Source organism: Berghia stephanieae, chromosome 6 (assembly GCF_034508935.2).
Source record: "Berghia stephanieae isolate SIO BIC M18660-M18661 chromosome 6, UCSD_Bste_1.3, whole genome shotgun sequence".
Classification (NCBI taxonomy): Eukaryota; Metazoa; Mollusca; class Gastropoda; order Nudibranchia; family Aeolidiidae; genus Berghia; species Berghia stephanieae.
The window spans coordinates 33,146,165-33,218,253 of record NC_088365.1 but is presented as its reverse complement, the minus strand read 5'-3'; the positions used below and the strand labels follow the sequence as shown (position 1 = coordinate 33,218,253).

Sequence of the window (72,089 nt, the reverse complement as noted above, 5' to 3'; positions counted from 1 at the left end):
GTTGTTGTTTCTAAATGTATTTGATATTTTTTGAGATCTTGCTTCAATGTTGCAGGAAGTGAAGTTGGTATACGCCCCAAGTATTTGGCTCCTTGTTTGAAGTAATCATCCATTGAGGTTTGTGCTGGAATATTTTCATCTCGCCGGAGCACGTGTCCGAACAGTTTCCATCTTTGTTTCTTTATACACGTACTGACTGATGATATTCAAAGCAATGTGTATTGCTGTGTATCCCTGTATTATGCTTATCTATGGCAAGTATTTTTTATTACATCCATGAAACTGTTAACCTATTTTAGTTATAAAAATTTGTACTATTTATAACTGAACTGCAACCTTTCATACAATTATTAATTGTAACCACTTACGGTGATCATGAGAAAAAACATAGAAGCCTTTCTCTGTCAACAGCTCTGCCAGTTCTGTGTAAGATAAACAATGTTCACATACTCCATGGGCGATGAAGAGTAAAGCTCTGAGGAGATAAAAGGCACATCACAAATTATTAGAGATTAAGAAATACAGGCGTAATTTAAACACAAACCAATTTCTAAGTAAAATACCATTTAATTTTAAAATTGAACATGACCTGGAAATTGAAAGGCTTCAAAAAATTCAGAAAAATGCAGCCAGATTGGTTCTTCTTTTAAAAAAAAAAAAAATTTTGATCAGTGTTTAGATCATTATATTGCCACCCTGTTTGAGCTAGAATAGACTACAAAATTGCCCTCTTAAATTACAATGCACTGAATTCACGATCCCCAGCCTATATTCAAGACACAATCACCCCATATAACCCAACTCAGTCGTTTAGATCCTTAGAGAACCAACATTTACAGGTTCTTAGTAACTACCGTCCCGTCTCAAATCTGCCATTTCTTTCTAAAATCCTTGAAAAAGTTGTACTCAGACGTCTTTCACAACATCTCCATGAAAACAATCTATGGGAAAAATTTCAGTCAGCTTATCGTTCTTAACACAGCACAGAAACTGCTCTGTGCTGTGTTGCGAGTGATTTGCTTGATGTTTTAGATAAAGGTTCTGTTTCTCTTCTGACATTGTTAGACCTTTCGGCGGCGTTTGATACTATTGATTACGGTATTCTCATTAAACGACTTAATATAACTTTTGGCTTGTCTGGGACTGTCTTACAGTGGTTTGAATCTTATTTAGATGGCAGAAAGCAACAGGTTATGATTTTAGATAAACTTTCTCGTCAACATACATTGTCTTTTGGTGTTCCTCAAGGCTCTGTTTTGGGTCCAATTCTTTTTGTTTTGTATACTTCTCCATTATCTAATGTCATCACTGGTCATGGGCTGCGCTATCATCTCTATGCAGATGATACGCAACTTTATGCTACTGATAAAACTAAAAATCTCGAAAATATTGTGAAACGTGTTGAAGAATGTGTGACGGATGTGAAAGAGTGGATGGATGCAAACAAGTTGAAAATGAATGAGTCAAAAACAGAAGTGATGATTGTGGGAAATAGAGGGCAGTTGAAGGTGAATGATGGTCTTGAGGTGTTGATTGGGGGTGAAAAGATCAAAGTTTCACAGACTGTGAAAAATTTGGGTGTCTATTTTGATTCAGAAATGAGAATGTCAGCTCACATTTCTGCTCTCTGTAAATCTTTATACTTTCAATTGAAGAAAATCAGTTCGATCCGTCAGTATATTGCAATTGGAACATGTAAAACAGTTGTTTCCCTCATTTTTTCGAAACTAGATTATTGTAACTCGCTGCTTGTCAACTTGCCTCAGGCTTCTATTAAACAATTACAACGACTGCAAAACAGTGCAGCAAGATTAGTTTTTGGCAAAAAAAAATTTGATCATGCAACCCTTTTGTTGGCCTCTCTCCACTGGTTGCCCATTGAAAAGCGCACATATTACAAAGCAGCGTGTCTTGTTTATAAGTGTTTGGCTGGTATAGTACCGGCATATCTCACAGATCACGTGGTCATGTGTAAATTTGAAAATTACACTCTAAGATCATGTAATGACCAAACGAAAATTTCGGAAAAAAGATCAAGAACAAAATTTGGTGATAGATCGTTTGCTTGTTTCGGCCCCAAGATTTGGAATGGACTACCACGTGGTCTGAGGGAGTGCAAGTCTTTACCTACTTTTAAAAAGAATCTCAAGACACATTTTAACTGTATTTGTTTTTCTTGACTCTATATGAATCCTTCATTTGGCTATGAATTATTATTGTTGTTATTTTTTTTTTTTTTTCACTTAAAATTGATATTTATATTGTAAAGTGCCCAGAGCTTGTGTTTTACACGAGAATGAGCGCTATATAAATGTGTATTATTATTATTATTATTCTAAGAAAAAAAAATGAAACATGTCAGCGATACTATTTTCCCAAACCTGGACCAGAATTCTCTCCCCCTGCCAGTCAAACAAGGAGGAGCATCAAGACTTAAAACTGTGGTCCTCAAACTAGGATTTTCTACCGCCCCTTGTTTTGTTTGTTTTTAAGGTTTTACGGCACATTTAGATCATATCACCGCCAGTAAAAAGAAAGAAAATGGAATAAGCAAAAAGATTCTAGAATTAAATCAATTAGAGAACCCAAGAAAAAGTATGACAAAAGGGAATTGGTTCAAATAGGGAACAGTTGTAGATTCCAAGAGCATACCAACAATGTACTTGAGATTACCTAAAAGTCTCATCCAGACCCCATCAAAGAATCCCAATTATAAGAATACACGTTTACAAGATACAAAACAAAATATATAATTATCAGTAAATAACAGGGATGATTTACAAGGAAAAAAATATCATTACCTAAAACTAACCCAATACATTTGACCGTTTTCCTCCAGCTAAGGACTCTGGTAAGGGCCAGAACAAAACCAAGTAATCCCATTTCAAGACAAAGGCAGAAAGCAGCCAAGAAAAACAGATATAGCAGGATAAAGAATCCACCATGTGACCTCCTGACTGTGATGCTACTGTCCGGGCTGCAGGAGAAAATAAAACCAAAACAGATCCACTTTGACAATGATTACAAATTTTATATTTTTAAAAAACACATTCATACTTTGGTTTGTGGCCAGAGCCTGGGTTGAACTTATGCTTGCTCCAATATTTACAGAAAATCTTGTATCCTCTGTCGTTTGTAAAAGATCCTTCAGATATCTCTTGTTCTTGTACTGAACCCATTCTTGTGTCCTGAAATTTATTTTCAAATCAATTAAATTTAGTAGTAGTCAGCATATGTACAATTTTATATCAGCCAATGTACACTGATTTACACATCTGATAAACCCAAATGTCACCAACTACCTGAAATCAGCATTACATCCGGTTGAACAAGATGATGGAAATTGAATCTAAAACCCAAACTATAACATTTGAGTTAAATTCTACACAGTTTTACTGATGAGATGAAGTGGGTTATTTGCATTTCAAAAACCTAAAATTTCATCATTGATCATTTCAAATTCAAATTCTGAAAATAATCCCATATGCATCTGACACTTTCAATACTAATAAATGTAGCTGATCACCTGGAATTAAGTTTTATTTATCCAAAGAAAGAAAGAAATTAAATAAAATTTAATTAAATCAATAAAATTCCCTTTATTCACTCCATAGGGGAAATTTGTCTCTAGGGTCTATTCCAAGGGGAGACTGGAATAACCCAGGCATCAGCCGCAGTGTAGCACCGCAAATTGAGCTAGGGCGAGGTGACTTGCTTAAGACCACACAGCGCAGCAGCGGGTGATCGAACTTGGTACCTTTCGGGTACGAAGCAAAGACAGTACCACAGAGCCATGCTGCCCCTTAAATGATCTCTATCGAGCCACTAAAACAATGGGTTTTAATTATTTTCATGGTTTTATATTTCCAATCAAGCAAAAGTTATGTGGCCGTTTTGGTTAGCTACCAGTTGTGCCCGAGAGTCCCAAATAAACTAAAGACCCAAATTGTGGACACAAAATTTATCTGATTATAATATTAATTGTACCTGTCCACTTTCTGTCCTTTTGATAAATAAAATTTTATTTTTTGTGAGCATCTGCATATATTTACTAACTGTTCATATGTGTTCCATATGTATACTCTAAACTGAAATTATACTTACTATAAAACTATGGCAAATTATAGATAGACCATAAAGCAATGTTAAATCAGGAAGATATTCCAAATGCTTCCGCCACTCAAGCGTTTCAACCCTGTAGGCTGTAGGGATCTCTAGTCGTGATCCTAGCAATGATGTCCATTCCTCCTTCCACTCTCCCTCAACCTGGACTATATAAAGCCTGTTGTTTCATATTCAACTTTACACCTTGACTAAAAGTAAGTTATAAAATTAAAGCCAGAACTACCGGGCTCTGGCAGCATCTAGAGATTACTACAACCTCAAAGACCCTCAGTTGATGCAAATAAAGGGAAAAAGTTAAAAGCACACTCCAGTCTCAGAGTATTACAATGCTGACAAATTATAGACCCTATTTGAATTTGTAGACAAAATTCATTTTCTTCACTTTACCAATAGGCTGGTCAAGAAAAGAATATGGTTGGAGATTAACAACAAAAAAAAGTAGGGTCACTTATCAAGACAAAGAAGCTGTTGAAAAGAAGAAAAATACTCTCAACAGACGCCCTCAACAACACTAGATATTAAAGCGCTACCTAACGCAACACTAGTTATCGCTCTGATTGAGCAACTTCTGCTGTAACACTAGATATTGCTCCAGCATTTTCTTAAGTGCTATTAAAACTATAAAACCATAAAAAGGAAAACATCTGTATGCCTTCTTTTTTTTTTCTGTTAATGAGCAATTTACATTTTAAAAATAACAAAACAGAAGTGGCATAATTCATATTTTCAAAAATTCGTTCTGAATGGACATGATCAAAATTTCCACAAATTGGGTGGATCTGTAGCATAATAATTGTTTGACTCTTGATAGGAAGTCCTAGTCGATGTGTACATATAATATGCAAATGTAAGTCTGACATCCAAACATAAGTATGGGCCTTGTTTAACATTGTTGTATTGTAATGGACAATATTTTACGTCATTATTTGAGATTCCCATTACAACAATGAGACCATAAAAATTGGGTTATCAGGACTGCAAATATGTGCACGTCATCCTGAGTTCAAATCCCAACGGGGTTAACTTTCAATATTTTAATTTTTTTTTTTTTGAAAACTTTTATTAATTGTTTTCTTACTATTAAAAAAAAATCCTTTATATTTTTTAAAGCTTATTTATTTATTTGTTTATTTACCACAGTTCTTCTTCTTACTATTTTTCTTTCATTAATTTGTCATTATCCAGTATCATGTTTTATCATTCGAGGTGGCAGTATCCAGGCCCAGGCATTGTTTGTGACGACCAAACTTATATAAAAGTCAAAGCAATCAGTGCGAATTTTCTGAGCAATTGCTAGCACAGATAACACTAGATATCGGTCTAACAGAGCAGCACCTAACGCCCCCCAATCTTTTACATTCGTTCAAAGTTATTGACAGACATGTCTGGCAATAACGACAGCCTTCCAGCCTTCATTGATACTAGACACTTCACTTGACAGATTCTGATTCAGATACGATATTCTCTGTACTAATCTGTCAACTGAAATGCGCAAGCACACGCACTCACCGTTTTTTTTTTCTCTCTCCAAGCCTCAAGTCTGCACGAAGTTTGTTTAGAAAATTAAATTTAATTGGTTCGCCATGCATATAATCCTTGAAGTTCAGTTCGACATATCAGTAATACTCTCGTCTCGCCGCTATCACGACGGACTGATCACTGAACTGTTGACTGTTGTTGACTGTAAGGAGAGACTCGGAGCTGCCAGATAGCCAGAGTTCCTTGTGGCCAGGGTTGCCAGTTTGGCATTTTAAATGCCAGATTAAAAAAATCTGGCATTTTTGAAAACCGTTTGGCATTAGAAAAATCATTTGGCATTTGGCATTTTCATTTGGCATTTTCTTTTCTTGTATATTATACTTCAAATGACACCTTTTCTTAATTAAGTTTCATAAGAAACACGAAACAGTAAGTTTTCTTAATTGTCAATAATTATTTAACTGTTTACGTATTTACCTTTCATGATAATGTATTTCTTTTTCACTCTTAAAATCCAACCGTGGTGTAGTGGTTTAGCACTCCACTTAGTAGTCAGTAGGTAAAAAATTACCCCAACAGGAAATTTAGTATAATTCAAAAAAAAAAAAAAAAAAAAAGAAAAGAAAACACGCAAGCCACCAGGATATGATAGTAAATTGTCTATCAAAAGTGAGTAGTTTTCTTAGTGGGGGTGAGAGTCAACAGACTTTGGCATTTTTTTTGAGTGTTTTGGCATTTTTTGAGTCTTCCCCTGGCATTTTGTTGAAAAATAATCTGGCAACCCTGCTTGTGGCCTGAGAGGTTTCGACTTCGAAAGTGACTTTGACCCTTGAAAAATCCGTCGGTTTTCGTCGACGTGCACTTATTTGCGGGTCTGATTACCCAATTCCTTTATGGGCTCATTATTGTAATGGAAATCTTTAAAAAATGACGCAAAATAATGCTCATTACAACAATGTTAAAATAGGCCCATAAGTGTCAGACCCGCATAGATATATATACACGTCGAGTTAGTAATCAAAAAATCGTCTAAACTGGACAAAACATTTTCATCATAAATAGTAATTTAAACCTTATATTTTATTTTAGAATTTTAAATAATAATAATAATAAATAATAATAATAATAATAATAATAATAATAATAATAATAATAATAATAATAATAATAATAATAATAATAATAATAATAATAATAATAATAATAATAATAAAGATTAATGGCAGAAGCGTGTAGCCAATTCTGGTCAACTTGGTCACGCCAATCTGACAGCCGAGGCGAAACTCTAACTTGGCAGGGTTGCCAGATTAATTTTTGTCGTGGAGAATAAATGCTAAATGGAGTGGGGGAAAAAATGCCAGACTTTCATAGCATCACTTTCTCTGTTTAAAATGGAAATTATTCTTAATTTTCTAATACCAACCACTGCCATGAGTAATGTCTTGATTCTTTTTTTTTTTTCGATCACATCGTCTTAGCAGTTTAGAGGTCAGAATTTGTAATTTTATTATGTTTTTATTTTGTTTTAAGGGTTTTACGCGTTTGCACCACATAAGGTCATATCAGCGCCAGTAAAAAGGAAGAAAATGGGAGAATAAAAAGTTCTAGAATTGCAATTAAAGCACCCAAGAAAAGGTAAGAAAAAGGGTAATTGCTTCGAATAGGAAACAGATGTAGATTCCTCGAGCACACTATCAAAGTCCATTCCAAGTACCGTGCTCACGGAATATCGCAAATTCCTCCAAAATTACGAAATGTGATGCCGTGATTTTTTGCATGAAGGCTTTTAAAGTGGCCAGATTCCATGTAAAGTTTGTACAGTATAACCCTCTCCTTACCAACTGCAGCAAAATCGTCACATTTGTTACGACCCAATATACATTTTTCTTATTCAGATTTATTTTGTACATCACAAATTTTGAAGAATGATCATTGTTTAATTAATAAGGACATAAGGTTGTTTTCTAGAGAACTTGTTTGAGTTTTAAAAAATCAATTTTTCTGATGAATAAGCCTGCCATTTTGGGAAAATACTGAAAATTATTAGTAAGGAGATAGATAACCTTTCAAAGGAGCCGCAGTTTTCAAGAGGTGCATAATTGATGTGACATATTGTTAATAAACTGGTCCTCTCCACTCTCAGTTCATGGTTGTGGGCAATGTATTGTTATTCGCTTCTTGCTATGAAAAAGAATTCCGCGCGTCGCCTCACCGGAGAAGTATCTAAACATTTTCCTCAATGTGACAAAGTTGCATGTTTAATCAGTTATCAGTTTTTATGAATGTATAAATCTAAAGAGGCAGCTACGCCTATGGCTTTCAACTATTGAAATTTAATAATTGTTTATGGCAAGTGTGAACAAAGTGTGCAAGTTGCTGTGCCATTATTCTTAGTGAGTAGTGCACATGAATCTCGTGAAAAGTAAACTCCTGGTCAAGCCGGTGGGGAGGGCAGTGATCGTAATCACAACATCATTCACTGTATATAATACTATTATTATAAATCATCCATTTATTCACTCACTCAGACCCTTCGTTTTTTATATACCGTGAAGAAGAAAAATCCCAAAGTATGATACTGTAACCAATGGGGAAAAAATTGGCTTAATGTCACTAAAATTCTAGTGTTCGAGCCAATTTTCAATAAAATCTAGCAGAAGGTTGTGAAGATATCAACGTAATGCGGGCGCACGGGTTGTGGAAAGAGACAGAAAGCATGTTGGAAAACAGAATCGGGGGAAAGAAGACAAGTGCCTCCCTGCCCACTGTGGGAGATCAGGAACCCCACCCAGAATTCTGTAATATTAAAATTAATGTTAATTGGTCCATAATATCGGTTAAATCCGAAAATAATAATAAATGCCAAAGTGTCATAATGTTTTTATATCTTTCTATTTAAAAAAGGGCAAGTTTTTGGAAATAAAAACGCCAAATTGGCAATCTTGCTCACTGGATAAGGGCGTTTTTAATTTTTAAAAAACAAAACAAAAACATACCCCAATTCCAAAATGTTCAGTTTTTAATAAGGCGTGTGGCATATAAAACTGGATGGAGCATCTTATGTTTATACATGTACAAAAATAACAACAACTTTCAAGGCTACGGAGGACGAGGAAGTGTTGGTGGTGGCGGACAAAGAGGAGAACGGAGAACTACTCGGATAACGCCATCTAAAATTTATTTCATCAAAAGAAAAATAAAAGAAAAATAAAAGAAAAAAAAGAAAGGAAAAAGCAAGAAAATGCAGTTTCCACTCAAATCAGACTAGAGATTTGATTGAAAAGCTATAGGAAGATGCGCAACGAGCGTCTTTTTGCGTGCAAAATTGAAGATCATAAATTTCTCTCCATGTCAGGATGGTTTTGGTGTAAAGTCTATAACAATGAATTATGTGTAACTTTGCTGATTTTCTTTCTTATAATTATAATGACCGCGCTCATAAATGCATGATAAATTATAAGTACATAGGTACACCAAAAGGTAGCGTTTAACAAAGAAATAAATAGTCAATGACCATCTTATACTTATATTTTATTTCATTTTTAAAAAATCAGAGATAACACGTTTGACGACAATGGTGCTAGTTCTCAGAATGAGAGCATTAATTTGTCTTCCAATATTAGATTAATCAACTGTCGACCGGGATAAATAAACAATTAATAATAATAATTTATCTTTTGTCTATTATTTTACTTCGGAGTCTGAAAAAGAACATATATTTAAGAGAATGTGACATATATTTGATTATTGATGTTATTTCCCCATAAGATAGAATGTGATTGTATGGTATGTGTACGTGTATTGTCTAGGTTTTCAGAATGTAATTCCTGTTATTTTTACTTGCTCAGACACTGGTTACACATGTTTCTCACATAATCCAGACACACACACACACACACACATATGCACACTTAACACATTAACACTATATAAGGTTACATAGAGAGCGATGGCATATTTTGTTTCCATTCAATACAAACAGAAGGAAAACGAATTTTATCAACAAAGGCGAGAGTTAAAGTCCATTTTGCTCGAGATGTCCATGTTAGCCATCAATCGTGTTCGAGATTTTCGTGTTGCCCGCACAATGAAAATAGGATTAAAACGTGCTGCCCTGTCTTTTGATATAAGTTAAAAGTCCCATCCACAAGCTATGACGGATACATTTAAATGTGTACTATACAGTAAATTCAAAATTGTTCTTATTTGTTTTGAAGGGTTTCACTGCGCTTGCAACACATTTAGGACGAACATGGGATAGTCAAAAGTTTTTGAATTATAATTTAAGCACCCAAGAAAAATTAAGTCCAAGGGGAACTGGTTCAAATAGGAAGCAAATGTAGAGTCCAAGAGCAACCACCAGTGTACTTAGTTTGAGGTCACCTAAATGTCTCATCCTGACTCAAGCACAGGTCCCAACAGAGGTTTTTTGTTTTGTTTTTAAAGGTTTTACGGCACTTGCAACACATTAAGGTCATTTCAGCGCCAGAAAAAAGGAAGAAAATGGAATAGTCAAAAGTTTTAGAATTGCGATTAGATCACCCAAGAAAAGGTACGACAAAGGGGAATTGGTTCAAATAGGAAACAGATGTAGATTCCAAGAACACACTATCAAAGTACTTAGTTTGAGATCACCTAAAAGTCTTATCCAGACACAAGCACAGGTCCCCACTTAGAGGGATACACTCAAATGTTTTACAAATCATATATAATATAAAGAAGACATAATACAGTGCATAACAGAGATGATTTACAAGGAAAAAAATATCACCTCCCAAAACTAACTATACATTTGACTGTTTCCCTCTCACCAAGGGTTTCCGGTCAGGGCCAGGACAAAACCAAGTAATCTCATTCCAAGACAAAGACAGAAAGCATGTTGGAAAACAGATATAAGGAGATAGAAGACACAGTATGTACCTCCCTGCCCGCTATGGGAGGTCAGGATCCCCACCCAGTCAACTCAGAGGAACACACTCAAATGTTTACAAACCATAATCAGATATGTGTAAAAATAAAAATAAAACAGTGCATAACAGAGAGATGATTTACACGACAAAAAAATATCATCTCCCAAAACTAACTATACATTTGACTGTTTCCCTCCCAGCTAGGGTATCCGGCCAGGGCCAGGACAAAACCTATTAATCTCATCCCAAGACAAATAAAGAAAGCATGTTGGAAAACATATAAAGGATGATAGAAGACACAGAAAGTGCCTCCCTGCCCATTACGGGAGGTCGGGAACCCCACCCAGAAATTAAAAATTAAAAACTATAATATTTTTTTATGTTTTGTGTTTAAGGGTTTTGGGGCGCTTGCAACACATTAAGGTCATATCAGCGCCACTAAAAAGGAAGAAAATGGGATAGTAAAAAGTTCTAGAATTACAATTAAAGCACCCAAGAAAAGGTAAGACAAAGGGGAATTGGTTCATAGGAAACAGATGTAGAATCCAAGAGAACACTATCAAAGTACTTAGTTTGAGATCACCTAAAAGTCTCATCCAGACACAAGCACATGTCCCCACTAAGAGTAAGAGGAATACACTCAAAAGTTTAAAATCATATATAATATGTAAACAAAACATAATACATCACATAGCAGAGAGATGATTTACAAGGAAAAAAATATCATCGCCCAAAACTAAATAAACATTTGACTGTTTCCCTCTCAGTCTCAGCCAGGGCCAGGACAAAACCAAGTTATCTCATTCCAAGCCAAAGACAGAAAGCAAGTTAAAAAACAGATATAGGGGGATAGAAGACACTATAAGAACCTCCCTTCCCACTATGGGAGGTCAGGAACCCCACCCAGAAAAACTATAATAGTAATACCACATAAGGGAAAAAATATCTAAAAAATAGGAATTATACATTTGACTGCTTCCCTCTCAGCTTAAGATCTCTGCCAGGACAAAACAAAGACAGAAACCAACATGGACAAGAAAAACAAATATAGGGGGATAGAAGACACAGCAGACATGCCAAATTGAAAACTTCAAGTTTAATATTTTTATGTCAATTTTTAGTATGTAATTTGACAAGGAAATTCGTAATTTCTGAAATTGTGTACGAACAACCACAATATTATTATTATTATTATTATTATTATTATTATTATTATTATTATTATAATTATTATTATTATTATTATTATTTAATATTATTATTATTATTATTATTATAATTATAATTATAATTATAATTATAATTATAATTATAATTATAATTATTATTATTATTATTATTATTATTATTATTATTATTATGTAGTAGTAGTAGTAGTAGTAGTAGTAGTAGTAGTAGTAGTAGTTGTAGTAGTAGACTAGTAGTAGTAGTAGTAGTAGTAGTAGTAGTAGTAGTAGTAGTAGTAGTAGTAGTAGTAGTAGTAGTAGTAGTAGTAGTAGTAGTTCTTCTTCTTCTTCTTCTTCTTCTTATTATTATTATTATTATTATTATTATTATTATTATTATTATTATTATTATTATTATTATTATTATTATTATTATTATTATTATTAAGTATTACTAAGAATTAAAAATTCGTAATTTTCCATAAAATTTAGTATTTGGCCATGAAATTTGTCTAAAATTCGTAAATTTACGAAAAATTCGTAAGATTCGGCATGTATGACACAGCATAAGTGACCTCTCCACCCACCATGCTAAGTCAGGAGGGAGACCCAACCCAAAGAAAGCATGAAAAGGAGAAAACAATGTAGGGATGAAAGTAAACAAAACAACAGTGACCTGCCCATCTTGCGGTTAAGGAAAAGAAATATAAAAGAAAATCATTTTTTGGAATGAAAATATAATCTGTATTATGCAATATACAAATGTTAGATAGCACATTATAAATTTTAAAATGTACAAATATATAATTGAAAATTATAGTGGCAAGACATGTATTTGCGCTCATACACTCACATACATGCACAAAACAGGCAAGCACACATATACAATAAATACTGGAATAAAAGGAGATTCTTGAAATAATCACATGACAATCAACACAGTAACAGCGATAAATCTGTGTATCCTTTAATAATCAGGCAATATTAATTTGGTCCTAAACAATAAAAATTAAAGTCTGAAAAGAAAATTACTTAATCTTATGCAAGGTGATTCTGGGTTAAAATTTTAAAAACCTTATAGAACATAAAAATAAAAAATGATCTTTCTAATATTCATATTGCATTGGTTTTTCTCTGACTTTCTAAAACCTCAATGGATCAAATATATTATGAGGTAGAAGGTAAAAACATCATTTTTATACATCTAGATGCTTTTTCCAAACAAAAATAACAATAACAATTATGTCAGGAAAAAATAGTATTTTCGCCTAACATGCGTCATGTCTCGTTCTGTATGTTGCGTGTTGCTGTTGGTCGAGAACCCTTTGTAAAGCGCTTTGAGCATATTCAGTGGATATTGCACTATTAAAAAGCTCAATTTTAAATACATTTTTTAGGTCATTTCAGCGCCAACAAAAAGTAAGATGATGAGGGAAAGGTTTTATGTTTGTTTTGTTTATAAGGGTTTTACAGCGCTTGCAACACATTTAGGTCATATCAGCGCAAGTAAAAAGGAAGAAATTTGTATAGTGAAAACATTCTAGATGTACAATTAAAAGGACTTGAAGAAAAAGTAAGACAAACTGGAATGGTACAAATAGAGAACAGATGTAGATTCTAAGAGTATACACACTATCAGGGTACATAGTTTGATGTTTCTGTTTTTAAGTGTTTTAGGGCGCTTGCAACACATTAAGGTCATATCAGCGCCAGTAAAAAGGAAGGATAGTAAAAAGTTCTATAATTACAATCAAAGCACACAAGAACAGGTAAGGTAAGACAAGGGGGAATATGTTCAAATAGGAAACAGATGTAGATTCCAAGAGCACACTATCAAAGTACTTAGTTTGAGATCACCTAAAAGTCTCATCCAGACACAAGCCTAGGTCCCAACTAAGAGGGATACACTCAAATGTTTACAAATCATATATAATATGTAAACAAGCCAATACAGTGTATAACAGAGAGAATTTTAACATGACAAAAAATATCATCTCCCAAAACTCTAACTATACATTTGACTGTTTCCCTCCCAGCTAGGATATCCGGTCAGGGCCTGGACAAAACCAAGTAATCTCATTCAAGACAAAGACAGAAAGCATGTTGGAAAACAGATATAGGTGGATAAAAGACACAGTAAGTGCCTCCCGGCCCACAATGGGAGGTAAGGAACCCCACCCGGATTCATGGTTTGAGATCATCTATAAGTCTCATCCAGACACCAGCACAAGATCCCACTAAGACTAAGAGGAATACACTCAAATGTTTACAAATCATATGTCCAGAGAGATGATTTATAAGGAAAAAAACATCTTCCAAAACGCTATCCATTTGACTGTTTCCCTCCCAGCCAGGGTATCCGGCTAGGGCCAGGACAAAACCAAGTAATCTTATTCAAAGACAAAGACAGAGAGCATGTTGGAAATCAGGTCTAGGGGGATAGAAGACACGGTAAGTGCCTCCTTGCCCACTATGGGAGGTCAGGAACCCAACCCAGGGAAATGATTTAGATTTGAAGTTAAAGCACTAAGAAAAGTAAGACAAAGGGGACTGGTTCAAATAGGGAACAGAAGATTCCATGACAAATCAATGTGCCTATTTTGACATTACCTAAAAGTAAAAGGACCATCCAGGCACAAGCAAAGGTTCCCACTGTGAGGGATATGCTCAAATGCTTGCAAAGTACATCCAAAACTATAATAGAACCTAACAGAGATATCGATTAGATCAATGACACCCCGATGATAGTTTTATAATACTGTTTCTTTGCATAATATATGGGATAAAGAAAATGTAAATTGTGAGCAATATTTGTTAATTAGTATAATTGCTAACTTGGCATATTACATCAATAAAATATAAAGACAATATTAAACTTTATAAAAAAGAGGAAAATACAAGTATATATTATCAAACGTGATCTTTACAGAGTTTTGTAAATCTAAAACTTACAGACTCACAAATTAAAATGCAACTCAAGTAAAAAAAAATATTTTAAAAATACTCTACATATTAGCCATAAAATATTTTTCCAATTTCAAAACTCTAATATCCCTGGGTTAAAAATATTTCTCATTGTGCACAGTATTACCTTAGACATAATAACCATCTCAAATTGTGGAACTCTGCCTTGATATAACACAATAAAAACAAAGGAATGATAGTGATCCTAGTCAGTAGATGAAAATCACAATTGAATAAAGATATTCATCCTATAGCAGTCAAACCTTTCCCGAGTAAAATCAATAGAGAAATACCAATTTTTGATATTTAACTTTCGGACAAAAAATTGCGTATCACTAAATCGAAAACTATCAAAAGTTTTTTAAAATCATTCATACAATTTCCAACTCTTCAGAGATGCAAATCTCAAATAGCCCCAAACAAAAAATAAAAATATCGTGTAGGCATCTTTTTGAAATATATAAAATTCTGTACAAAGAATATCTGCTGATAGTTAAATTAATCAGAGGAATGGTAAAAATCAATTAAAAATTTACAACTAGTCCACTCCGGATAATCGCAACACCTTGGGATCAGCGGAAATGTTGTGATTAACTGAATTTACAATTAACCAAAGTTGAGTTTCATGTCCACTATTGCAACATTTTACACAACTATGGTAACTCTAACCAGTTGTTGGAAACATTGTTCTTAGTCCACCAGACACTGAGCAATATGTTTGAAATAAAAACCTTTTGGCAGCCCTGTATAAATTTTGGCAAGCAAAAGCAGCTTTGATGCAACTTGTCATCTTATTCAGATTGGATGAACTTTCACTCTTTTGTTCTCAACATTTGTAAAAGTCAAAGAGATTTGCCGTGATGAGAGACAGTAAGCTCTCATCAAACTCGTTGGTCACAATGCAGAGTTGTCAATCCTAAAACAAAGGATATCACTCAGTCCCTCTTTACAACTGTCATTGTCTACCTGTTGTCAAGACTATGCCCAGCCCCCTCGCCTCCTATTTAATGGCCATAGATGACATCACAAACCCATACTGAAAACTCTCGCATTCATATGTCTCTAACAGAGTGGTGACACACAACTGTAGCATTAAATCCTGTTCACTCTCGATTCTTTAACCTGTCACAAGAAAATCCATGGTGAAATTTAATCATATTTTGTTTGATTGATTTCTTGAATTTGCCACTTTTTGAGGGCGAAAATTTTTGCAATTAACTGAAGTTTGTTGCAATTAACAAGTGACTTTTATATAGAATTAATTCAATTTCTTGGGAAATGTTGCAATTAACCAAGTTGCGATTATCCGGAGTGGACTGTATTTGGATTTAATAGTGTGTCACAATAGAATAACACCTTCTGTTTTCAGAGCAAGAGCAATGGCGATTTTGCACTAAAGCATTGCATAAAATTAAGGATCCTATTATTTTCATATGTAAATGGCAGTTAACAGTGTGGAGAAATAAAAAACTGTCTTTGCAATCTTATTTAAAAATTGCAATCTTATTTAAAAGTCTGTTAATCTAGGGCTTGGTTCAGGACTTCTTTGTTATATTGTAATTGAATAATCAAACCTCTTTTTAAAAAATAATTTGGACACGATTGTCCATACAATAAAAAATAAAAAAGCCCACAATTTTCCAGTTATTTGTGAGAATTGTTGGAAGATAGCATTGCCTATTTTGCATGTTTGTCAAACCAATCTACGATTGTGTCAAGTGTTTTTGACTTCACAGGCTCCAGCTCTTTATGTGGCTGATGAAAGCAGTCATCCATCTCCTGTTCAATTTAGAATAATAGCAATAATGTTAATATTAAAAACAAACCAACAACAACAACAATAGTAATAATAATAATAATAATAATAATAATAATAATAATAACAATAATAAATAATAATAATAATAATAATAATAATAATAATAATAATAATAATAATAATAATAAATAATAATAATAATAATAAACATTTTAAAAATTGAGTTTTTATATAGAGCAATATCCACTAAATGTGCGCAAAGCACTTTACAAGGGGTCCCTGGCCAACAGCAACACTTAACAGGATGGGACATGACGCCTGTTAGGTGATATTACAATGATAAAAAAAAATTTTTCGGATATAGTACGGTGAGAGAATGTGAATAAAGAGCCTTTTTTAAGGACTTAACTGTGCATCTTGCGAGGCTCGAATACAGGATCTTCCGATCAGAAATCGAGTGTCATATCACAAGGCCACATAGCCGCACTAATAATAAAAATAATAATAATAATAATAATAAATCAATAGTCATTATCTTTAAAAATATTATTGTAGTATAAGTAGTCCTTCAGAGACATAGAGCCAATTTTCATTGCAAATATTTCGGCATTCAAACAAATGTTGAATACTTCATCCTTATCTTATTATTCAGTTACACTTTGTCAGCTTATGTTGATATACATCTGCATTGCTGACATAAGGTCTTTTAAAAAATTATATTTCTCTTTGTCTCATTAAGTGGTAAAGGATAAATGGGTTTTTACATCAACAAAGAAAATCCATAATAGCTCTAAACTTACTACCAAAGTTTTGTCCTGACTGGAGGCCTTTTCATACAAATTTTTGGAGCCTCTCGGTGTGACCACTTTGTCCTGTTTACCATGAATGACAAGAAATGGCCACTTTATACTTTCCAGTTTAGATTCAATTTCATTCGCAGCATTCAAAATGCTTAGACCAGTTCTGTTCACAAAAGGAGATATAAGAAGAAAAGATATTAGTCTTCTTTGGAGGTTTCTTCATCATAACATCATCAAAAAAAAAATCAATTTAAATTGAGATTTTCCATGGCACATTATCCAGAATCATATTAACATCACAGGCAGAGCTATCAAACATCATAGAAAAGACACAAGACAAATTAGAGAATCTTCACTGCAAGAATAAGAGGAATGGTGGTAGAAGCTGCAAAGTTGGATGACATCAAACGCGGGAGGTTTTACTTGTCTAGTCAATTTCTACTCGATGTGATCAAAGCGCTTTAGAAATATCAAGCCAATAGTAACATTTGTAATGTAAGACGAAACAAAGCATTTGTGAGGGCCCTATTATAATTTATTTTGGACAGCGACAACACTGTTACATGAGGTGCACATTTTATAAGGCTCCTCCTAATAAGCTTTGATAGAGAAATGCAACAGTCTTCTGAAGAACTTGGTATGGTCTACTTAAGGAGCAGATCAAGCACTCCTTAGGACATCTGCCATGATACTATCATTCTGCAGCAGAGCACTGCACCCCTATTTGGGGTAGAAGCAGGTAAGAAGGTTGACCTCAAACTCCGCAAATAAGTACATAGAGTCAAGCATGCTATCAACACCCCCCCCCCCCCCCAACAAAAGATAGAAGGAATACTGTATAAGAGACAATAAACGAAGTTGTACAAGTTGCACTTAACTACTCTGGCTATATAGAAAAGGAATGCAATTAAGAGATGACAATAGACTTGGAATGACAAGCTTCCTTGGGGCGGTCACATCTTTTCCTGAACTGAGAGAGGCTTCCAAGATTCTGTACTAATAAGAGGAAACATTGGATGGCAGCTAACAATCCAGGACCTGTTTAACAGCAGCAACTCTGTGAAGAAGGATCTGGTGCCTTCACCTACTTACACTCATTGTTGGTGCCGCAGCTGAAGGTTTTGCGATGAAAAAGAATTTATGAATTGGGTAGTGTGATTTAGTGAAACTATTGGAAACTGCTATTGCCCTAGTTAAACCAACATCATCAAATAGACTATAATTAGGAAAAAAGATAAAGCAATTTTTAAAAAAGTTTTAAAAAAATTTAAAAAATAAAACCACTCACTTGGCTTTAAGACCTCCATGATAATTAAGAGGGTCGTCTTCAAGTTTTTGGCACTGAAAGTAATCGAAAAGAGAGTTTTATTTAAAAGCAACAAAAAATGAAACAAAAACAGAGGAATATACAGAAATATTTAATTCAATCAAAAGTTGGCTTATTGTCACTCCTGTTCTTTTACGCCATTTACAATAAATAACCAATAAATAAAACAGATAAAAGGCGACACTTAAATTTACAAATAAAGTTTTCTTTGTTATTTTCCCAGTATAGAAAAACATTCAATGTAAAATCTTACGCCCAAAAATTAATTATAAAACAACTAACATCAAGGCGTCATCTATCATCAACATACCATTTCTTTATCATGACTCATGTCGGACATCTTCATCCACATCACTGGCATACTGGGAAACAAGCGAGCAAACATTTTCCCAATGAAAATCTAAGTGAGGAAATGGAAAAAAGACATTCTCAATCAAGAGCTAGAATAGGCAAGTTGATGGTGTAGTGATAAGCAGAGTTGTTTTTTACTTCCCCCAGCTTTTGATATGCTTTTATTTTATCTATTAATTTCCTTACCATTAATGTGAGTCAACCATAGCAAAAAATCATTATTTGTCAAAATATATAGGAATGATGTGTCGAAGCCATTGGATGTATTTATATTTTCATGTGCCCCTTATCACAATTTTATACCGTTTATGTTGTCTTTGTATATAAAGTATTTCTGAATTAAAAATTAATCTAGTATTTTCACTAACCACTGCCTAATTGAGAGATTTCAATAAATATTCTGTTGCTCAAAAAATACAGGCTGTATTGCCGAAAGATAACAAAAATCATGACTTTAAAATAAGTTGAAAAATGTTGAAAAAAGCAGTAAACTACAAAATATGAGCTTCTGATTAATTGGACTAACAAAAGCTTCAATTTTATTTTATTTCTACTTTTAACTTTAGAATTATTGCCTTTCTATGGGTGTTTAACACCAACTATTGTCAACATATACTCTTAATTGTGTAAGTGCCATAATGAAAGCAAAAATGGTTTTGGAGGTCCTGATACCTCAGACAGTTGGGGCACTTGCTTCACTCTTCAAAAGAGCCGATCTCGATTCCTGATGCAATCGAGATTTTAACTGACCCTGTTATAAATATGGGAAACTCAGTGCACTCAAAATGCTTGAATTAAAATGGTATTTAATGAGCAAAGCATCGTTATTAAACAATAAATCCATTTTGCAAGTGAATATCTCATGCTGAAAATGGAAATTAAGGGTAAGAAGAGACTAAATGCATGGCCTCAAAAGGGCAACATACTAGTAACGTTTACATCTTAAAATTGAAGAGTTGAAACTCTTCACCATATATTTGTAAAATGTTGCAATCATGGACAGGAAACTCAATTTTGGTTAATCGCAACATTTTTGCTGATCCCAAGGTGTTGCGATTATCCGAAGTGGACTGAACATAGTTTTAAAAAGTATTAATTCAGTGCCATAAGGCCCATGGAGCCAGAGTTTATCCTGGTTTCTATAGTGTGAAATGGACAATAGCAATTACTTGCTTTGCTTTGGATAGGATGCTAGTCTATCGCAAAGTACTTTCTGCAGATCTAATAGACCTAGATACCTCTTTACTGCTGGGTGAACTGAGGGGTTGGAAAAAAAAATCTCGACTGCACTCGGGATCAATCTTAGTCCCTTTGCATGTGAAGTGAGTGCTCTACCAATGGAACTATCAAGATCCCCGCTTACAATAATATAAATAATAATATAAATAGTAATAATAATAATATAATAATAATAATAATAATAATAATAATAATAATAATAATAATAATAATAATAATAATAATATTTCAATAACGCCTTTCATAAAAACCTCAAAGAGCTTTTTTATCGAATCATGTGATAGTGTGGATGAGCTGAATGACTGTGTGAGTGAGTATTTAAAATTCTGTGAACAGCTAGTGTGTTGTAAAAAAGAAATAAAATATTATCCTAACAACAAGCCTTGGATAACAAAAGATCTAAAACTTTTATTGAACCAAAAGAAAACTCTCTTTACTTGTGGAAACAAAAAAGATCTGAAAACAAAACAAAAAGAGATAAAGAGAGAGAGTAATATCTAGTTGTAGATACAAGTACAAAAATAAAATTGAAAAATGCTTTTCTGCTGGGGATATACGGGACACGTGGTGGGGGCTTAAAACTGCTGTTAATTATAATCCAAAGCCCACGATTATATCAGAAGATATCGAAATTGAAACTCTAAATAAATTTTATTCATGTTTCGACACAGCAAACAAATTTGATATTGAAAATGAAAAACATAAATTAGACAGGGCTCTGGAAGATGAAATGACTATTGAGGTCAGTGAAGAAGAAATGAAATTCGTATTTTCGAAACTAAACGAGAGGAAGGCTGCTGGGCCGGATGGATTGAAAGGAAAATTATTAAAAGGATGTGCCCATCAGCTTTTCCCCATTTATACACATATTTTTAACTGGTCCCTCCAATGCGTTTCGATCCCTGAAATTTGAAAAACTTCAAAAATTATTCCTGTTCCAAAAAAAGAAAAACTTGAATCTATGAACGATCTCAGACCTGTTGCACTGACTTCAATAGTCATGAAATCTTTAGAAAAACTTGTTCTTGTTAAAATTAGGAACCAGTTTATGCCATTGAGTGATAGTCATCAATTTGCTTACAAATCAGGACGTGGCGTAGAGGATGCCATTCTGCTGTTTACAAACAACATCTACAGGTATCTAGATCACGCTAAGAGCTATTGCAGATTTTTCTTCAGCATTCAATACAATGCAACCTCAGTTGGTTGTTCAAAAATTGACTAGTCTGAATTTAAACAAGTATATAATTGCTTGGGTGCTCGAATTTCTTACGGAGAGAGCACAATATGTTCAATTAGGACAAAACATATCTTCCTGTATAACTACAAATACTGGTGCTCCTCAAGGTTGTGTATTGTCCCCTGTATTATTCACAATATACACGAATGACTGTAGAAGTCAAAACCTGAGTGTACCTTTAATAAAGTTTGCAGATGACACCGCTCTTCAAGGCCTCATAACAAATGGCAACAAAGTGGCTTATAGGCAAGAAATTGATAGATTTGTGTCTTGGTGTGATGCCCACCACCTAGAGCTTAACATATGCAAGACAAAGGAGCTAGTGATTGACTTTAGGAGAGTGAAGGAATCGATAGAACCGTTAAAATTAAAGGACCAATTCGTCCAGCGAGTTCCTCACTACAAATACCTTGGTGTAACGATTGATGACAGGCTCAAGTGGGATGAACACTTGAAAATAATTAGGCATAAGATGTGCAGACAACTATACTGAAAGGACAATCATATGGAATCTTCAGGCAACGCTAGTGGGGGCCAACAAAAAATAGAGAAAATTTACATCAAAATAACAGCAGGGGCATTATTATATGGCAAGATCTACCTTTTTAGAGAGTGATTGTGAATTCTGGGTCCAAAAAAATATTTAATGATTGTTATTATCAGCAGTGAATAAGAGTAGCCAAGAAACGGAAAGGATGAGTAGTTAGATATTCTAAAAACTGACCTTATAGTGATTGATTCAGGATGATTTCTTTAGAAGCTTGATTAATGAATGTACATGTAAAATGATGATGAAGATGAAGGTGAACAATTAGATGAAGGGGAAAGGAGATGTAAAATATCAACAAAGGGAGGTAATCTGCGGAGGATGATCCCAAGAAAAAGATGAATACCAAAATATCTACTAAGGGATACAATAGTCGGATTTTTAATAAGGGGCGCACCTTTGTCTTCTTTTTCTCAGCTGTTCACAATGTACAGCTGCAAAAATTTGTATGAACCTCTGGATCATTTTGTCCTAGTAAAATATATTTTTTCACGAATTTTAAAACAATAGGAAAGAATTTCACTTATTATAGCTATATTAAAATCGATAACTAGTAAGTATTGGAATCTAAATATGATTATAGTGTCAAAAATATGATTTTCCGCTTATCCATTTTGAAAGAATTTGTTAAAATGGAATGTTCGGTTAATTGAAACTTATATGATGTTCGTACAGAATCCGATTATGAAGGAACGACAGACATGTTTACATTTTATAATAATCAATATACGTTATTGATGAATACAAATGAAAGTGAACATTATGCGCTTCCAACATTATTTTGAGTTCAAATTTTTGAGAAATAGCTTGTTCTTTATGCCAAAGAGGATTACATAAATTTAATGTAGACCAGTCAAAAGTAGAAATTCATCAATTTATGATACAATGTTTCCACAAATATGTGATTGTGTTCAACAACAATAACATGCAAAACTGAGGGTTGATTGTGAAATTCCAATTCCATAGCTGTCCTCTTTAATTAATGACTTATCGATAGATAAAGAGGACTTCTTTTCGCAGCCTTACGAGAGAGGAACCGATAGAGATTCCGTATCATATTGTATTGTTTAAGAGCTTATAGGTTTAAAAGAAAACTTAAAATGCTGTGTGAAACGTTCATGCATAGATACAATTTTTCAAAGTTAAATATAAACGTTCATTGTTAATTTGACAATTTTGAGTATTTAATCACTAGTTCAAATGAGTTAAAGCTAGAGATTCATATCAGTCTTCGGTAATTGTGACGTGATGTAAATAAAAAGCAATAAATTACAAAGTCAAAATGGGATGCAAACTACATTAGTTGTTACTTTATAACAGTTAATGTGTGTTGCTTTTATTCGGAAAATAGTATGATATGAACTCATAACCACTAGCCAGAACTACCGTGTCACAAGATTATTTTGAAAAACGATGAATTCATCTTACTTTGTGGTGCGAAAATGTTTACATTTTTAGCAGAGTAAAATCTCTAATTTTATGACAGGGGTTTTAAAGTAGATTTTTATAGGTCGTGAAGAAGAAATCTTTTTTGTGATATGGCATCACAATACGGGCCAAAATGTTTATTCAGTTAATAGAAATTGATTCGGAGGTTGACACAAAGTTTTACAACTTTTGATAGAAGGACATCTGAGAAAAACTAGAAAAACATGCGCCATTCATTAAAAATCTGACTACTATACTATAGTTCATTCCTTACAGTCAATGAGTAGCATCAGAATCAGATCCATAGTTCCCTTCCATGTAGTCAAGAGTAAATTAATAGAGTTACTTCTCAGATCATTGAGACAAAACTATATATTCAGACTACTAGTACAATCCTTTCAGTCAATGGATCCATAATTCCCTCCCATAGTCACAGAGATAATTAGAGTGATTGAGTTGGGTGAGTGTAACTGTTGTAACAGTAAATCTCAGACTCAGATCATTTTGATCAATGAGGCAAAACTATATATTCAGAGTACTAGTCCCATACGATTGACAGTCATATCAGCAACACCAGATCCATGTAATGGGCATAACTATATATTCAGAGTCCAAGTTCCATCATATATGGTAATATCAGACCCACTAACTATTCTAGTCTAGCTATCTAGCAATAGCAATGATGACTATCTACTATCTATCTAGCAACTGTTCAAGTTCAAGTTGTGAAGTTGACGTGACGAGCAAAGGGCCCTCTAGACATACACTAGACTAATACAATAAAGTCAATATTTATCAGTTAACCATATAGAAAAAAAAAGATATAAATATAAAGCCACAAGCCATAATAAAATAAGAAACAAATCCGAATCAGGATGTCAGTCTGATCACCATATCTGAATCTGTGCGACTCGACAGAGCAAGCACGACAACGGGTCTATCTATCGTCTGCAGGAACTACAGCCAGATGCTAATTCTAAACATTTCTTAAATAATAATTATTACGCAATTATTATTGGTACTTACCACTTTTCAAAGATTCTGGTTCGATAAATTAGCCATAGATCTATCTATCTAGTTATTAAAAGCAATTGAAAGCAGATTCGTACTTTCGATTTTAAAAAATGAAAACAAACCCAATCACTCAATTTGTAAGAGGGCGTCATAAAAAATAGTTCATACTTTCCAGTAAAATTGTTGAAAGTTCACTACATTTTATATATTTTCATATCATTCAAGACATAAGAAATATTATTTAAAACTTATGGTCGCCAATTAACCAATTTCTTATAAAGTACCGAAATTATAAGAACAGAATCAATTATTGTGCATTCTAGGAAATTGTACCAAGGCAGAAAAGTAGTAGTTTTGCTTGAAATCGTTACCCAACCAATGGCCCCCACTAGCGGGGGCTGAAGATTGAACATGTCAATCCTTTCCAGTATAGTAATCCTTGGCAGACGTACATATTTTTTATCAAAACTCTCTCAGTTTAGAATAGATAAAACCCTCTGCACATTATTTTATAGACCAGTAATCGAAAGTGTTTTGTCATTTTGTATAACAGCTTGGGGAGGCAATTGCTTAGCAGGAAAGATAAGAATGAATACCTGGCAAGTTGTGGAAAAATACCTGGTAAACGCGCCCGGGGGAGACAAAGAAAAACACTCATAGACCAACTGAAGGGCTTCACCAACCTAACAATCCAAGAGCTGTTTGAAAAAGCAAGAGACAGGGAGGAATGGAGAGAGATAATTCATGCAGTATCCGAAGCCTGGACCAGGCATGGAACCTAGAAGAAGATATATATATATATATATATATATATATATATATATATATATATATATATATATATAATATATATACATATATATATATATATATTGCTTTTAGGTTAGAATATAGATTTGCTCAAGAGTAAATAGAACCGTTTTATATGATATGAATCAAGTAGCTAGCAGTTGAAGTTCAAACCCTTTTTGTGTGTTCAACGTCATAAATGATAATTTAAATCAATAAATACCAACCCTGATGGGTCCAGCAGAATCTGGATCAGGTGTGACCACAGGGTCAATCAGTCCAACACCTTTGAAATAATCAGGTTTGTCCAAGGCCGACAGAACTGTGATTGCACCACCCTATGGAAACAGAAGAAATAAAAGGCGTAAATATTATAAACAATTTATTCTCATCACCATTAGCTTAAAAAAAAAAGACCTTTAATCAAAGAAAAGTTCTTAAAGTTTCTTCCACCCTATAACCAACCAAACCAATGTCATAGAAAGTTTATTCAGACAATCTGCGTTACTCAATTGTTTTAAAATGTAAAGAATTCAAAATTGTAAGCATTTTGAGAAATCTGTATCATGCAAAAAAAAATAATTAATGATTAAGCTTTTAAAACAAGACCCGAGTAAATTAACATGGCGAAAATATGAGGCTTTACATATTTGCTATAGCTCAATTCCTAATTTGAGCTAGTTCTGTAAAACATTTTAATGAATAAATATTGAACAGTGTGTGACATGCTGTGAAAGCAAATATTTAAACATCTTTAAGAGCACATGAAACTCGAGCTCATCCCTGTTTCTGTCCTTTAACTAACAGAAACAATTGCTTGTAACCTATAGGTGGAGTGCTGGTCAATTTGTCATATCCATCAAATACCAAATTACTGCTGGCTAGACAGACACGTACAGTAGGAAATACCTCACCTCTACCCTAGATCAGAACTAATTCCTTTATTTGAGACTCAAATTGTCTAGTAAATGAGTTTTCAGGACACCCCCCCCCCCCCCCAAAACCAAACGAAACCATTTATAAACTTTCAATTAGCAATCTAAAGATATGCACTCCACTTTCATCATTTTGAACTCATTATTAAATTACTTTTAAACTGTAAGAACAATAAACAAACATACACACCATGGAATGGCCAAGAACAAACACAGGTAGATCAGGGTATTCCTTCTTTACTGAGTCAATGTGTTTGAAGATATCAGCAGTGTAATGTCGTAAATCTGCAATGTAAATGCGGTCCCCTTCACTCTGTCCATGACCCTCTGAAAGAAAAAAATTTGATGATTAAAGTTATATAAACAGGATTGGGGTAACGGCAGGTTATCCAATGCTACTTGATTAAAGAGTAGATGTTTTTCCAATGAACTGTGTCAAATGGTTTTGTTTCAGAGAAACAATATGAAACAAAAAAAAAGGAGGGAAAATCTTCTCCACAATGTTCAAGGCATATCACCCAAAGGTCACACATTATGCAAAAGATGCCATTTTCATGTACGAGGGTTGATCAAATATGAATTGACCTAACCATGCAGGAATAGTTTGGTTCGCACGACATTTTCAGGAAAGGGTTATCAATTTCTCATAATTAAAATTGGAAACTTTTGATGCTCACATTTTATGTTACTGCACACCAAAGCACACAAGAAACAAAAAATGCAAAATTGTCAAAAGGATTAAAATGAAAGAGGGAATAAATCACTGTTGCAAATTCTCCTAGCATTTGTGAAAAAAAAAACGTTTTTGATAGATAGGTGAAAGTGGATGAAACATGGCTTTATCTATATAATCCAGAGATGAAATGCCACTTAAAGCAATGGAAAATCTGTGAAGGCAAAGATGAGCCGGTCAGTGGTAAAGGTAATACTCATTATTCCGTTTTTGTTTTATTTTTGGCACATGGAAATCTTCATTTAATTTTGTCTGAATATAAAAAAATAAAATAATAATAAAATATTGAACATGTATAGCACAATATCCACTAAACGTCCTCAAAGCACTTTACAAAGGGTCCCTGACCAACTGCAACACATAACGTGTAGAATGAGACATGATGCCTGTTAGGCAATTTTTCTTTTTCTCCGACAGAGACAATGCTGTTAATGGCAAGGTACTCATTTTACACCTGATTACATTGAGAGAATGAGAGTAAAGAGCATTTCCAAAGACTCAACTATGCGCCGAGTGAGGCTCAAACCCAGGACCTTCTGATCTGGAAGCAGTGTTATTTAACACATGACCATACAGCCGCACAATATCTTCAAAAGAATAAAGTAATGACTGGGAAATATGACTCACAAAAAAAACATCTCCTGAATTGAAGCACGAGTCCGCTACAAAGAATCCAGGGGCGCTTCTAAATGCAGTTATGATTTTGCAGGACAATGCACTGACTCATCGTGCCAGTGTCAATAGTTGCCTACCTAATCCATCAGATTTCATGTTCCTTACATAAAGGAAAAACCTCAAAGAAAAGCATTTGGACAATGAAGTTTTAAGACCTTCAGGCTAAACACAACATCTAATTTGAAGGACTTAAGGTCAAGGAGAGATTGGAGAAGTGTACCACTTCAGCTGGTGACCATCTTGAAAATTAAAAGTGCAAAATTTATGAGAATCGGATCTTTCCTAAATATATATTTCCCTCGCATTTGGTGATAATTGGAGCCATTTCTTGTTGTATTCCTGTTTCAGACCTTTAGCAAGTTTTTTAAACATCAAAACACACTCAACGTTAAGACGCCATTGTAACAGTGGTTACAAAAGTGAAAAAGGAGGAAAATTTTGAACGATTGCCTTTAAGCCCCATTTTTACTACACTAACCCTCACTTAAGGTCATGGATTGCTTGAAATATTATAGTTAAGAGAATTTGTCTTATTGATAATTGCATTGTAACTGGTATTAGTGATCTAAAGAGAAATAAACTTACGGTGATCATGAGAAAAAACATAAAAGCCTTTTTCTGTCAACAGCTCTGCCAGTTCTGTATAAGGTAAACAATGTTCTGATAATCCATGGGTGACAAACAGTAAAGCTCTGAGGAGATAAAAGGCACATCACAAACATCTAGAGATATACCAATTTCTGAGTAAAGAACAAATTAAACTTTAAAAATCAAAATCTGGAGAAAAAAAAATCCGAATTTGGCCAATTTTGACCACTTCACACCCCAATAAAAAAAAAATAATTTAAATTTTCTTTTAAATCTGTGTATACTGATGCAATCTGTATTTGACAGGTCTGAATGAAGCAAGGCCTAAAAAGACTTTTTAAATATTTTGGTATAAAAAGAAATCTTGTTAGAACACCATGTTTGGGATCCTCCCCACTTTGTCAAGGAATGTTATCTTATGCCATAGGGAGCTACAAAATAGCCTTCTGAATAAAATCTGCTTGAAGTAAGTAGGACAACATTGAAAAAAAATCATTGAAAAATTAAAGCTTACCCATCAAATTCTAAATTGGATTTCCCAACTATGTTTTTAATAGCTTAAGAATTATTTGCTTTTGTTTTGTTTTCTTTATTGGTATTATAAATGTTTTTCCTCGATTGTAAGGTAAACCCCAAGCCCCACCAAAAAAGTGACAACACTTTCCCTTCCTGACCACTTCATAGCATATTAAGTGTAACAGAGTCAATATCAAATACATTTGTTGGGGTATCAATGATTTTTTGTGTAATACACTGAAATCATGAGATAAGGTGCATTCATAATCAGAGTCGCTGAATAACAGTTATCTGATAGATGCTATACACTAGCTCGAGGGGATAAAATTGTTGAAGGGTATTGTGCAATGCAGTCTGGATGAACTTGTTTACATTTGTAAGATATGTGATTTCATTCTAAACATTCTTTTGCGTGCCCCCATGAACCAAATTTTGATTCAAATGGTCTGAATTTTCAAGAAAAACTGTGTATAAAACAGTGCTAGACAAAGCAAGAAAGAAAAATACATGTTCATTGTTTGGGTCCTGTGATGTAAGCGAAGTTTCACACTGTAAAATGCATACCCATGTGAAGAAAATTGGCATTAAAATCGTCCTAACTATTGTATAACCTCTGTGGTGTAATGGCAGCATGTTAAACCAGTATTCACAAGGTCTGAAATTCAATCCACAGTCACGGAAGACTGACTTTTTGGGATTTTTTTTTTTCTTGTACTTTTTTCTTGCTTCGTCTGGCATTGTTTCATGCACACTTTTTCAGATCTATATCTCATAGCAGTGCCCGCTCCCTAATTTCTCAATTTGAATTTTCAAGAGGACTCAATAAAAGACATGATACTCTATCTGTTCAGTGGAAAAATAGTGCGATTAGAAGGAGAGGCTGGATAATACTACAGGGGTGTTTTTACTAGAAATAAAAATTCGTTGCATGAGAGTAACAGTTTATTATGCTGGCTTGTAATTGTCAATATACTCTTTTTTTAAGACAAACAAATAGATCTAGGTAGCACTGCTTCATGATTGAAGAAATATATTGATTTCAACCAAACTACAGACAGGATTGATTGTAATAATGGTTTAAGTCATATAGAAAACAATCTGTTTTTATTGACGGCAAGTAATCTATTGTTATGCCATTGAATTTTGGTGTCCCCCAAGTTATGACTCTTGGTCCAGTGCTCTATATTTTGTACCGATTGCTTATTCGATGTGCCATCAAGTCCCATAGAGTGAAATATCACATGCTGAAGAGATACATCTGTAGACCTCTGATATCCTGACCAGCATTTATTTGATCTCACATGATATTGAATGCTGCTGCGCCTGAGTCATAGATTGATATAACAATGATAAAAACAAAATTGCCATTTCAGGAACATTATCTAAAATCAATAATGTATTGTACCATACTTATTGGGGGAAAGCCATTAACCCATCTCAAAATTTTTTAAAGAATCTCTGAGTTGTGCTGTTCGAGTATGAGTATCAATATCAAATTAGCCACATCGTTTGAGCTAGAATAGAAAACAAAATTGCCTTCTTAAGTAGTGCCGCGCTGAGGACCGGTCCCACGGTTCATTAGCTGGGACCGGAGTACTGGTCCCAAGCTGAAAAACCGCTGGCGGTTCACTTCTGATCTTTCTATTTGAACGGTCCCAGCTATTTTGCCTAGGTCGTTCGCCTAACCACCCATCCCACTTAATCGCACCAACCCTCTCTTGCACATACGCCCTCTTGTGTGTGTGCTGGGGTAAGAGGGGCAGCGGGACGCCTTGGACGAATCCATTACTCGGGGTAAATTTCCTAATTTACTACACACAAATGATCGCAATGACAATGATCTATTTTGACGACATCACCCCTCTTCTCTAATGGGTTATTCTTTGAAATGAATGTGACTACTATAAGATGTGTGTTTGTGTGTATGTTTGTGTTTGTGTGTGTTTCGAACCTAGCTGGTCCGATTTTTTTCTTTTGGCTATCTGTTGTCACCACTCCTTTCTATCGCATTGTTGTCATTTGATGATACAATAATATTTTTATTTCGTTTGGTGTTTTAACTAATCAAATGATACAAGTTTCACATACTATAGATTTCTTCAAAAATAACAATTATAATGTCTGTATTTTTAAAAACCACCATTAGATTATTTGGGGGGCCCGATAGCTCAGTTGATAGAGCACTCTCTTTACACGCAAGGGGCCAGAGATTGATCCCGGGTGCAGTCGAGCTTTTTTTTCTTCTGATCTCTGTCTATTCAGCAGTGAATGGGTAAATGGGTTTGTTAGATCTGGCGAAAAGTACTTTGGGATAGACAGCGTCCTACCTAAAGATAGAATTATTTTTTTATTAAAAAAGAAACAAAAAACGTGAGCTTTTATATAGCACAATATCCACTAAATGTGCTCAAAGCGCTTTACAACGGGTCCCTGACTAATAGCAACACGTAACATGTAGAACGAGACATGACGCCTGTTAGGCGATGTTACAATTTTTTCAGACAGAGAAAACAATGTTGACGACCAGGTACTCATTTTACACCTGAGTACGGTGATAGGATGTGAGTAAAGAGTCTTTCAAGGACTAAACTAGGCGCCGAGCGAGGCTCGAACCCAGGACCTTCCGATCCGAAAGCGAGTGTCATACCACAAGACCGCATAGCCGCACGAAAAGAGAAAAAAGGAATGGCGACAACCCCCCCCCCCCCCCAAAATAATTTGAAAAATCAAAACAAACTCTTCCCACTTCCCATACTTTTGGTCCAGCATGTCACAGACACAAAATATTAACAATCCCTTTTCCTTTCACTCCCTAACATTGACCAGACCCGCTCCATCAATCTTCGCAGACACACACACACACGCACACACAAACACATGCTTAATGGATAGTGTTATAGCACTATTTTCATGTTTTGAGGCAACACGCCTTCTCCGCTCTCACTTACACTTAGCGGTTCGACAGCCATCTACTGCAGGACCGGTTCCTATCGTATGATGGTCCCAAGGACGCCTTGTGATTGGCCAATGTCGAAAACGAACCGGTTCGAACCGGTCCTTGCGGTTCACATTTCCCAGGGACCGTAGAACTGGCGGTCCTAAACATGCTTGGGACCGCTCCGCACTATTCTTAAGTTACAATGCTCTATATTCACAACAACCTGATTACATTCAAGATTAAATCACACCTTATACCCCAACTCGGGAGAGTTAGAGAGACAACAATTACAGGTTCCAAAAACAACAAAAAACTTGGCAATATGATCTTTCACAAAGCTGGACCATTAGTTTGGAATTCTCATTAAGTGAGAGCATCAAGACTTTTAAGCAGTGGCTATACTCTAATGACATGCTGTGGTCCCCAACCCATGGTTTTCTACCGCCTTTTGTTTATAAAGTAACCAGTCCATCTAGATAGCAAGCAACCCCACTAGTTTTGTTCATCAATGCACTACATGCGAGATGGTCATTGTCATCTTGTTTCGCTTCTGGCACAGAAGAAACAAAAGATATAATCAAACAAAAATCAAATCCAGACAAAACTATTTTATATCAGAACATTCAGTTACAGTGTGTATAATGTTGCCTCCGTGAATAAATCTGAAGTTATATGGAACAGCAAAGTTTGAGTTATTTCGAAAGAGGCATTCCCCATCGGCAGCAGCTTCTAATGGTGTCACACTACTATGTTATGATGATCTATCCCGGCTGCAAACTCATCGCCGCACTCGTGTGCCATCGCGAACCCACCTGGAAGCTTCATCACAAAGCAATGCTCAACTAGATGGTCTGTGGTTTCGGGCTCTGACCACAACGGTTACATGTTGGACAGGTGGCAAGTCCCCACTGATGAAGAGATGATGCCAATAGGCAGGTTCTCGACCGAAGTCGATTCATTGCCACCCAGTGTCTCCTCTTGCAGGTAAAGGAGCCTGGCAACTTCTCTCCTTTTCAAGGAGCCTATGTCGCCTACCCCTAGAGCGATTGAATTCATCAAAACCAACTTCTATCTCGTATGCGCAGCCTGTCCGAAGTCAGGGAAGCTAAGTACAAGGGTTGCCAGGACTTAATTTGACTCAAAACAGGGACACCGTCCATTATGCGCTTGAGAGATGTATCGCCATTCCCTCTCTCACTTTGTGAAGCCCTTTGATGGAAAATGCTATTATTGAGATGAGAATTTCAACTCAAAACATTGCAGCTGTGACTGTGATGCTACTGTCCGGGCCACAACAGATCCTGACAATGCTCATATTTTTAAATTTTTAAAAAATAATACATCCTTACCTTGGTTTCTGTCCAGAGTCTGGGTTGAACTTATGCTTGCTCCAATATTTACAGAATATTTTATGTCCTCTGTCGTTTGTAAAAGAACCTTCAGATTGCTCTTGTTCTTGTACTGAACCCATTCTGGTGTTCTGAAATTAGTTTTCAATTCAATTTAATAGTTGTCACCATATACGACAGTTGTAACTGGCTAGGACACGATCTCCGCTTGAGAGAAGACCATTTCCCTAAAAAAGCATTTGAATGGAAAAAGGATAACAACAGACGAAAACAAGGACGACCAAAGACAACATGGAAAATGACTGTTGACCTTAAAACTGCATAGCTGACATGGGATGAGGCACACATGACAGCACAGGATAGGGAAGAATGGCGAATCTGAATGGCCCAATGTGTCAAAGACACGGGAGGAACTAAGGTCTAAGGTAAGGTCAGCATATATGTATAATTTTATATCAGCCACTGTACACTGATTTACAAATCTGATAAACCCAAATGTCACCAACTAGCTGAAATCAGCATTACGTCTGGTTCAGCAAGATGATGGAAATTTAATTTATTTTTTTTAATCCCCTCTTTAGGTGTGCTATGAAACTGATGGGAAACATTGGACAAAAGATTCAGCAAATTGTTTTTGAAATTAGAAAAATCACACCACTTATAATAAGGAAATTTATCTTAAATAGTAATATATGTATGGGACATTGCAACTAATTGAAAGTCCATAATGGCTAAAAGATTAAGTAAGATAATAAAGTGCTGTAAAACTACGGAAGTCCTCCCCTCTATATCTTACCTTGAAAAAAGGTAAGTTATATTATTTAAGCCAGAACTATCGAGCTCTGGCAGTATCCAGAAATTACTAAGACTAAGACCCTCATTATTGAAGTAGAAGCAAATAAATGGCAAAAGTTAAAATCGCACTTTCGTTCTAAGGGCATTATAACAAAACCTCACAAAATAAAGACCTTATTTAATTTGAATTTGTAGACAAAATTCATGTTGTTCACTTTACCAGTAGGCGGGCTAGTAGTGGAAGCATTCATTTGGAATTTCTCCTGCCATATACGACATGAGAGAAGACCATTTCCGTATAATAAAAAAAAAGCATTTGAATCAATTTAGCATGGCGTATTAAAATCACCTCCATTCCTACAGTATCTCGAAAATTGTATTTTAAAAAAGATAAAATATTCGAAATGTGCCTAGCCTTAGAGATGTCTGTGATTCAGTGTAAATGAGGAAATAGAAACCGAAGCCGAAATGAGATATAAATGCAGGTCTACTTTTGGACAATGCCTTGGGCTTGGGTTTGGGCCTCTATTCTAATTTTACAGACATAATAGTTCAGCTTAGGCGCATTTGCAAAAATATTTTTTTTTATCCTGAGGTAGGATAGATAAAAGCCTCCATAATTTAAAATAATATTTAAAATTGTCATCGACTCGATTCAATGAATGACTGAAATGTTGCTGATTTCTCACCTTTTTTGGCCTTTTGGTGGACTTTTTTTTATTCTATTTTTTTTTCTTCCTCCAAACCCTAAGTGTGCATGCACTGTCAGTTTATAAAGAAAATTAAATTTGATCTGAATTTAATTGGTTCGCCTTGTATATAATCCTTGAAGTGAAAATACTTTGCAAGGAGTAATGAATGAGTTCAGTTCAACGACATTAATTTGTCACTGTCACTGTCACTAACACTAACAACTGAAGGGGCCGCAGCTGTGGGTGACACTCCCGGCTGCCAGATAGCCAAAGTTCTCACAACCAATTTCGACTTCAAAAGAGACCAAATATGCAACCTGGCGTGACCAAACCAGAGTCTACTATGATGTCCTAGGACCAAACAATACAAACACTTTGATCCCCTTGAAAAGCCAATCAGTTTTAGCGAACAAAAATATTCTAGACTAGGTAAAACATTACTGTCATAAAGAATAATTTAAGCTTAATATTTAAAAAAAAAAAGAAGAAGAAGACAGAAAGATTAATGGTAGAAACATGATTCTCCTTCCAAATGGCCAATCTGGCATCCAAAGTGACACTGTCAGCAGCACAGACCATAGATAACACAGGACTAGATATGACAACAGGTAAGAAAACGTCATCAAAAGTAGCTAGTGAGAGGTCGAGCGCCGCCATTTTCTTTTTTATGTAACCAGGGACGCTGTGCGATTTTATCTCTATTTGAATGACTTTGACTGAGCTCGATTGACCTTGATTTGTGGATGGAAAATAGAAAAAGGCCAGGTTTATCATGATAAACTTTTACTTGTACATTTTAGACTTGGCTCCATTGATCGGGTTTATATTAATAACAATGGTAGCAATAGAAATCAAACGTACATCGACAAATAGACAAAAGAGAGAGGAGGGGGGGGGGGCTTGTTTACATGAATAATTTATAACTCCCTTATTTGTGGGGCGATTCGTTTATTACTAGAAGATTAGATTATTGCAATTCCCTTCTCATTGGCAGTCTTCTTCTTCTTCCAGTGTCATCTCATGGGTTGCGGCCTTCCTTGGTTGAGGTCGACTTGAAATGACACGCCAATCTTCCCTGTTGACGGCTTGCTGACTGCATTCGGCTGCCGACAATCCTGTCCATGTCCTCACATCATCTATCCAAGTTCTTGCTGGCCTGCCTCTTCCTCTTTTCCCCTCAACTCTACCCTCAAGAATGTCCTTGTTGACAGTTTGATGGCGTCTTATGTGTCCAAAATACCTTAGTTTTCTTGTTTTTATTACTTTCATTAGGGTCGGTCTGATATCAAGGATGTCACAGACTTCTTGATTTGTTTTCTTTTCTTTCCAACTGATTTTTCCAAGGCGACGGATAGTCCACATTTCAAAGGCCTCAATTCTTTTCTCTATTTGTTTGTTCAAGGTCCATGTTTCTGAGCCGTAGAGAAGTGCTGAGTGGACATAACATTTGAGTATTCTTATTCTTGTTTTCATCTGCGTTTGTTGCGAAGTTAAAATGTTATTCAGTTGGCTGAACCTCGACTTAGCTATAGCAATCCTGTTTTTCACTTCCAGCTCATTCTTTCCGTCGTTGGTCATTGTCTGTCCAAGATATTTAAAATAATCTACTTGTTCGATGTTTTGATTATTAATTTGGACTTTTGCGGTTTTTTCAGGCTTCTTTGACATGACCATTACCTTCGTCTTTTGAACATTCATCTCTAGACCCTTTGCTGTCACAGTAGATTAATTCATCAACTACAAAAAAAAAATCAAAATAAAGCGGCTAGACTTATAAAATTAACGAAAAAAAAAAGAGATCATATAACACCAGTTCTCCAGGAATTGCACTGACTTCCTGTGAAGTATAGCATAGAATTTAAAATATTGTGCTATGTTTTTAGATGTCTGGATGGATTGGCACCTGAATATTTGCAGGAACTGATTAAAAAATATGAACCCACTCGAAATTTAAGATCATCCCAGCCCCAACTTCTAAAAGTTACCACCTAAAAATCCACTTTCAGTGAAAAAGCCTTTTCATTCATAGCTCCACGCCTATGGAACGCATTTAGTCCTCGGACAAAGTCCTGTGAAAATTTATCATCTTTCAGAAAATGTCCGAAGACTGAGTTGTTCCGCGAGGCTTATTTTTCATAAAATAGATGTTGCTTTGATTTTGTTTTTTGTATGCATGCTTATTATGTATCATGTAGTGTCGTGATTTTTAATTTTGTTGTTTTTAAACATTTTTATTTTTATTATGTAAAGCGCCGCAGAGCACGATTAACGTGGATGTTTAGGCGCTATATAAATTCATTATTTACTATTACTATTTTGTCATTCGTGTTATCAATTTTATTGTAATAAAGAGAAGATAGGAACTTCAGAGTTATTTTTTCTGATGCGAAATTATTACTTTGTAATTTTAGCACTAAGAAAAGTAGTTGGTAAATAAAGTTGGTACACCTCTTTGATCTACCGCCACCGTCCATTCGTGTAGACTTGTGAATCAAGCGTCTCAAAGTCTTCGACCAATCACGGGCTATCTATCCAGCTGGCCGAAACAAAGACGCTTCTCACCGTCGATGTATTACGCTATCGTTACGCAAGGAATATAACACCTTTTTGAGTAGGCCTAAAAGTAAAAAATATAATTCTGAGGAATTTGAAAGTCACATTGTTGAAATCAGCTTGAAAAAAGAAGAAAAACGGTCCTTATTTCAGAAAAATCAACTGAAAACCAACTGTTTTATGAATAAATTTGATTTTAAAAATTGCTTTTGTTTATTTTAGCTTTTTTTTAGCAACTTGTTTATTTATCGACCGATTTTCTTGATTTTTATATCATTCTTTATATCTCAATGAGACGAGATCAGTGATATACTTTGTTTGTTTCAAATGTAACTAGAACATAATTTGGCTTTTTTACCTATCAACCGAACCTGGATAATATATTCAGCAACGTGGTGATTGTGAAGCAACTATGCCATGAGCGTCTTCTAGTGTTTCAACGATGATTCAGTTCATTGTTGACGGCTGTTCACACGTGTGCTGTCAGAACGACCAATCGCCGAAGGGTCAAGATTCTCAATAGCCAATCGTTCTTCGATCAAACAACTTAAGAACTCACGAGAACAAAAGTTTGAAATGTGGTGATGGGCGGACCTATGAAATCGCTTCTGGGTGGAGTTTAGCCATGAGTGACCGTAGAAAACGAAAAGGCGACTGCAGACATCAAATGGTAGGCTTATATCATCAAAGGATGTCTACATGATTGACATGGTCATATAGGAAACTCATTGTCTACTCCCCCATAAAGAATCTGAACACGAGAGGGTTAAGTACGATGGCGGCGATTAGCCACGAAAAAGTGGCTGTTGTCTGATCTGCTCCTAGTAGTCTGTGACACAGACTCATTAATCTGTTGTCAACAGTCAGCCCAATCAGCTGTCCGGTGATCTCCCCTGATTGGACGGTTACTTGCAGCGACATCTATATATATGAAGTCCTAGGTTACTTGTCAGATTAAGGGAACGGCTAAACGGCCTGAAAAAAAATGCCAAACTTTTCCAAGTATCACTTTTTCTGTTAAAACGCGCTTTAAAATGTAAATAAATCTTAATTTTCTTATCCCATTCCATGAGTAGTGTCTTGATTCTTTTTTTTTTTTTTTAATAACCTCTTCTTACCAGTTCAGAGGTTATAATTTGTTATTAATGTTAATGTGTCCATAATATAAGGGTAATTCAGTGATTCTTTAAAAAATGTAAAAAGATTTTTTTTAAAAAAAAGTGCTGACTCAATTAAATCTCGTGTCTTTATCAAAATGCCAAGTCTTTGGAATTAAAAACGCAAAATTGGTAAGCTTGCTCCAGGCCGTTTTAAATACGCTATCAAACTCTTAATTTTTATTTTTTATTTGCCATCAAATTCTTAACTTTTGCGTTTTTAAAAGGGCGTTTGGCTTGTTTAGTTGGAACGTTGGAAGGAGGATCATATGACAAATAATATTATGTACAGACGAAGAACAACCATTAGAGGCTAAGGTGGACGAGGAGGTGGAGGTAATGGAGGAGGAGGAGAACTACTGGATAACTTCATCAAAAACTTATTTCAATGTCTTTCGAGAGAAAAAAATTAAACAAAAAAAAAAAAAACAAGAGAAAGAAATTATAACTTAAATGAGAGATAGAAAAGAAAGAAACAACCGCTCCGCTCCTTCTCCCATCACTGCAAATGTTCAGTTACAGTTCAATCAAAGCAGGAACAGTCACATTACTTTGACGAGCAAATGCATTCAAAACTGTTTTGAAAGTTTCCAAGCATTCAACATTCGTTGTGTCCGGTGGCAGGATATTCCAGTCATTTATTGTTCGTGGGGGAAAAGCTGTGTTTGTGCCTGTTCTTGTAAATGGTGTAGGTACTATTGTGATCAGCGACATTTACATAGTAGACGATGATTTGAAACATTGTATCTACGTGTAGCGTACCTATCTGATTTGCTTTTAATTTTTAATGTAGTTTGGAATGATGATGGATGAATTTGGGTCTTTGATGTGTTTGTGAAAGGTAACAATTCGGGATATATTCCACCGGTTTTTCAATGGTTTCCATTCAAGTGACTTGAGGGAATTTGTCACACAACCCGGGTCTCTGGATTTGCATCCGGTTGCAATCTTGGCTATTAGTACTACATATTTGAATCTTGTCTCTGCTCTGGCATATTCTAACATTGGCCTGATACGTGCTGTGTACGCCTTGGATTTACTTAATTCTTCGTGGGCATTGGTTTTTGTTCTTTTTGAGAAACCTCAGCATCCTACTTGCCTTTGCTGTGATATGTTCTATATGGGTTTGCCACTTTAGTTTCTTATTGAGATGGACTCCAAGGTATTTTATGGAGTCAACACGTTGTATTGTTGTTTGTTTTTGTTTTTAAGGATTTTACGGCGCTTGCAACACATTTAGGTCATATCAGCGCCAGTAAAAAGGAAGAAAATAGGGTAGTAAAAAGTTCTAGCATTACAATTAGAGCATCCAAGAAAAGGTAAGACAAAGAGGAATTTGTTCAAATAGGAGATCATGCAGACACTTGACTTGAGCTTTTTTAAATGTATATATTAATATAGCGCAGTATCCACTAAACATGCTCGAAACGCTTTACAAAGGGTCCCTCCCATCCAAACAGCAACATGTTGAACGAGACATGACGTCTGTTACTGTTAGGCGATAATATAACTTTTTTTTTTTTTTTCTGACAGGGACAACGCTGTATTTTACATCTGAGTACGGCAAGAGCACATGAGTAAAGAGCCTTTTCCAAGGATTCAACCATGCACCGAGCGAGGCTCGAACCCAGGACCTCCTGGTCCGAAAGCGAGTGTCATTCCACAAGAGCACATAACAAACACATAATCCCATTAAGTGGAACACACTCAAATGTTTACAAAACAGTATTTAAAACAAAACTCCAAAAAAAATTACAGAGAGATGATGTTTTGTTTTTGTTTTTAAGGGTTTTACGGCGCTTGCTACACATTAAGGTCATATCAGCGCCAGTTAAAAGGAAGAAAATGGGAAAGTTCTAGAATTACAATTAAAGCATCCAAGAATAAGGCAGACAAAGGGGAATTGGTTAATATAGGGAACAGATGTAGATTTCAAGAGAACACTATCATTGTGCTTAGTTTGAGTTCACCTAAAAGTCTCATCTAGACGCAAGCACGGGTCCCCATTAAGAGGAATACACTCAAATGTTTACAAATCGTATATCATACATAAACAAAACATAATACAGTGCATAACAGAGAGATGATTTACAAGGGAAAAAATATCATCTCCCAAAACTATACATTTGACTGTTTCCCTCCCAGTCAGGGTATCCGGTCAGGGCCAGAACAAAACCAAGTAATCTCATTCCAAGACAAAGACAGAAAGCATGTTGGAAAACAGACATAGGGGGATAGAAGACACAGTATGTACCTCTCTGCCCACTATGGGAGGCGGGAGATCAGGAACCCCACCCAGACAGAGAGATGAATTACAAGGGAAACAAATATCATCTCCCAAAACTAATATTGTACATTGAATGCTTCCCTCTCAGTCAAAGACTCCGGCCAGGACCAGGACAAACCAAAAAATCTCATTCCAAGACAAAGACAGAAAGCAACTTGGAAAATAGAGATAAGGGGATATAAGGTACAGCGAATGACTTCCTGCCAAACATGGGAGGTCAGAGGACTCCACACAGGTGCCTAAAAAAGAAAAAAAAAGAGAAGAAAGGGACCAACATTGAAGGGGAAAACAGATAGGGAGATAGTAGACACAGCAAATGTGATCTCTCCGATATCACCATGGAAGGTCAGAAGACCCCATCCAATTACAGGGGAATAGAAGAAAGAGCAAAAGTGATCTCTCCGCCCACCATTGGAGGTCAGAAGATCCCATACAATTCTAGGGGAATATAGCACACATAGAAAGTGACCTCTCCGCCCACCATGGGAGGTCAGAAAACCCCAACCAGAAAGCTCAAGATTATATTCTGAACACAGATGAGGCTTAAAACAAATGAGACATTCAGTTCGACAAGAAAAATGCAGTCAATTAAAAACAAACAAACAAACAGACAAAACTACCATAGATCTTTATTTAATAGATGATGAAATGTTTAAGAATACCGTAGTAACAACATTAGTAGAAGTAGAAGCTCAATTCATGGCAGTACAGTAAAAAGTATATTCATGATAGTAATATATAAAATGTCATATCAAATTATTATAGAGACAATAAATAATATTACGAAACACACACACACACACACACACACACACACACACACACACACACACACACCACAAACACATAACCACACATAGTCATATAAATTAAATAGTAGACATAATAACTTTATGACATTAATACAGACACAAAAAAAAAAAAACCCCGGAGAAATTGTCAAATTTATAAAGGATACAGTGAAAAGAACAATTCTTTGCAAACAGGAATATCATAATATCATTAAGAATAAAATGTGACCCTCAGCGTCAATTTAGTATGATGTCGGAATGAATTAATGTAGATAAAGAAAACTGATTTTAAAGACAAAATAATTAGAAAAAAGGAAAAAATCAGGGTTTTTTTTGTTGTTGTTATTTTTAAAACTCAAGAAAATAAACCACGCACTTCTCGATGAAAATACCTACACAAACTCAAATTTTATTACTGTATAAACTTGAAACTGAATTATAGCATTGGGTTCACTCCGGTACAATAATTTTTTGAAACAATTAGTCACATATCATATTATAAATTATATATAAATCCAAATTATTATATTTTTTTTCCCCAATCAAAGTTATAATACATGTGTTTATAAAAATATAAAGAAAAAGAAAACAATGGTGATGATGATAATGATGATGATGATGATGATGATGATGATGATGATGATGATGATGATGATGATGATGATGATGATGATGAAACAGGAATGAAAAGAAATTAACATTTCTTAAACCTGACATACGCACACACAATCAAACAATCACAATCACCCTTAGACTTAGATACACAGAGACACATAAGACATAAATACACCACACAGACAACAATGTTCATCACGATGATGGCAGTGATGATGGCACGATGATGAGCCTCTGAAACCAGAGTGGCCAGACAATAATTTTCCAAGCATTATAATTGTATTCATTTCAAAGGCATTTATCATAGCCTACTCTTTCAGGCATAAAATGTACATGGCAGTAGACAGCATTGTTAAAATACTTAATCAAACAGAGCCCACAGTAGCAACCTGTACAATAGTATGAAATTTATGGACATTGGAGAGCATACTGTTTCAATTTACATTTTTTGTTAATCAACACATGCAAAGTTATCTATGACAAGTGGCAGAAATCTAGATTTTACAATGGGCTTAACAGATGCAACGTAAAATCATCACTCTACCGGCCGGCACAATTTTAAATTTGAATGAGACAGGCGTAACTTTTCAATGAAAATAAAAATGTGCATAACTGTTATTCAATCAGTTCGTCATTACTTCCAATTTCAATGTCACGCACCATGATGTGATGGTTGGCTACGGAGCCCCCCCCCCCCCCCCCCCCCCCATCCTGTCCCCGACACACACACACACACACACACACACACACACACACACACACACACTGTGTAACATTAATAAGGTAAATAAAAATAAAATTCTCTTTAACCATCCCCATGTGTAAATTTGTCTTAGGTTTTAGTCAAAAGGAAGACTGGAATGACCAGATGCCAGCCGCAGCGCAGTGCTGCAAATTGAGCTTGGGAGAGGTGGCTTGTTGACATCTTCATAAGATAGTGAATATTCAAACTAAATATATTTCGGGTATGAAGCAAAGACTATACAGCTGAGACACACTGACCCCCCCCCCCCCCCCCACCCCCATCCCCATAAAAAATCATGGAAATATACGGTTTCCTCTAACATTTTAGCATGTCCTGAGGAGTTCGAGGAAACCGTGCTGGAGTGTATATCTATCCATACAACACAATAACATTTACAACATTTGAGTGACTATGCAATATGAATGAAATCATAATGTGTCCCATTCCCATCATTTATATAAGGATTAAGAATCATGTGAATTTTTGCTTTACCTATATCTAATCTTTTATTTTTAAGCCAAAAATATTGTTGCCTTCTGACATACACTAAAAATTGCTGACACAATAGAGATATTTTTTTTTTAATCATTAAAGTCAGTGCACCATAATTCCTGCATTATGCCATTCCATAGAACCTGGTTTCCTAAGAGAAAAAATTTAAAAAGTAACATTTTTGTTCCGATATCAAATACCACCAGTATTATTTTTAACTAATTCCTGATTTCACACAAGGGAGAAATGATAAGGCATAGTACTATACTGCTTTAAAAAGTACAGTCTTAAGCCACTGAACAAAAGAAGAACTGCAATTAGTAATTTTGCTAGGGTAAACCTTTCAAGACCGAAACAGCCCAAAATCCATAATATAATATATTGCTGTCAATAAAACTGGCTTTTAATGGATTTCCCTGATCTCGATGTGGCTCGCAAATGGAAAATAATCATGTTGTGATGTGGTTTATAAATATTGATTTATTAGCTATTTCGCTCATTATAGCTCCTAAAATTCAGATAGGTATTGATATCAGCTTATTCAGACTTCTCTAACCCTTCTTACTCTTGTTGTACACATCGACATTCTAAAAATTGTCATTGTGCAAAACAAATATCATAATCTTTCCATTTAGATACATGTACAAACATGTAAATTAAATCAGTTGTAGGTCTCGACTTGTTTGAGATTTCCATGCTGCACTGTCATTAAAGAATATCAAAAGAATATGATAACATTAATTATTGGTTAAGCTTGATGATTTAAGTAATACAATCAAATTAAAAAGAAGGAAGCGAAATAAATTGTAGATTATAATAAGATAATTAATTTTTTGATCATTAAATCAATTCAAATGCTTTATGACAAAATGGCAGGCTAAAAATATGAAATCATTTCTTGCAAAAACAGAAACTGGCTGCAGGTTATTGTTTTATTTATTTATTATTTTTTTTATGTCATTACGATCATTACCTTGGCACAGAGTAATTACAAATCACAAGTTATTGGTTATTCAAAACACACGACTTTGAATCAGGTTCACATCCAGGATAAAGATGTAAATTTGGATTATCAAGATCCCCATTGTTTTTATGGTTTTTGCTGTTGGGATTATGCGAAGGCGGTCCCGTTTCTCTGATGCATGCACATCGTGGTTTTGACGTACCTACTGTGTAGTACATTCTTGGCACTCCTTCCCAATTTCTTTCGATTCCACCGCTTAATTTTGTGCACCATACACGACTACCACTGTTTTGACTCCATTCAGAATTACAAGGGGGGAAAAGCTGCCTGTCGTTTTCAAGCAACTCTTTTTCCTTGTTTGCAATGTTCAGCTTTTCTTTGTACAACTGCATCATATCAGTTTCCTTACCGTTGTTGTCATAAAAAGAACCCTCAACAACACCTATATGGGAATAATCTTTTTCATAAAAAGATCTCCAACCGTCCAATGAAAGGATTTGAGATTCTGACAAGTCACTGATGTCATCAACTAATCCAAATTCATCAAAATCCCCTGTTACAAATGCCTTGGATCCGTCGATACCAGCGAAAAACTCATAACCCCCTCCCGGGCCATAGTGTCTTCTTCCCCTTGAGACATCAAATACATTGCCCGCTATTGCTAGATAAACCTCCCCACCGTTTTCACCCTTGTACTGTGAAAGTTCTTCTTTCGTGAACACTTTACCAGAGCTTTTGACAGGCGCTGACACTGACAGGTTGAAATTTTGCAATATGTTGTTCAAAATATTTTTTGTGGTTATCCTTATGGGATTCATGCAGTCTAGACTGAAGAGACCTGCTAAAACAAGAATGGCAAGTGAGAAAAATGATATCGCTTTTATCACCATTGTCTTTCAGTTTCTATCAGTGTAATACGAATCAATTTTTGTCTCGAATTTGTGATTGAAAATTGAAAGCGAAACAAGCCGGAAGATGATGAATGAAGCTAATATTATTTAGACCCTATTATTTTGTAAACAAAAGCTTGACCTATGACCTTGTTATTGCCAGAATGGATTATAATAAAAACATAAAAGACTGCTAATGTCATCTTTTCCTTCTTCTTTTTATCTCACAAACCCTTGTGCATCAGTAAAATATAATTAAAAACCAAAACTAGACCAAGAATTCAGAACAAATAATTCAATGACTACTTTTGTAGATACCCAAGTAATGTGAGTTTTTGAATGCTTATATCTGAATAAAAAACCTGGCAATTTCAGTGAATAGAACTCATTTGAACTCAACATTAAATTAGGTCTGCTCTTTACACTTTCACTTTTTCAATTCCAAAATGAAAACAAACCACGAAATCAAACCATGACGTCTAGTCCAATCAAGCGATGGAGAGATAGTTTAGATGTGAGTTTTGCTAATATAATACGCATTTAGCGCTAATTTTATAACAGTTTTTGGGGGGTGCAGAACATAGGAACGATACCCAAACTGGCGCTGATGCAAATCAACTTTCGGAGTGTACTTTGGTAAACGTCCATTTGGCCCTCCAGCAGGGAGCCGATAAATGGCCTAGTGGCTGTGACCCGATTTTTTTGACTTTTGAGTGATGGGTCTCAGAAAAAGTTCCATAGATTTTTTGTTTATGGATGGATTTTAATGATTGATGTCTTATTTTATTCAGGAGAAATTACTCTATCGTTTGGTGTAGTTTATTTTAAAATCAATGACAATTTAGCATAACTTTTGATTATGGATAAAATAGGGTATAATTTAGCTTTGGATGATAATTAAAAGATTAGAACTTGGTAAATCAAAATTTCATGCTGGCACGTTTATTTAACATCTTAACTTTTTTATAAAATTAAATTCAGGGCAAAGTTGTATACCGCATCCATGAAATTCGTTCCAGTAAAATCCTTACTCAAATCTTAGCGGCCATTTTAGACCAGTTTTGAAATCCAAATGGTGGTTACTACCGGAAATGCAACAATTTTCAGGTCACAAAGTCCGTCAGTAAATAACAAAGGCAAATAGAAGACCATTTTTCAGCCTTTAAACTAACATAACTTTTTTTCTGCTTATCTGATTTTCACAATTTTGGTATCATTAGAATCGTGTTGAAAAGCACTTTAAAATGATATAGGTTTCATTGAGCTCAATCCAATTTGAATTTTTTACCAAAGTACCTCGGGCGACGTACACTTACACTTACACGGTAACTTTAGGCAGTTTAGTGAGCGGCTGTCATTATCCCCAGAGACTTGTCTGGGGATATTGAAAATTCGTTATCCTCAGACACATATTTGAAACTCCGCTCTTTTAAACAATTATCCACATTCCAGAATATGGAATGTTTCCAAATGCACATGGAAATAAGGAAAGTTAATAAAATATCTATAACATTTTTATATAGATATAGATATATTTAAAAAAAGAGGTGGGGAGGAGGATGGATGGGACATTTATCCCTTGCAACGTTCTGTAAAAAGAAGACGGAATTAAAAAAAAAAAAAAAAGTGGCGGAACCAGGATTCGAACCCACAACGTCGATTCTGGTAAAACTTCCAGGGCAGACGACTAAACCATTCGGCTATGACACCCACTTCGAAGTCAACGCATATTGTGTATATGTAGTAACAACTGATTTAATGTTGGTTAATTTTATGTTTTTATAGATATTTTATTAACTTTCCTTATTTCTATGTGCATTTGGAAACATTCATATTCTGGAATGTGGATAATTGTTTAAAAGAGCGGAGTTTCAAATATGTGTCTGGGGATAACGAATTTTCATTATCCCCAGACAAGTGTCTGGGGATAATCACAGCGTTAGTGAGCAGCAGCAGTGGGAGTCAAATTGTGACCCAACTCGCCCATAAGAAAGTTGTGACTGGAAATTACTGTTCGCTTTTACTAAAAGTTTTGGGGGGTTCAATTAAAGATGCATAACTTCGTTATAAAGAGGAATATCGCAGATATTTAAACGTTTATGTACTGTTGTTTTTTTTTTGGTATTTAGCCACCCAAGTACTGTTATAAATACGCTACTCGATACTACTCTTGCACAAACTAAATGGTGGTCGTGGATGATCAAAACAATGGTCTTATTAGGAAAGTTTAAACTTTACTTACTTACTTACTTATCCGAACCAGCGACCACCTGAGCTCTAGCCCTTCGGTCTTGTGCCATGACGTAGAAGTTAGATGTCTTTTGTAGTTGTTCCAGGTGACTATAAAGTGTGTTACTGATGCTTGGATTTGGTGGGAGGAATGTGCATCTCAGGTCTTCAAGAGGTTGACATTCAAGCAAGTGGTGTGTTACTGTTTCATTGGGGTGTTGACATAGGGGGCAGGAAGGGGATGTGTCTTTTGTAATTTTGCTTAAATGGTTGTTGTGTTCTTAGTTGAAAGAAGTTTAAACTTTGACTAATCTATAATGGTTTGTATATGCTTCTATATGATGACAAATTGAATAAATAAACACATGACAAAAGATCAACGGTGAAAATACAAATCGGAAGAAGACTTGGGATGTAGTAGCTTATGGAAGGTCTCCCATTATTTTCGTTACTAATCCGGGCACCTAGCCTCAGAATCAACGTACACGGTAACCTTGAATCTCGCCTTTAATGGGTTAAATTGTATTGTTTGATTTAAAAAAAATAATACACGTACACACACACATACAGAGCGAGGTCCATCCATTGCTTGTATTGTAGCGGCAAACCAGTTACCGGAGCTGCCGTGTACGTAGATCCTGAGGCTAGGTGCCCGGTTACCATGTGCGTAGACACTGCCATTCATGCCAATCACTTTCACTTTTCAAATACTGAGTGGTTTCCTTACTCCGACTGCACTCCACCCGAACTACAAAAAGTCTCCCGTGGCTCAAATTCCAATGTGTATGTGCTATCAACAGATTATTGGCAGACTTGATGCAAATCAAAATAACAATTATAGTAACACTATCAATATGTAGTCTTAACCCGCGCTTTTACTTTTATATAAAGTGTAGTGTAGAGTAAAGGCTGCAGGTATTCGGACTTGAGTCTGAATAGTCTCCCGTGGCTATTCGGACTCAAATTCCAATGCACAAGTGCAATCAACCGGCCTTTCAAAAGCTCCTATATCCCCAGTATTCTTTTTTTAAAATAATATTCTAGTAGGAGGTTTGGGAGGGGGGAAACTTTTTTAAAACCCTCTACTAGAACATTATGTAAAAGAAAAAGAATACTGGGGATGTAGGAGCTTTCAGAAGGCCTCCCAATCAACCGACTATTCAGACTCAGCCTGAATAGTCTTCCATGGCAGTATATTTTTTGCTTGTTTGTTTGTTATTGTTGTTTGTTTTGTTTGTTTGTTTTTGTTGTTGATTTTAAAATTTTTATTATTTTAATCATTGATAATTGCATAAAATTAATGCAAAACAAAATTACGATTGTAGTAACTATCAACCCGCGTTATTGTACAAGAAAGACAAAATCATGGATCAATTGGAAGTCCAGATTAAATAAAAAGAAAAGAGTTAAAACTCTTCAAAAGAAACAAAAGTCAGTTAAAGTAACTGTGGTATAAAGGAAAAGCTTTTTTAACAACATAAAACAATGTCCAAATAAAATCAGGACAAAAATAGATAATTATAAAATTACATATTCTGATAGTGTGAGACAGGCAACACTCCTATAATCCAAAGTAGGGGTTTGAGCTGAGTCAGAGTCAGTGTGATATGGGTGAGCTCTTTTTCCTGTTCTTTCTCACTCCCACCCTCTGCCTACTGCCCACATTGTGTTGTCCTCCCCTCTGTATGCATTAGAGTTTGAGTCCGAATGGACACAGGTGACTATTCAGACTCTAGTCCGAATTGCCACTTCAAAAAATAAAATCAATGATCATTTGGAAGTGGAAGTCCAGTTAGAAATTAAAAAGAAAAGAGTTAAAACTCTTCATAGTCAGGGCTGAGAATTTTCTGCCTAAAGGCGGATTTCCGCCTAAATGGTGGTTTATCTCCGCCCATCACCATCACTATTCCGCCTTTTAAAAAGGCTCACCACAACCACTTCATCAACATCCCTATCACCACTACTTTTACAACCACCACCTGTACTACAACAACCATTACATCATCATTCCTATCACCATTACTACTACAACCATCACCACATCGTCATCCCTACCACCACCACCACCACCACATCATCATCCCCACCACCACTGCTACTACCTACAACCACCACCACATCATCATCCCTAGCACCACCACCACTACAGCTACAACCACTACTACTACAACTACCATCACATCATCATCCCTACCACCACTACTACAACAACCACCACCACATTATCATTCCTACTACCAATACAAATACATCCTCCACCACCACATCATCCCAACTATCACTACTACAACCACCCCACATCATCCCTACCACAACTATTACAACCACCACCACACCATCATTCCCAACACCTCTACAGCTACAACCACCATATCATCATCCCTACTGCCATCTTTTCTTACTACTACAATATGTTGTAATTACACTCTCAACTTTTGAAATTCCTCCAAGTGGTGTCAGAAATTATTGCGATACACATTTTTGATTGCATATCAGTAAATTTTTAATGAAATTCAAATTTATACGTTATTGTCGCATAGATAGGTCTTGAACTCCATTTTTGTGACCAGTCATTCTCACCCCTGAACCATCATGACATCATCACCATCTCTACCACAACTACGACAGCAACTATCACATCATCATCAGTAACACCATCTCCACAACCACATCATCACTGCCCTCATTGTAATCAGTACCACCTCTAGTGCAAGCACCACTATCACATCATCTTCCTGGTGGGATCTTGTGACTTGCATGGATCAGAGTTGCTTTTCTGCCTTTGTCTTGGCTTGATCCTTTTCCTGGCCGGATTCATTGGCACGGAGGGAAACAATTAAATGTATAGTCGTTTTTGGGAGATGATATGTTTGTCCTCGTATATCATTTCTCTTTTGTGTGACGTTAGATTTGTCATTCTAAATTTTGTATTTTTCTCTCATAAGGATTATGTGCTTTTGTCTTGGTGAGACTTTTAGGTGACCTCAATCTAACTACATTGATAGTTTGATCTTGGCGTCCGTTTGTGAGCCCTATTTGAACCAGTCACTTTTTCTCCGGTGCTTTTGATCTTACTTAAATCCGCTGAAATGACCTACAAACATATACACGTGCACACAAAAATCAATAAAGTTCACTCAGTTCTTAAGTCTCGTTAATTTTTCACTTTCATTTTTCTGTACTCATCTTTGAGATCTCTCTCTCTCTCTCTCTCTCTCTCTCTCTCTCTCTCTCTCTCTCTCTCTCTCTCTCTCTCTCTCTCTCTCCTCTCTCCCCTCCTCTCTCCCTCTCTCTCTCTCTCTCTCTCTCATCTTCTCTCTCTCTCTCTCTCTCTCTCTCTCTCTCTCTCTCTCTCTCTCTCTCTCTCTCTATCTCTCTCTCTCACTCAAATCAGTAAAGTGCACCCAGTTCTTTAGCCTCGATAAGTTTTCACTTTTCATTGTCATGTACTTAACAATGATACACACACACACACACACACACACACACACACACACACACACACACACACACACACACACAGAGGATTCAATTAAAATGTTAATTTCCTGGCAATTGCCAATATGAAACATACGTTAACTTAATATTTACGATTAACAAACAAAGCAATTAACAATTAAATTCACTCAGTACTTTAATCTCGGTAAGTTTTTCACTTTAATCTCTCTGTACCTATCACTATATTCACTTTGCGCAGTCTCTCTCTCTCTCTCTCTCTCTCTCTCTCTCTCTCTCTCTCTCTCTCTCTCTCTCTCTCTCTCTCTCTCTCTCTCTCTCTCTCTCTCTCTCTCTCTATCTATCTATCTCTCTCTCTCTCTCTCTCTCTCTCTCTCTCTCTCTCTCTCTCTCTCTCTCGCTCGCTCGCTCACTCACTCACACACACACACACACACACAAACACACACACACCTGGGTGGGGTTCCTGACCTCCCATAGTGGGCAAGGGGGTACATACTATGTCTTCTATCCCCTTATATCTATTTTCCAACATGCTTTCTGTCTTTGTCTTGGAATGAGATTACTTGGTTTTGTCCTGGCCCTGGCCAGAGTCCTTACTGGAAGGGAAACAGTCAAATGCACAGTTATTGTTTTGGGAGATGATATTTTTTTCCTTGTAAATCATCTCTCTGTTATGTATTATTATATTTGTTATTTTGAATGTATAATGTAAGCATTTGAGTGCATTCCTCTTTGTGCCCGGATGAGAGTTATAGGTGATCTCAAACTAAGTACATTGGTCGTATGCTCTTGGAATCTACATCTGATCCCTTTTTGTTCCGTTCACCTGTGTCTTACTTTTTCTTGGGTGCTTTAATTGTAATTCTAGAACTTTTTACTATCCAATTTTCTTCCTTTTTACTGGCGCTGATATGACCTTAATGTGTTGCAAGCGCCGTAAACCCTTAAACAACAACCACTACTACATCCTAACCACCACTACTACAACCTCCTCCTACACAACAATATCACCACCACCACTTCTGCAACCACCACAACCACATACATTATCATTACTGCCACTACTACAACAGCCACCATCATATCATTATTACCACCACACCTACCATTCATTTTAATATTTTATACGTCATAAATTGGTTTTGGAACTTTACTTGATTTGAAACAAAGGGTATTAGGATGATTATAGATCTCAATAGATTATATTTTGTTTGCAGAAATTCCTGTTTAAGCATTGAAATTGTTCGGAATTGTTTCTGAAATTTACGTGAGCCAAATTTTAAGTTGGCATCTCTAGTCAACTTGAAACAATGGGATGTGGGCATTAGTGAATCTGTGAATATGGGAGATGTATGTGGCGACTACCACTACTACTACAACTATCATCACATCATCATCCTCACCACAACTACTACTACCACCACCACATCATTATCCCTACCACTACCATTACTACAACCACCATGTTATAATTACACTTTCAGTTTTTGAAATTCCTCCGAGTGATGTCAGAAATTGCTGGGAGACACATTTTGGATTGCATCACAATAACTTTTAATGAAATTTAAAGGTATAGGTTATTTTTGCATGGATGGTTCTTGATTTAAGCGCTGAAAAATTTCCTCCCTTTTAGTGACCAGTCATTCTCACCCCTGATAGTATAGGTAACAAAAGTCAGTCAAAGTAACTTGAGGATTCCACAAGCCAGATTTCGCCATTTACGTTTACAAAGGAAATTTGGTCAAATTCAAAATCATTAAAAATAAAAGTGAGGGTATCTAGTACAGGGAATTCAAGGGTTTTCAGAATAGGGGTAGAGACTCTTCCACTTCCTTTAGTAACTAAAATAATGTTAGAGTTACCTACCCTTGGTTTTCAGGGAAATTTCATCAAATATGGTTGGAGTCATATTATTTCATGTAACAGATATGTTGTTACAACCAAAGAAATAAAATAGATTTTATTATCCTATTCTCGTGATCATCTGGTGATTATGATAATAAATAGCACTGGATAGAACATCATTTCAGGATAAAATTGCAATAGGCATATTACTCAAATATCACGTTTTTCATGTGGAAAACATCCCCTTAAAATTAAAATGCAGACCTTTTGAGGAACTTTAAGGTACCCATGATAATGAAATATATATGGAGGGGGGAGGGGGGGGGGACCTTTATCCCTCTCTTTCTCTCAATAGTTGGGTTGTCATATTTGACTAATAGAACTTCTTACCATAAGTTGAAATTCTACAGACCTTTAAAATGTGAATACAATGGAAAACGGATATATTTATTGCTAATCCAGTGACAAGGGCACAGCTTCAGGTAGATTTGCTTTCTTGTAAATCAATAGAATACATCTAAAGTGCAGCACATAAATCTTGAACAAGTAGGGACCGGGTCCGTTCATTCAAGATTTACGTGTTGAGTATTTTACAAAAAATATGAAGAGGAATGTCAGTGTCAGGGGGGTAAACATGATAATTTAGGTAAGGTCCCGTTTTAATGAGGTGTAGCCCATTATAATGAGGTGTAGCTTTTAATGCGCCTTCTTTAATTCAACAGCAGGTGGAATAATGCTCCCCTTTACTTGTGCAGCGATAAGAAGACAAAGCTGCCATGTCCCATCATTGATTACACAATCAGCATACCTATTTACTAGCATTCCTCACTTCTCGCCTCTCTTCTCACCCCATCTGCACCACACCTAATCACTTTGATTTTAATACATAACAGTAACAGTAACAGCCTAAGGACAACACTGCCTCTCTAGACTTTTACTGGTATTGGTACACATTTAATAGATTGAGGCATGGCTTACATGAAAATGATCAAACATGCTTCTTGCACCTCCCCCCCCCCTCCCCCTCCACACATACACTTACTATGCACATGCATGCTCGTAACACATTAACCAACACAGTTAACGCCACATAGAGGCAAAATAATTTTATCAAGAATATGAAAGTTAACGTCCAGTTTGTTTGAGATTTCCGTGTAAAACCCTCTGATAGTGTGCCAGATTTTTGTGTTGCCAGTACTATGAAAATTGAGGGATTAAAACAGGGAATTGAGTCGTGTTCGAGATTTATTTTGTATGCATGTAGAACATACCCTCTAGTCAAAATATCAAATAGGATGCTGACTGATTTCAAAATTAAATGCCCAGTCTTTTAGGCGTAGAATTCCAAAATATCAAATGACAACCATGTTCAGATAACACTACAAACTACTGTCAACTGCCAATCTATTTTTCACCTTGGATATCCTTACAAATTAACCACTGACCCTTCACAATTGCTGACTGTATGGGAGAACGGGTCTCTGACAATCTATGCAACCTTTCATATCTACCTTAACAGATCCTCCAGTGTCCATTCACAGAAGGTCTCAGCAATGAAGAAATATCTCATCTTTTACTAACTGAAAGTGAAGAGCGACTTGAAATCTTGGAATGGCTTTTATTGCTGTGAGTATTTTTATTTACAATAGTTTTTTAAACTTTTTTTTTTTTAATACAATAATACAACAGTTAAAAACTAGAATTGGAAGACATTGTTATTTCCATTTTGCTTGCTTTTAAGGCTACACATCTTTATTCACAGGTACCAGCCAAGTTTCATTGAGATTTTAGAGCCTTCTAGTAGAAAGACAGGAAGAGTTATCAAGTTAAGAATTGAAAGTATGGAAAAATTTGTTTTCTCTTGTGTTGTTTTGCTTTCGTTTTTAGTAATCTGAAGTTAATATATTCAAATTTTGATTGAATCAATATTATACTATGCTGTGTTATTAATACTAAGTTAGCAGATATATGATTTGGGGCATAACGATGGAAAACCTTTTCATTGATTTTTAATAACAAATTAAACAATTGAATACTGCTAAGAAATCAATCTTCATAGCATGAGATATGCAATTCTTAACTTAAAATGAAAGCATGCTACCTAGTAATTTAAATGCGTATTAAATCATCACTTTTTCAACTCATGCAAAGCATGGATTATGGATAAAGATACCTGGAAAAGATTAGTAGAACTGGTGTTAAAAATATCAAATACATTGTGAAGCAGATATTGACAACGATTATATCGACATCACATCGAAATCCCATTTTATTTTCTATATAATATTGATAAATAAAGATCTTGTACATTTTTACCAGAAGACGGTTATATTGATATAACAATCTAATGATTTTGGCAATAATTGGTCTTTAGAAAAAAGCAAGAATAGAATTTGTAATTGGCTAATGACACCAGGTGTATCATCATTAATTAGAACCTTGACGACAGAGGTGAGATCTCAGTTGACACTATTGTTGCTGATGTGATGAGAATGCTTGGTGCAAAGTCAGATAAACATGATAGTAAGTACATCATTGGAACCAATATCCATCCATGTCACTACAGCAGCTATTAAGATCCTATTCAGCTTTGCACAACTCCTGAGGGCGCTTCCTTATTCAATGTCATTGCTAGTGATGGGGATAGGTTTTATAAAATGATTCAATCAAGTGAAAAGTCCTAAATTTCAAAATCGGGTCTTCTAAGGGCCACTAAATCATACAGATTAACTTTCCTTGTATCTTGCATTTTCCATTTTTTGGAAAGACTGATATATCGACATTACGTCTGTATCAACATTTTACAGCAGTCCCAACAATGTCATTATTTTCATCCTCAATTCGTTGTGCCCAAAACCTGTGCATGATGACACCAGTATTGAAGTGAAAGTTGCCGGGTACGACAGTAGGTTTTTTTTTCTTATTTTTTTTTCTCTTTTTTTTTTTTTTTGTCCTGCGCTGATGCAGTCAAGTTGTGTGAGTAGGTGTTCAGTAAGGCAAGCAAAGTGGGCGAAAGTAAGATGTGTGATTGATGAGGGAATGATTATTTAAGTTCTCTACTTTTCTCAGGACAAATGTTGTCAGCCCCTAACTGCTATAAAAGTTGTCATGCCTTAATGTTTAATGCAATGATCAATTGAGTTTTGTTTGAGAAAGGAGCAATTTTACATGATGAGGAATGTGAACATGTCGTCTGTTAATAGGGTGTCGGATTTAGTTACTGTCAAGATGATACAAGTTACAAATAAATTTGTTTGCAATTTTTTACGATGAGCAAAGTGGACAGTAATTTCGTGAGAGCAGAGAATATTGTATTTGTGTCAAATCAAAAAGACAACAATTGCAATTTTGATCCTTTTCAAAGATATCCCATCTGAAAACATAAAAGAATATACTCGTCCCAACTAAAACATTTAATTCTGTTAAAATCAGAGAAAAACAAGAGGGTCAAAACACAAAGGTTGTTGTCTCAGTTGATGCAGAAGAGATGTCAAAACCATTGCCAACCCTCTTGAAGCCTTATCACTGCTGTCTGTACACTGACAATATTACCATGTTTTCCCTTATTTTGTCCAGAAATGCTTACTATAAGCGCTGCTTTCTGTTTCCTCTAGGTAGGTTAATGCAAGCAAATAAGTGAATGGCGACGATTGTGAAAATACAGATCATTTTTAAATGGGGCTTGGCTGATTGACACATTTGTTCACTAAATATTTTAGTTGTTTCATTATTATTCTTAGTTTGAAAAGCCCCATTAGCAATGATTAAGCTAGTGGCTAAGGTATTGTCTGTGTGTTATGGTATACTTTCAACTGCAATTTAACTGAGATAGATTTCTGGAAGTAAATCCTCTACCAACTGAGCTTAAATCGTAAATTGTGGGTGTCTGTCTTTCTGCATTCAGGTAAAGATATTTAATTTTGCAGTATCATCTGCGGATGTAGACTGCATGACAATTTTAGTAGACAACAAAGCTTTAAATGGTAAAGGAGAATTCTATGTACAAAGAAAGACGCACCAAGCAAATGTAAACAACCAACCAGCTACATCAAAATAATCATAAAACAAAAGATGAGCACAAATGTATATGATAGAATTACAAAGTAAAAAGCAATTATCATGATTATGATGATAATAATGATGATGTTGAGATCAGTTTTTTACCATCTTATCAAAACATTTTGATGCAGAACTTACACGAGATAATTATTTTTCAATACGTTGTTGTCTGTTTTAGATGATGTTATAGTTTTTTAAAAATCTCAACTTTTACTTCCAGGGATTTTGAAGGCTGTTGAGTGTTTATGTCTATGTCATGCTGAAGATGTTGATCTGATAAAGGTATGTAGGATGGAATCTTTTTATACCCTTAAACACACTTCACGTCTGATATTTAATGTCCTTTTTTGTTGTATGTTGAAATTATCAAGAATTATTATCAGCGTTTTATTATATTGATACAGGCTCTTGATGATCTTATAAACTCATGCAATAATCTGAACAAATAAGCAAAAGTTGATTTTTGTTTGGTTTCATTTGCATAGAGGTAAACTGTATTGTTTTTAATAACTTAGTGGGTTTGCCATTCACTTCAAACCCGTGATCCTGGATTGAGCATAAAATCAAAACACATAACTTGTAGACAATGTTGTGACTTATTCAATTACAAGTTATTGTTGTTAAGGGGTTATCTAAGATTTGAGATGTTTTACTCATCATCATCATCATCATCAGCATCATCATCATCATCATCATCATCATCTTCATCACCATCATCATCATCATTATTATTATTATCATCATTATTATTATTATTATTATTATTATTATTATTATTATTATTATTATTATTATTATTATTATTATTATTAGTAGTAGTAGTAGTAGTAGTAGTAGTAGTAGTATTTTGTGGGAAATTAAAGGCTATTACAAACAGACACTCATTTAATTTACTTATTAAACTACCATATTGTGGAATTGATCATAGATTGACATTCAATAACAAGCGCACAACGAATTTGGCATTGGACAGCCGGCCTGATGGCGATTCCCTATTTTTAAAAAAAGAATACATTATCATCATCATCATCATTAATATTATTATTATTATTATTATTATTATTATTATTATTATTATTATTATTATTATTATTATTATTATTATTATTATTATTATTATTATTATTATTATTATTATATATATATATAATTATTATATTATTGTTATTATCATCATCCTCATTTTTGATAACTTTTTTCACACCAGGGTGTGGCTCCAGTCAACAAACAAAAGATGTTTATTAACAAGTTGATAGAGTTGGCTTTGTCAAAGGAGTCCAAACAAATCAACAGGTCAGTCAACCTATTGTATGAAATAAGTTGTCCTCAGGGCACGCTTGTTCCTCTTCATTCGTCTTTTATAGAATTGGAAATCTCACCATAATTGCATATTTAAAAAAAAATGTTTTTTCCAGTCCAAGAGATGCAAGTACTTACATAGATAGATTGGCTGGCCAAGGCTTGTGTTTAAGCATTGACGACAAGATAGACCTGATTCCCAAAGATCTTAGGGTGGAGATAGACTATGATTACTCTGGGTAAGTAGCGTTTTTATACTCTTCATTGTAAAGTAGTCCTCAGAGCCATTAATCTCATGGAGCCTTGATTTTATCCCAGTTTTTATATCCTGAAGCAGACAATAGCAATTGTTTGCTATCTTTCGGATAGGATGCTGGTCTGTTGCAAAGCACTTTCCTCCAAATCCAATAGATACAGCTACCCAATCACTTCTGGGGGGACAGGGAGGTCAGAAAAAAATCTTGATTGCACCAGGAATCGATCTCAGTCCCTTTGTGTGTGAAGTGAGTGCTCTGCTAACTGACCTGTGGGGACTCCCACCCTTCAATACGCTTTTAATAAAAATGAGCACTGGATCTCTATGGATGAGATGAACCTTGTTTTTCTAGCATTAAACGAATATTAGCAATTATTCACAACTTAACGGATGCTAGCTATCATAACATAATTTTCATAAGATCTGACAGATCCAGCTACTCAATCCATGTTGAATAGACAGAATGGTCTAAAAGAAAAAAAGTCCCCAAAACATCTTGTCTTAACATAGGATCGAAACTTATCCCTTTTCTTGTGGGGTGATTTCTCTACCAACTGAGCAACTGGGATCACCTATATTTGTGATATGCCAAAATTCTAAACACTATTCATTATTGACATTCTTGAAATAATTGTTTTATTTTCATGTTTAGTCTGGATGCTTTGAAGGTGACCCAACAAGAGTGTGCTAAACAAATTGAAAAATTACAGGAAGAAATAGCAGAACTTCAGAAGAAGGTACTGTCAATATTTAATTGTCATTAAAAACTTTTTTGAACGTGGATTCCCAAACATACACTGAGGGAACATTTTAAATAGCCATCACTTTTTTCTTATGCACTTATTGGCCAAATTCATTTGACTTTTCCAAACATTTTAAGCTATAGAATAATTATCTACTTATTTCATTCATTTCTTTTACCTTTATTACACGAGGAAAATTTTATATATCTGGGTGGAATAAACACCAGGAAATACAACTCTGTGACTCATTTGGTTCAATTGTCAAAAATTGCATATGAATATAGATAAGCGGTTGTGGAACTCCCCTCAAGTTGAAGGAACTTATCAACCTTTAGGGATGGATTGTTTTTTCGGTTCTCTTAAATGACTTTTTGTTTTACAGCTGGACAATTGGCTTTTGTCTTGGATGTTTTCACTTTGTGAAAGATTAATTTTTAAAAGTGTAATTGTTGGATATCAATATATATCTGTATTATTTTATTAAAAGTTAACTTATAAATAAGAAGAGAGTCCATTCTATACATAAAATATAATTTTATTCTTTAAAATTACACACTAAATACCAGATTTCCAAACGTTTATAAACTCATGTGTTGATGCTTTTTTTCAATATTGATTTTATCCAGTTTTGTTAATTCTCTACTTTTATCTTCATAACTTTGCAGATAAATCTCAAGACCCCCAGCAACTATAAAGAGGTCAGTGCCATGAATGAGATGTTGTCATCCTCTATTCAGGACCTTGATCAACTGGCCTCTGGCTTTGTACATAGTTATGAATCCCATATTGGTGCCTGGTGTCAGAGATCAGAGTCTGACATCAATGGCGTCGGACCAGCTGCTAAACAAGTTCATACACAGCTTCAAAAATTTGTGCCTGTGAGTAATAATATAACTTTTTTGATTTATGTTATTTATGCATTATTTCACATCAGAAAACACCTCCAGACATATTTCATTCATATTTGATAATAAAACCTCTGACCCAGGTGGAATTGCATTGTCCTATCCACTCCCTCCTTTTTTTTTTTTTTTTCCTATTTCTCTTTCAGTTAAAGAATTTAATTTTTTTTTTAAGGATGACCCGCCAACCCTTCCGCTTTTGGCGGAATCATTCCTATTTTCACTCTTCCTTTTTGTTCTATTCCGCCATTGTCTCTAAAATTCCGATTTTCAAAAAATGATGATAACGGTAAGAATAATTTTTTTAAAAGAGCAAAGAGAAAGAGGGGGTGAAACGGCTGAAATTCCTATTTTTTGTCTCAAATTCCTATTTTCAGGCATTCTGATTCCACTTTTGGAATGTGAAGGGTTGGCAGGTCTGCATTTAAAGCAGGATTTCTGCCAAGAGGGATACATTTCAATGTTCACGACCGTTCATCAGGTTAGAAATTGTAAGAATCTCTTACAAAATGGAAACAATTGAGGCAAAACCGAATGGTTCCATTCCAGAACAACATCTTGTTCAACTCAACATGTTGAGATTGAGGTGATGAGTCGTATATGTAAATGAGTGAAAAATTCCTTAACTTCAATTGATATCAGTTGATTACATTTTTCTTGAAATTTTGTTATATTTTATTCTTTGTGCCATCTGTATTACGAAATATGATAGGATGAAATATGATGCAGTGATCAAAATGTTGTCTCTTCCTGATAGACATGCAGGTATATAAAGAAAATGTTTCTCATTACTCATTACTGGTGGGTTTCTAATCTCTGTACTTTACTACACACTCATATCTTGTGAGACTTCAAAATTGCAATGTATTAAGAAACAGTAAGTTAGGCAATGAGCTGTACATCTCTATTGTTGAAAATCTATGACAACTTGAAAAAGAAAAGAAAAAGAGAAAAAAGTGGCAATATTGATGAAAATGATTATTATAAACACAGTATAAATAGAATAGAGGGAGATATTCATTTTTTGTAAGAAGAAGGGACATATTTAATTCAAAATTATGGATATTAATTGGGGGTTTAAGTTACCTAGAATACTAATCACGGCTGAAAGTTTGCAGGAAAATTCTGTCATGCCAGACAATGAACTTCCAAGACTTTGTTTGTCGGTTTGAAAGATTTTTAATGGAAAGCTGGATGGATCAAGTTCTACTTGACCTCTGTCATTTGATGGCTACTGTAAAGTTTGGTTATACCATATATGATACTGCCAGGTAGTTTAGTATACTTGGATTTATTTAATTGTTGACCAGTTTTTTCTCTTTAACTCAAAGAGGTTAAGGTTTATAAAAAGTATTATGTTGCTCTTGCAGGTTTTGCTTTTTATTGGGGAATGAATTGGGTCAGTTTCAAGTTTCTGGCAATTGGGGGAACACTTTTCAGGTTTCAGACCAGTCACTTGCATTTAGTTTGGGTTTTTGTTGTTTTTTTGTTTTTTTTTGTTTAAAAAAATAATTTTTGTTGCTATTTTAATGTCTCATATCTTTTCAATTTTTCTTGCTTAAAAAAAATAATAAACAAAAAAACTACTCCCCAGTTCTTACAAGATATTGATAAACTCCGTCAACTGCATCGTGATCTAGACGACAACATCAAAGAACAGCACACACGGAAATCGGTGGAAGGTATGTAGAATTTCAAGAATTGGAGACAATTTTGATAATGCAATGGAAAGAAGTTATCTTTGTATGATTAGTTTGACTTGTTGTCCAAAGATAAAGTTAAAATTAATCTATATAATTGATTCCTTTGTTTTAAATCTGTGGAGTAAAGAATGCTGTGACGAAAGGCCATTGTTCTGTAAAATTTCATGTCAAGTTTTTTTAAAGAACTATGAAAATGATGCTAGGGTAAAAAGTTTAACAGTTTTCTTGACAGATGATTAAAAATAGAAAGACTGAAAGTATGCAGGAGTTATCTTTTTTCGTGTCGAAATGGTATAAAAAATATGTGTCACACAGCTTCATATATGATATCAAGTTGACAATTACATCATGATATAGATAAATATTTGTGAAACAAGAATGTACGAGGCATGCAAAGATATCAAACAAAAGGTTATATAAAAAGTTCTCTGAAAAAACCTTGTCAATCCAAATCCTTGAGTTAAGATGGAAACTTTTCAGGCACAATCAATGTTGTAAACCAGAAATTTTGGCCAAGAAATAATGATACACTATTTCTCTGGCCAAAGCAAACAAGCTGGGTATGATCAACAACAACATTACCGTTTACATTTGATAACGATTTGAAACAAATCAAATATGAAACCAGATTAACTTCACTAGCAGAGTTACAGATTGTTGGAGGATCATCACAAAAATAAAATGAATGGTCAAAGTTGTGAAGTGGAATAACACCGAAAGCAGAAGGCTTGAAGTTAATAAGTCAAGTGAGAGCTTTCCAGGTTGATTAAAAAAAAAAGTGGCAAAACTTCCAAAAGACAGATGGAAGGAATATAAGTGGAAATTCTTCATTTTTGAATATGAATTGCATATCTACCGTCAAATGTGGTACCTTTGCCTATTTTGGCTTTGGTTTTGTGGTTGGGTTAATTCCAATGGTAGGAAATCAAGTCTTTTAGCAAGGATAAACACTGCAACAAGGTTAAGAATACTCAAAATGCTTCAAAGCCATAGATGCAAAGTTTTCCCATGTGGTTAGATTACCCCGTTTGAGGATACAACATTGTAAAGATTATCTTGATCTAAATTGTATATAATTAATTGTGTTATTTCTTTTCCCCAGCCATCTCACTGAGAAGTAACACTACAGACAATATACAACGTTGCTTGGGTATTCTAGAGGAAAGCATACATAGAATGGAATCTGGCTTCCAATCACGATACTCTCCATCTCTTCAGTTGTAGTCATTCAGTATTATAATGATTGTATGTGTAATTAAGAAATTAAGGAGCAGGCACCAGTGCAAGATAAAGATCTGTATAAGTAATTACTGTCCTGTTATATTATATAAGTGAAAAAAAATGGGAGTAGGTATTGATGCAAGACAAATATGAAAATAATTGCGCATAGCTACTTTTGTCATACAGAAATGGCAACTCATAATTTGCCTCACCGGAATTTCAGCCATCTGTCATAGGATTTTACTTTTTTTTAGAAATTAAAACAATAGAAAAGAAAGTTCTGCCTTTTCTCAAGCTGCATCAATCATACCTTTTCAGATTTTTAAAATCGCATGGTGTTTATCGTTGATAAAAAATATGTTAATGTTGTTTTTAAAAAAAGTAAATAGAGAATAAAAGGGTGATGGGATTGTGTCGTAAAATATGGTTATGAAGAAAATAAATTGCTTGAGATTTTTAGGTCCATAGGTTCCAAGAGAGCATACTTTATCCGGGACTGTATATGATAAGGATAATGGATGAGATGTAGTTGTCAGTCTAAATTGGGATAAGAACTTCATTACAGCTATTGTGACATAATCAACTAGTGTATTATTCTTTTCGTATTGTCTCTTTTCAACTTTTTGTTAATAATTTAACTTAAAACTACACAATTTACCTTGTTGATTCTGTAAATAAACATTTTAAGTCATTTCCTTTGGCATTTTTGTTTGTCATAAGGAGCCCTATATTTTATTTCATGTGTGTATAATCTTGATTATTAAAAAAATGTAATCAACGATTTAAAAAACATCCTATTCTTTTCTTTTCTGCGGCATTTCTGGACTGGTCAACACTGCTCTTGCTATCTCTTCTATTCTCTTTTATTCTATGTTATATCATTGCTTGATGTCATGACATGAAGAGATCAGAGAAAGAACAGAAGAAAACAAGATAAAAAATGTCGGGTGTATTTTGAGCTGAATCTCGCTACTCTGGAACAGCACTTTCTGTCTGGTTGTGACTGTGAGACAGTGAGTGACTTGTGAGCGAGCAAACTGTGAACTGAGGAGGTTGATGCACTATCAAATTGTGAAGCTAATACCAATTGTTTTATAATAATTATTATGTACTTTTATAAGGCGCAGCTCATTCCCAATGGAAAGGGATCAAAACGCTTTTACAATCATGAGAGTTGGTTACACAAAAATACACAAGTTCACAATTCTAAAGGAATCGAATCTGATCAAAAGCTGAGTTAAATAAGTGAGTCATGGATGATAAATTTCTGAGAGAATATGGTTCCAGAATACGAGAAGTAAATATGTTTTCTCTCCTGCTTTTAGCCAGATGTTTGGGAGTTCCAATTTCAAGAGTTGTTTGAAGATTTCAGTTTTCTAGCTGGCCCATATACAGACACAAGATCTTGAAAATATTTTAGGTCTGTTCCTTCAGTACATTTAAACACAGTTGTTGCAGCCTTATATCTGGCCCTGTCTTTGTCAGGAAGCCAATGCGGATTGTAAAGAAGGGATATTGCCTTATCTCGTTGTTTTTGTTTGTGAATTATACTTAGAACATTGTTTTGAATAGCCTGCAATCGTTTATTTTTTTAGTGGTTCCGAATAAAAGAGAATTGTAATCTTCCAATATTTAGAGAACAATTATGGATGTAATGAGCTGATGGCATGGGTCAACTCTTAATAGATTTCAAATGCTGCTATTTCCCTTGAGATCAAACAGTAGTCTCATAATTTTTTAATTTTTGGTGTCAATTCTGAATTGAGGATAATGCCTAGATTTTACAGGTTTTTCACAGACCTGATTTTATTGCCGTCAATTTGATAGATCTGTCTATTACTTATTCAACATCTTTTTGCTTCCAATGACCAGCACTTCTGTTTTGTCACCATTCAGTTTTTCGATAATTATTTGGCATCCAAGACCCAATAACACTTATGCATCTTTTTATTATTTATAATTTTGGATGCATTTATTTTTCTATACTGATGTCATAAACTTCATTAACATCTGCGTAGATATGCGATGTTATGACTACTGATTTGACTCATTGTTTTTTTACATACTGTGAACAAAACAGGGCTCATCATTGGGCCTTGAGTATCTCCAAATTTGATCTGTCTTGGGTGGAGCCTTTTGGCCTTCCAATGCTGTCGTCTTTGTTCTGAATTGGCATTGCTCGTTTTATTTCCAGGTCCTGGCAGGAATCCTTAGCTGAGAGGGAGGCTGTTTAATGTATGATTTCTTTTTTTTTTATTTTGAGAGATGGAATTTTTTTCTTGTAAATCATCTCTCCGTAATTTTTTATTTGTATTTTCAGTTTAGAATCCATTCTTTGTAAACGTTTGAGTGTATTCCTCATCGTGGGATCCTTTGCTTTAAGATCATGTCAGAATAGAGAGGTTGATAGATTGCTCATGGAATCGTATGTTCCCAATTTCAACCAGTCCCCTTTGTATTACTATTTGTTCAGCTCTTTAATTTTAGATATCGAGCTTTCCATCATTATATTCCTTTTTTACTGTCGCTGAAATGGTCTATAAGTCTCGCAATTGCTGTAAAATCCAAACAAACAAATTTGAGATATATCGACAGTCACAATCTCAACTGGCTGATTATATATTTTCGATACTTAATTTTCTCTTGATTTTTGTTGTTGTTGTTTTCTGTGATCAAACATTGTTCTTTTTTTTTTTTTTTTTTTTTTTTTTTTTTTTTTGCTACGCTTAGCTCGAAACAGCTGTTAGTGTACAATTCTCTCTCTCTCTCTCTCTCTCTCTCTCTCTCTCTCTCTCTCTCTCTCTCTCTCTCTCTCTCTCTCTCTCTCTCTCTCACACGCACGCGCAACACAAAACGGTGAGTTTGTGTGTGTGTGTGTGAAAGAGAGAGAGAGAGACTACAACACATAAAGGTGATTTAAGCCATTTGGTTTGTTTCCCTTGAATTTCGGCTATAACGGGACTTGGTTTTAACATGGGCTGGTCCCAGCATCAGTGTTATATACTGATGTTCCATTGTAATTGCTTGCTACCTTCAGGTAGGATATCGGTTGATCGGAGAGTACTTTCCGTCAGATCTTATGGACACAACTACTCAAATAATGATTTTTAAAAGGAACAATTTGTGTTTACTAATACTATTTGTAGCTTTATCGGCTATATGGTCTTGTGGTATGACACTCGCTTTCGGATCGGAAGGTCCTGGGTTCGAGCCTCGCTCGGCGCATAGTTGAGTCCTTGGAAAGGCTCTTTACTCACATTCTCTCACCGTACTCCTGTGTAAAATGAGTACCTGACCGTTAACAGCGTTGTCTCTGTCCTGTCAGAAAAAAATTGCAATATCGCCTAACAGGCGTTATGTCTCGTTCTACATGTTACTTGTTGGTCAGGGACCCCTTGTAAAGCGCTTTGACCACATTCATTTAGTGGATATTGCTCTATATAAAAGCTCAAGTTAAAAAAAAACAAACCTGTAGTCGTTTTCCACAAAAAGCATAAATAAATTTAACTTTTTAAAATTATGATTTAGGCAACGAAATTTTAGACTATATCGGCGAATCAGATGTGTAGACGAAAATAAAAAGGGGTTTGTCGGTTAAAATAATGATTCAATGCAGGAAAACAAAAGCAAAATGGAATAATATACACTCCAGCAGTTTCCTCGAACACATTCGAATCGAATGTCCCGAATTTTTTCATTATTATTCTTTGTTATATTTCCATTCCTTCCTCGAACTAATATGTGGCTCGAATACGGTTACTTCGAACTAATTTCACCCAGCCAACTTTTTAAAAAATAGAAATTAATGAGGGTTTTTTTCTTAAAATGCGCCAGGTGATTTCGACCACTGATGATTTATACTATGGCATTGACAGTTGCATGTGTTTATTGTGCGTATCTATCTGCACTGCATGTGTGTGTATACAATATGATACACATGCAGACACACAAAGCCACTTGTACACCCCATCGCCCTTTCGCATAACGGACACCTCTCTGCTTATTCTTAGTCTAAGCACTTCGCCATTCGTTCTATTTTTAACGCCACGCACCATGATTGGTTACGACGTCAAATGAATGTTGTAATCTAGTAGCAACACCGCACCCCCCCCCCCCCCCCCTTCTACACACTCACACGAACACACACGCACACAATTTGTAGGATGTCATATATAACTATCTCCCTCAACATATCAATGAAATAAATAATACAATTCCCTTTTTTCAACTTCAAGCGGAAATTTTACTGAGGGTCTATTCCAAGTGAAGACTAGAATAACCCAGGTATCAGTCGCAACGCAGCGCCGCAAATTGAGCTAAGGAGAAGTGGCTTGCCGAAGGCCACATATCATAACGCTATGGATATCGAACTAGGTACCGGGTGGGTAGCAAGTCTATACTGCCGAGCCGCATCCCCCCCCCCCCCCCCCCCCCCTCTTCTCCCTTCCCGTCAAGTTGTTATGGCAAGGTACGGTTTCATCGAACTTTTTTGCATGTTCAGAGGAGTTCGAGGAAACCGTGCTGGAGTGTAGAATAGTATTCTTGAAATCCTACGTTTGGAGTTTTGAAATTTTTGAGTCCGAACTTAAAAAAAAAAAAGCAACAACAAAAACAGGAGCTCAAGTATATTTTTATTTTACCGCTTCAATGACATCAAGTTTTTTCATTCTCACAATGATTGGTTCTCTAACATAACGATTTGACCCCTAGATGATATGTTCTCAATATCATTCCATTCTGCGTGAAAATATATTTATGACAAAGCGGATTGCTTGCAGGAGTCCTGAAATCCACCGGTTTTTTTTTGGGGGTTTTTTTTGTTTTTTTTTTTACAATGGATAATAGGAATACTACATACAATATAAGTCTTGTGATCCAATTTAAAAGACTGAAAAACGATTTTTATTCTATTCGTTATAGTTTTGTTTATCTCGAACTTATTTCAAAATATTAATATAAAAAGAATCTAAAGAACTCTAGAGCGAAGACATTGATTTACATGACGGTTGACATTGTATTAAGGTGAAAAATATATCAAAAGATGATTCAAGGAGGTGAAGGAAGGGAATGCCGACGATGTATTTTCTTATTACGAACAACCATAAAAAAGGGGCGAGGGATGGTAAATAGGGATCTATAGTTGTCATAGGGAGATAAGTGAAGACAGAATGATGGATAGAATACATGACGCGATACTACAATTACTGCAACGTCATTGAAGATGACAGTTCACACACACATAAACACATACACTCTCTTTCACAAACACACCTCCATTATGCTAAGCGCACACATATAGCGATAGTACATAATATACACAGTAGAAACAAAAGTTTGGAACCACTGTGATTTTTTTCTTCAGTTTCTTTATGTTTAAAAAAGCAGAAAGGGAAGGGGAAAATTACTTTATTTCACTTTTTATTTTAAAAATATATCTAGTGGAGAACCGTAATATTTGCAAGGAAATGAAAGCTATTACGAACAGGCACTAGTTTTGTTTATTTATCATACAACTGTCTTGTGGAAATTAACAACAATCGGGATTTCATATTTTGAGACATCAACGATCAAAATTGGTCTGTAGATGCGCACAACTGAATCTGGAAGTACAGCTGCTAAATGACCGATCATTGTACCCAAGCATATTTTTTAAATAATCAATTTAGTCAACGGGTGATAGAATTGCACTTAATTTAATAAAGGTTTGCACGTTTCTCGTGTTTCAATCTGTAAAAAATAATTTTATAATTTTTCCATTAACCAGTAATTCTGTACTCGTTAATAATTTAACATGGGTTTTGCGGAACCATTTTGACCCCCAATCCAATTTATTTTAAAGAATAGATTAGACCATATTTTTTTTAACAAGTTGGGGGTCATCCTAACCGACTGCTGGCAAAATAAAAGACATCAAATGTATTTAATTGTGAAAACTGATAATAATATATTATCACCAAGAGTCAGCACAGTGTGCCAGAATATAGCAGGCAGGGGTTGGCAGTGAATCCGAGTGAAAAACACTGGATCCTCTCGCTTGGCTGAAGGTTTCCAAAGGTCAGTGAGGGAGTAATCGTCTAACAAACAAATTGATGCCTTTGGTTATAGTCCCAGGGTGTCGTCCAAGGCTTTTTAACTGATTCATCTGTCAAAGTAGACGTCATTTTATAGCTGAGTCAGTAAGATCTGGCAAAACAAAACAAACAAACAAAAAACTTTGTCTGGGCGGGGTTCCTGACCTCCCATAGTGGGCAAGGGGGGGGGGGGGTACATACTGTGTCTTCTATCCCCTTATATCTGTTTTCCAACATGCTTTCTGTCTTTGTCTTGGAATGAGATTACTTGGTTTTGTCCTGGTCCTGGCCAGATCCCCTGGCTGAGAGGGAAGCAGTCGATGTATAGTTAGTTTTGGGAGATGATATTTTTTTCATTGTAAATCATCTCTCTGTTATGCACTGTATTATGCTTTCTTTATTTTATATATGATTTGTAAAACATTTGAGTGTGTTCCTCTTAGCGGGGACCTGTGCTTGTGTCTGGATGAGACTTTTAGTGATCTCAAACTAAGTATTTTGATAGAGTGCTTTTGGAATCTACACCTGTTTCTTATTTGAACCAATTCCCCTTTGTCTTCCCTTCTCTTGGATGCTTTATTGTAATTCTAGAACTTTTTACTATCCCATTTTCTTCCTTTTTACTGGCGCTGATATGACCTTAATGTGTTGCAAGCGCCGTAAAACCCTTAAAAACAAAACAAACAAAACAAAAAACTGTGTAAAAAAAAAAAAAAAAAAAGCAAACAAACTCGCAGTTCTTACAGTCCGTTTTTAACGCTGTGTAGGACTAACTAGACCATTCTTTTTTATGTTATGGTGTTAACGGTGGTAGTGTTGATGATGATGATGATGAGGTGATAGTGATGTTGATTGTTTTGGTGCTGGTGGTAGTGGTGGTGCTGGTGGTAATGATGATGATAGTGGTGGTAGTGATGATGATGGTGATTGTGGTAGTGGTGATGATAGTGATGGGTGTGCTGCTGGTGGTAGTGGTGGCGGTAATGTTGATGAGACGGTGATTACGTACACTTTGGTCCTGACATTGGAACACAAAACCCAACATACACGACTTTTCTCATAATTATCATTTACGAGTGCCTGTACTCAAATTTTCCTTTTATATTAAAAGATTTATAAATCGCTCTCCTTAGATTAAACTAAGTAATTGAATAAACTTTCCTCAGTCATCCTCAAGGGAACTTTTTCATTAGGGTCTATCTCGAGAGAGAAAAAAAAAGAGATAACCCAGACATGAACCGCAGTGCAGCGCCGCGAACTAAGCTATAGAGTTTTCTTGCTCAAGAATAAAATATCGATGTAATATGCTTTCAGCAAGGACCAAACCCAAATGAGTGGGAGTATAATACGTATGTATGTACTCGGCCATCTCGTTCTCAAGTATAAAGTGACATGTGACATTTCTGTTGTAGAATGTCAAAACGCAGAATAATTGAAATTGGGACAAACAGAAAGAGATGACTTACATGTTCTCCATCAAAATGAAACACTACATCCGACGTGTATCTCCATACATGTATATGCTATCTAATAATATGTGCATATAGCCTACATCGAATATTATGAAGCCTTAAAACTTTATTAAAAAGTCTTATGAATAAGAGATGATGATGACTATGATAGTAATAATAATAATAATATAAGTAATAACAATAGCAATGATTATAATGAAGATGGTAATAAATTATTATTATTGTTATTATTATTATTATTATTATTATTATTATTATTATTATTATTATTATTATTATTATTATTATTATTATTATTATTATAATAATAATAATGAGAGACAATTTAAAGACACCGAATTTGTCTTCTTAAACTTTATGATGATTTTTCCCCTGTTATTTTGCTGTGTTGTAAACTTTTTAAATCATACATGTTTTTACTGGTGCTCGACATCCAAGTTCAAGTTAATGAGCTCTCCTTAATTATTTGTCACAGTCAAGATTAAAGTTTTGATGCATCCTTTACAAAAAAAAAGGTTATGACCTTTATATTCCCTATAACTTACTTCTATCTACATCATTTACATTCTAGTACTTCCTCCGCCACCACCATCTCGTATCCTCGTCCTCCTCCTCCTCATTCCCCTCCTTCTTCTCCATCTACTCCTCCTGCTCTTCCTCTGCTATCACTTTCATCCTATTCGCCACCGTCGTCGTCCTCCTCCTCCTCATCCCCTTCGCCTTCGCCTCCTCCTCCTCCTCTTCCTCATCTTCATCTCCTCTGCATCCTCTTATTCGTCCGCCTCCTCCTTCTCCTCCTTCTCCTCCTCCTCCTCCTCCTCCTCCTCCTCCTCCTCCTCCTCCTCCTCCATCTCATCCTCCTGCTCCTCCTCTCAAATCTACCACCATAACCAAAACCACTACCACCACCTCAACCCAAACCTGCTCCTCCTTCCCCTCCTCCTCCTCTTCCTCTATTCTTTTCACTGTTTTCTCCTCGTGCAAAGAAAACAGATTTTAGCCCTCTTTTCAGTAACATCATATTTGTCACAAAGCAGAAATACACGAACATGTCAGTATAATGCGGTACAAAGACTATTATTGCATCTTATCTTTCCTATTCATATACCAGTGGCTCTTGCTTAACATAAATCTATTTTTGTCTTCTTACCAAAGATGTTTTTGCTCTTTAGGCCAACGCCGCATCTATCACAGACAACACGAGTAACAGATTCACTGACCCTTGCATTTATATTCTGATTTAAATACTACACGCCCCCCCCCCCCCATATATATATATATATATATATATATATATATATATATATATATATATATATATATATAATATAATATAAATAAAGTCACTCACATATTTTTGGCCGATACACGTTTCGATGATCTCCATGTCGTCAGATCATCGAAACAAGTGTATCGGCCAAAAATAAGTGAGTGACTTTATTTATATTTACACACATTAGCTCTAACCAACATTATCGAGCACTCTCGTACCTACATGTACTCACCAACACTCATAATATATATATGGAAAGTATTTTTCATTATATTTTATTTGTTTTCCACGTTTATTTGTGTATTGTTGTGCTGACGAAGGGTTTGTACCCGAAACGTCCATTGTCTGATACGAAGCCTTTCCACTTTCACTCTTTCGTTAGTGTTTTACCAGCCATGATTTGTAAGCATTTTAATGAAACTCATAAATTATATACTTTTTCTAATCCAAACTAAGTGCGACCATAAAGGAGAAAGTGGTCTGTCTGTAACTGGCTTGTCTGTGATATTATATCAACACAAATTTGGCCAGTGCGTGACATCTTCCTCTGTCTTACTCGTTTCACCCTTCTCACCTGGCCATTTACCGGACATAACAGTGTTTATTTATTACAATTATTTTGTCTTAATTCTTTTAGTGTGTGCATTGCATTAATTTAAAATTGTGTGGGTAAATATAGTTTACGCATGTAACATTCTTCTATG

General features: G+C 35.2%; 5 protein-coding genes across 9 annotated transcripts in view; 2 read left to right on the top strand and 3 right to left on the bottom strand.

The window, feature by feature from the left end:
* LOC144974906 (monoglyceride lipase-like) overlaps positions 1–5,806 on the bottom strand; it is an 18,935-nt gene extending 13,129 nt beyond the window's left edge. For 3 of the 5 annotated variants that reach the window (XM_078918382.1, XM_078918379.1, XM_078918384.1), the window contains exons 1-3: positions 5,635–5,806; positions 3,058–3,188; positions 369–475 (exon numbers count right to left, since the gene is read on the bottom strand). In XM_078918382.1, coding sequence (XP_078774508.1) covers positions 369–475; positions 3,058–3,179 — 229 coding nt within the window. In that variant the 5' untranslated portion in view covers positions 3,180–3,188; positions 5,635–5,806. Of the gene's footprint in view, positions 1–368; positions 476–2,801; positions 2,973–3,057; positions 3,189–5,278; positions 5,419–5,634 lie in introns of those variants that run through there. The other 2 variants (XM_078918380.1, XM_078918383.1) reach the window with 2 other exon arrangements.
* Positions 5,807–12,637: 6,831 nt separating this feature from the next.
* On the bottom strand, positions 12,638–34,656 carry LOC144974905 (monoglyceride lipase-like). The gene is made up of 9 exons (XM_078918378.1): positions 34,357–34,656; positions 32,873–33,003; positions 28,067–28,173; positions 26,264–26,400; positions 25,366–25,476; positions 18,841–18,930; positions 18,492–18,544; positions 17,204–17,366; positions 12,638–16,423 (listed from the first exon to the last, which is right to left on the bottom strand). The coding sequence occupies exons 2-9, from the start codon at positions 32,992–32,994 to the stop codon at positions 16,322–16,324; spliced, it is 885 nt and encodes a 294-aa protein (XP_078774504.1). The 5' UTR covers positions 32,995–33,003; positions 34,357–34,656; the 3' UTR covers positions 12,638–16,321.
* Positions 34,657–40,969: 6,313 nt separating this feature from the next.
* Positions 40,970–44,966, bottom strand: LOC144974904 (neuferricin-like). Its single transcript, XM_078918377.1, has one exon. It carries the CDS (start codon positions 44,851–44,853, stop codon positions 44,002–44,004), a length of 852 nt encoding a protein of 283 aa, XP_078774503.1. The 5' UTR covers positions 44,854–44,966; the 3' UTR covers positions 40,970–44,001.
* A 264-nt stretch (positions 44,967–45,230) lies between these two features.
* On the top strand, positions 45,231–63,264 carry LOC144974903 (HAUS augmin-like complex subunit 7). Its single transcript, XM_078918376.1, has 10 exons — positions 45,231–45,367; positions 53,906–54,012; positions 54,149–54,225; positions 56,666–56,727; positions 57,653–57,738; positions 57,861–57,983; positions 58,653–58,737; positions 59,409–59,621; positions 61,240–61,327; positions 62,451–63,264. Exons 1-10 carry the CDS (start codon positions 45,326–45,328, stop codon positions 62,570–62,572), a joined length of 1,005 nt encoding a protein of 334 aa, XP_078774502.1. The 5' UTR covers positions 45,231–45,325; the 3' UTR covers positions 62,573–63,264.
* An 8,457-nt stretch (positions 63,265–71,721) lies between these two features.
* Positions 71,722–72,089, top strand: part of LOC144974902 (uncharacterized) — a 251,977-nt gene continuing 251,609 nt past the window's right edge. Inside the window, exon 1 of the mRNA XM_078918375.1 lies at positions 71,722–72,050. The gene's annotated coding sequence lies outside the window, so the exon portion shown is untranslated. The remainder of the gene's footprint in view (positions 72,051–72,089) is intronic.

What these genes read in the sequence shown, in the direction of transcription:
- LOC144974903 (XM_078918376.1), top strand. Translation starts at nt 45,326, where the DNA reads ATGACGTCTAGTCCAATCAAGCGATGGAGAGATAGTTTAGAT. An exon ending in AAGATGTTGATCTGATAAAG is followed by an intron (nt 56,728 to 57,652) that starts GTATGTAGGATG and finishes TTTTCACACCAG; the next exon opens with GGTGTGGCTCCAGTCAACAA. An exon ending in CACACGGAAATCGGTGGAAG is followed by an intron (nt 61,328 to 62,450) that starts GTATGTAGAATT and finishes TCTTTTCCCCAG; the next exon opens with CCATCTCACTGAGAAGTAAC.
- LOC144974905 (XM_078918378.1), bottom strand. Translation starts at nt 32,994, where the DNA reads ATGGGTTCAGTACAAGAACAAGAGCAATCTGAAGGTTCTTTTACAAAC. An exon ending in TGAGTCATGATAAAGAAATG is followed by an intron (nt 18,545 to 18,840) that starts GTATGTTGATGA and finishes GATTACTTTCAG; the next exon opens with TGCCAAAAACTTGAAGACGA. An exon ending in GTCAGGACAAAACTTTGGTA is followed by an intron (nt 16,424 to 17,203) that starts GTAAGTTTAGAG and finishes TAAATTGAACAG; the next exon opens with GAGATGGATGACTGCTTTCA.
- LOC144974904 (XM_078918377.1), bottom strand. Translation starts at nt 44,853, where the DNA reads ATGGTGATAAAAGCGATATCATTTTTCTCACTTGCCATTCTTGTTTTA.